The sequence below is a fragment of the Phaenicophaeus curvirostris genome, chromosome 1 (assembly GCF_032191515.1).
Source record: "Phaenicophaeus curvirostris isolate KB17595 chromosome 1, BPBGC_Pcur_1.0, whole genome shotgun sequence".
Lineage (NCBI taxonomy): Eukaryota > Metazoa > Chordata > Aves > Cuculiformes > Cuculidae > Phaenicophaeus > Phaenicophaeus curvirostris.
In genome coordinates, this window is record NC_091392.1 from 136,447,870 (window position 1) to 136,519,958 (window position 72,089).

The following is a 72,089-nucleotide window of genomic DNA, read 5'->3' on the forward strand; positions in this document are numbered from 1 at the left end:
TAGGCAAAGCAACATCTTGTTAACAGATCTCAATCTAGTTTTGGCAGAAGTTAGGCACAAACTTGCTCAGACTAGGAATTAGTCTAGACACCCTATTAACTCCATTTCCATGTTTGTACTGGGTAAGTCAACGCACTTCCGAAGAGAGGCATCAACTTGGCAAGACTCGACAGAATTGCCGTTTTGGATGTAGGCATCTATATTATATTCTTGGTGCTTAAACTCTCATTTGGAAGCAGCTACTAGGTTAATGATCATTTAAATGCTTTTAAAATAACATTAAACATAAACATATTAAAATACAAGAGTGACAGTTGCTATATGAATGTCTAGATATATTCACATGTGTGATTGTTCATTATACAAATAGTCTCATTTCCATATTATGAAGGAACTACTTCAAACAGGTGTAAAATTTCCCTCTTCCTTTGTCACAGGCAGGGATTTCTTGCATGAAAGGGTGCTTGTCTACTTCAGAAAGTAACTTGATCATGAACTTCTTCAGCAAAACAAAACAAATGAAAAACACATACCGGTACTAATTATCTTTACTAGTTATTCTTCCTTCTCAGAGCAGTCCCAGGTTTTTAGGCACTGTATATAACATGACAAAAGGAGAAGATATGGAGCTATTTATTAATAAAAAACAATTGTTGAAGGACTTCTCCATTTCCTCCTTATAGATTTGAAGAGGTTCTCTAGGAAACTTGTGGTAGTAGTTTTACTATGACAGTGATGGTAAAGATAGGTTTAACAAGATACGTAAGGAGAATTATATATTTGCAGGGAATCAAAAAGCATGCTTTCAGGTAGACAAATGCAAAACTGCTCAGACCACAGGAAAGACTTTCGTCTGCTGTCATGGAGACATTTAAATGACTGATTCCTTTCTCAGAGAACCAAAAGACCAAGAATCAGGTGCTTAAATCATATACCATTTCTATGATATGTGTATCACAATGTCCACTTGAAATGACAGCGAAATGATCTCTCATGTCAATTCACAGTCAAGTAGAAAGTTTGTAATCCTTTCCATTAGTTTAAAATTGTTAGCCAAAGGTTTCCAAGACAGAGGGGGGACCTCATAGCTGTTTACTGCTTCCTCGCAAGGGAAGGAGGAGGACTGGGCACTGATGGCCTCAAGCTCCGCCAGGGGAGGTTTAGGCTAGACGTTAGGAAAAAATTCTTTACAGAAAGGGTCATTGGGCACTGGAACAGGCTGCCCAGGGAGGTGGTTGAGTCACCTTCTCTGGAGGTGTTTAAGGCATGGGTGAACGAGGTGCTGAGGGATATGGTTTAGTGTTTGGTAGGAACGGTTGGACTCGATGATCCGGTGGGTCTCTTCCAACCTGGTTATTCTGTGATTCTGTGATTCTGTGATCTCTTCTTTCTGGTGACTAATGATAGAACCCAAGGGAACGGCAGGAAGATGTGCCAGGGGAGGTTTAGATTGGATATTAGGAAAAGGCTCTTCACTCAGAGAGTGGTGGAGCACTGGAACAGGATCCCCAGGGAAGTAGTCATGGCACCAAGCCTAACAATATTCAACAAGCATTTGGACAATGCACACAGACACATGATATAAATTCTGGGGTTGTCCTATGCAGGGACAGGATTTGGACTCAATGATCCTTCTGAGTCCCTTCCAACTCAGGTCATTGTGTGATTCTGTGATTCTGTGCAATAAAACCCCACAAACAAACAAAAAGGAAGGAATGGGAGGTACATTAGTAATTAGCACCCAAAGAATCACTGAGCTACTGGTGTGGCTGTATATGTGGCAAACTAAAGGTTTGCAAATATACAGACATGAAAGGCAGCATGGAGTTACCAATCTGACACTTGGGACCCTTTTAGACCCCTAAAATTCTGTACTTATAAAGGATTATATGTACACTGAACACTTATTGCATTTGGAATGGAAAAAAACCCCAAACTCTCTCATCTAAAATAATGAATATTGAAAAAACTATTGAAGCTACTGTACTCTATATTAAAACAAAACAAACAAACCCAACCAAATATTTTTGTAATGCATACACCATCTTTGGAAAGAATAATCTGTAACATCTGGTACTTTTAAGCTAAAATAAAAATATAGCAAATCCTTGCTGTAAGTACCTGCAAGGAAAAAGAATGGAGAAGTAAAGGCATTAAATGCTGCTTTAAGGTAAGGGAACCTGGCTGGGGGCATTTACTGGATGTGTGTGGAAAGCAAAAAAGACAACTATGAACTATCAAGGGAAAGGCTAAGATCATCCAAAAAGTACCTGCGACCAAATGTTCAGATATTGTTAAAACAATGGCAAAATTGAAAGACAACTGGAGAACAGGACTGCAGACCTTCCTTTGAAGTGTGGCTAAATTGGGCAAGAAACCATTTCGTATCCACTATTGCAACCCAGTGGCCAGCTCTACTTCCACATGCAATTTATAAAGTTATGAGTTTTGATTCTCAATCTCATCATATTTACAAAGAATGGCATTTTCTTTCCCTGAAATACTGTGAATAATAATCAGTATCTGCAAGATAAATTCTAAATCGATTATACAGAGGTGGTAAAGCATGCTAATAATATGTTGACATTCTAAATATAAACACTGCAATTATATTGCTACAACTACAGCTAGCAAATGCTTTGGATGCCAGTCTAGCAAGGTAAGAAACTAATTTTAATCATAAGAAAAAAGACACTGAATTGACTGGAGCTAATCCTATGCTTACAAACCTTGCTGAATCACTGCCGTCATACAGGCCACTAACTGCTGAAGCATGGCTGTAGGAATCTCTTTAAAGACAGTTTTAAGTTCATGAATGCAAGTCATTTGATCACTAAGTAAAGTTTGTAGCATAAATAGAAATATCATTTGAAAGCAATCAGTACCTTCTGTGAAGTGTTTTACATACTTTCTAACATCAGAATAGTGAATGATTTCTCTTTACAGAAAAAAAGAAAAAGAAAGGGTTCAGGAAGAGTATGGATAGACTGAAGTTAAGGTATTGCCTCTTGAAAATGATCATGATTCTATTATACTCTTTCCTAAAAATCATCTTAACTTGCAATTATTTGTCTAGAAAAGTTGTATTTTTATATACACTGAGATTTCTTCAATGTGTGAACGTTTATTTTTCAAAGTCTTATCTTAAACAAAATTTTCTGTTATTGTTAGGAGAGGTTTGTTGGCTTCCTCATCTTTTAACTAAACAGGAATTAAATTTACAGCCTGACAGAACATTTACAATCTGCAATTTCAGAAATCTTTGAAGTATTCCATTGGAGGCATGAATCACAATAAATATTGTATGCTATGTATTAAGTGTAATACAACATGGAGTTAAGTAAAGCAAAATAGAAGTGCAAAACTAGTATTCCAAAGTGTACAAAAATAAAATTTGAAATTTTGCAGCAAAAGTGATGTCATCTTCCTTGTCTGGTGATTCTGCTCACAGGCTGACAGGAAGCAGAGATGATCTAGCATTTTTCCAAATTAGTCATAACACTTCATGTCAACAACCTAAAAGATTAAAACACACGTTATATGCTCTGAGTATCATGACTACAAATGAGACCAAGGATTTCCTAAATACAGGAAAGAAGTACATAAATTTGTAATTCTCATATATAACTTATGTATTTATACACAATTTTTGGTATAAATACACACAATTATTTCCCATTACTATTGAACCTACTCCACACAGAAACTTGTAGGCCTTGTAGTCTCATGCTTTCACTTTTAATAAAAAGGAGATGCAAAATGCCACCTGTGTGACTCGATTTACATACCAGCTTTATAGACATTCTGCTTGTTGAAGCATAGGGTAGGAGCTGTGAACAGTGTAAAACTGGGACGAAACAAGGCATGGAAAAAATAGGATTTTCTTCCCAATTTTGACATGAAGACTTGTCAGTGATTTGGCTCACACATCAATTTTCCCTGTCTTTCAGCATACTCGTCAACAGTTTCTTGGCCACTGTGGAAGGAGCTATATTTGGTAGTTGACTGCTGCTATGTTAGGTGCTTCCTCAGTTCATTTCGACACAGCCCAGTACACCTGCTGACATCCCCAGTCACCTAAATATTTTACAGGCTCCAGCAGGGAACACGAAGGGGTGTGGCCGTTGCAATATCCACACCTACTTGAAAACAAGGAGCAAAATAATGCATGAGAAACCCTTCGAAACATGTGGGTGAGGGACAGTCAGTAACCCTGAAACCCTCGAATGACTCCCACACATGTTCCCACATGTGGGAAATGACTGACTCTTCCCAGGGATGTCAATGTGAAACCAGGTGGGCCAGGAAGCCACTTTGAAAGCGACCCCCATCAATTTTTGTTTACTTTCCATGGTTTGCGGACAGCACCTTTCCCCCACAGCTGCAGCACCAAGAGAGTGCGGGGGCAGGCGCTCCAGAGTTTGGGGCAGGCAGTAGGGGAGAGCTGTGCTGCTGCTCAGCCGGGATGCAGGGGTGGGGAATCATAGAAATATAGAATAGTTTGAGTCTTAAAGATCATCCAATACCAACCCCCCTGCCATGGGTAGGGACACCTCCCACTGCACTAGGCTGCTCAATGCCCCATCCAACCTGGCCTTGAACACCTCCAGGGAGGGGTCATCCACAGCTTCCTTGGGCAACCTGTTATAGTGCTTCACCATCCTCTGTGCGAAGAATTTCTTCTATATCTAAATCATCCACCCTCCAATTTATAGCCATTCCCACTCGTCCTATCACTACATGCCCTTGTAAAAAGTCCCTCCTCAGCTTTCTTGCAGGCTCCCTTCAGGTATTAGAAGGTTGCTATAAGATCTCACCGGAGCCTTCTCTTCTCCAGGCTGAACAACCTCAGCTCTCTCAGCCTGTCCTCACATGGGAGGTGCTCCAGCCCTCTGATCATCTTTGTAGCCCTCCTCTGGACCCGTTCCAAGAGCTCCATATCCTCCTTAAGTTGAGGATTCCAGAACTGGACACAATACTCCAGATGAGGTCTCACAAGAGAGGAACAGAGGGGCAGAATCGCTTCCCTCGACCTGCTGGCCACGCTTCTTTTGATGCAGCCCAGGACACGTTTGGCCTTCTGGGCTGTGAGTGCATTGCCGGCTCATGTCGAGCCTCTCATCGACCAGCACCCTCAAGTGCTTCTCTGCAGGGCAGCTCTCAATCATATCATCCCTCGCCGTGCACTGAAATCGGGGACTGCCCCGACCCAGGTGCTGGACTTTGCCCTTGGCCTCGCAGAGCCTCACGAGGTTCGCTCAGCCCCGCTTCTCCAGCCTGCCCAGGTCCCTCCGGGTGACATCCCGTCCTGCCGCTGTGGCAGCCGCACCGCTCAGCTTGGTGCCACCCGCAAACTTGCCGAGGGCGCGCTCGCTCCCTCTGTCGCTCCCATGGACGATGACGGCTTTGGGCTGCAGGAGACCCCCGCGCCGGCCGTCCCCGCCCCGAGCGGGCGGCCCGGGCCCCTCCTCCCCGCGGCGGGGCAGGGCGCGCCCCGCGCCTCCCGCCGGCCCCGCCCCCGCCCGGCCCCGCGCGGCTCGGCGCGCCCGGGCTCCCCTCGCCATTGTGTGGCTGCGCCGCGGTCCCCGCTGCGGGCGGCGATGCCGAAGGGCTCCGCGTCCTCTCATCGCAGGCGGGAACGGGCTCCGGCGCCGGGAAGCGGCCACCCCGCCCGCTGAAGAGCGAAACTTCGCGCGCGTGTGTGTGTAGCCCTCCCCCTCCCCCCGCCGCGCCTTTCCCTTCGCCGGCCCCGGCTCGCCCTTCTCCATGCGCTGAGCGGCAGCGGGGCGCCCGCTCGGCCCCATGGACGCCTTCAGCGCCGCCAAGGCCAAAATAGGGGCGAAAAGCGGCGGCGAGGCGGCGGCGGCAGCGACGGGGCTGGCAGCGCCTCCGCCTCCCGGCCCCGCCGCGCCCGACTCCGCCGCCTGCAAGCTGGAGGACCTGGAGACCCTGGCCACCGTGGGTGAGTGCGGGGGGAACAAAGGGGCTGCCCGGGAGCCGCCTCCGCCCGCGGCTCGCGGAGATGACCCGACAGCCGGCTGCCTGCTCGTTTCCCCTTATCCTCCTCCTCCTCCTCCGGTCCTTCCTTGCCGCGGCCGCTGGGCGTTGTGGGCTCCCTCGGAGGCGGCGGCGCTGGGCAGCCGGCACGTGCCGGTGCGGGAGAAACCCCTGCACAGACAGACACCCCTCCCGAGACGGACGGACGGACAGACACCCCCACCCCCCCAAAGAAACAGACGGACAGGCACCCCTGCCCCCCCTCCCCATTCTCTTCTGAGGGACGGACGGACAGACCCTTCTCCTTCCCAGAGGGACGGACGGACAGACACCCCCCACCCTCCTCCTCCCCAGAGGGATGGACAGCCTCGCCCCCCCCCCCCCCCATTCTCTTCAGACAGACGCACGGACAGACAGACACCACCCTCACCCCCCGCCCCCCCCGAGAGACAAACAGACACCCAGACTGACTGACAGACCCCCACACGGACAGACACACGTAGACACACACACACCCCCCCCCCACCCCATAGAGACAGAGGCACACAGACTCACAGCTCCCCCCTCGGATAGTTCCACACGCAGACGGACACACAGCCCCCCCAAGACCCACAGGAATAAACACACAGCCCCCCCGCCAGCTCCTCCCCGTCAGACCCGCACACACAGACCCAGGCACGGGCGCTGGGGAGGGGGCCGGCTGCTATTGAGCCTGCAGGGCTGTCCGAGGTGGCTGTACGGCGCTCAGCCAGGCACCATGCAACCTTCGTGTAGTTGCGAAGCTGTGCCTGGAAGCTGTTGGCATTCTCGGCCCCTGGTTTGGTTGTGCGGGGAGCACAGATGATGCCAGAGGTATCTCCGTCTCTGGCTGCGAGATCCTGGGTTTGATCTGCCCCTGAACGAGCCCGTGACAGGGTTTGGCCTGTCTGTGAGACAGGGACAACAGCCATTGCTGAAGGCTGAGGACCTTCTGGTGTACAACTTGATTTATCTGGTTTAAACTTCATTTACCTGCATCGTGGAAAAAAAAAAAAATCATTTAAATGTAGCTGTGGGGTCAGTGAAGAGGTCAAACATGTTGACCGAATACTGCTATGTATATTTGAAAACCCCAACAGGTTTTTTTGCCCTGAATATTGATACAAAGATGCTTGGCATGGATAGGATTTTGGTAGAAGGCAAGGTTGCATTGGGCATTTACCATACCTCCTAAAAACTGACCTTAACTGGCACTGCTGCAGAGTAAATGTGTGTGTTTATCAATGTATGAAGTGCTATTTTTTAAAAAAAGTTCATTGTGTTCATATCCACTCTGTCTGTGCATTGTGTATGGACATACATTTGTATGGATGCAGATGTTTTCGTACCTGATTTGAAGGCTCTAATGTTGAACTGTATGGATGTTTTGGGTTTTTTTTCTTTATAGGACTATGAAATGATTTATTCCAGTAAATGCTGTAAATCTTAATTTACCCTAGGCTGCCTTCATCTAAAAAGGTGTTATTTAAACACTTTCTTAGTGAAGTGGATGTTTTTAATGGGCCTTTATAAGTGGAGTTGAAAAGGCTAAAGAATGTTGTGGTCACTAAAGACAGCAGTATCTACTGTTGAAGTGCATTGTTTTCTGAGGCAATTTCCTCATTTTGAAAGGTGACAGACATTTTATTGATAAATTAATTGAGATCATTAAGGCACTGCTTTAAAGGTTTGTGATGCTTTTTTTCCCCGCCCTAAGTGATTGGTCCTGTTTGTTACGTCATGACTAGTTGTTGTGGATACAATTGTCATCACAGCGGATTATGACTTCAAGTGAAGCATAGGATGCAGAAAAATAGTAATTTTTGAAGAAGACAAAATAGTCATGGAGATGTTCCTTAGGCGAAGGTGGAAATGTAGATATAATTCTGTTGTCAATTTTAAACAGCGTATCTTTTTAGTGTATTCTTTAAGGGGCTCCTTAGTCATTAAGGAACAAGAATGTTGTGATTCCACAAGGTATAAAGAAAGATTTTTAAAAAGTGAGACGGCTTGATATGATGTCACAGAGAAGGGAACTAAATGTTAAAGGAGCAGATAGCTGCCTGTCAGGGCATTGTCAGAATACTTAAAAAGCAGTCTCTCTTCCTTCTCTGTCTTCCTCAGCTTGAGTTCTTTATTATTCTTTTCTCGCATAGCTCTTTCTGAGTAGATGGCCATTCTTTGTATCTCTTGTGAACTGTGGCATTGGTTGTTCTGTAGGGAGAAGGTAGACAAAATGCAATTCTTGAAAGGTGTAAAAGTGCACAGATAAATACCTATGGCATCACCTTACCAAAGAAGCTGAGCTGGCTTGCTGTAAGTTGTTTTTAACATGAATTTATGACGTGCCTGTGTGTCTGAATCTAAGGCTATGAGATGGGAAGGCATCTAGCTCCTGACCAGGAAGCAATACAGCAGCCCCAAAGTGATACTGAAACTGAACACATTTATACTTGCCTCTGAGTGGCAGAGTTTATAAAAGATGCAGTGCCCTGCTAAATTGTCTGTAGTGCATCTGAGATCTGAGACACTAACTGCATATGATTGGCATATGCCATACCTGCCTACTAACTTGCTATGTTGCATTCCTGAGTTAAATAGGCTGCGAGTTAAATCAGTACAGAATACTGCAGAATAATATACAGATGTGTAGTTTACCTTGCAAAGCTCGTTTTTGCTTCGCTTGAACATTTTTAAATAAGTTAAGTACAATTTAGGTTTATGTCACATGTTCCAAAAGCGGGTGTATCCTGCACGGTTTTTTTTTAGCAGTGGTCTCTGTCAGTTTTACTCCATTCTCCGTTTTGATCTCCCTGTACAAATAGATGAGATTGGCATCAATTTAACTACAGCAATTTAAAGTCATCAGCAGTTTGATTGCTGTGATAAGAATAGCTTTTTTCTTTCTCCTGATGTTCTTGAAAGCTACGAGCCCTATCTGAGATGTTTGGAAATGTTTGTGGAGGGGAGAGAGATGCCTAGAAATTACAGGACAGGAAGTTCTGATGTCTTTTCTCCCAGAATCATTGTTGCTGCTAGACATATCCAGGCATAGAAATGGGATGGCCTTGGAAACTATAAACTTGAGAAGTGGCAAAATGGGGAGGTGAGCTCCATGCTTTTACAGCTGTTTAATGTGTAAGGTAACAAAATAATGTTGGTACCTGTTAGATTGTGGTCATCCTTAACTTTAGGCACCTTCTCTTGGAGAATGGAGTAAAGTTTGTGTAAAAAAAAAAAAAAATAATTGGACGCTGTACCCACTTTGAATATAATAACTACTGTTCTAAATATCCTTCATAGTCTAAGAGGATTGAAATCTCTTTGTTAACTCAAGCAGAATAATGCAGAATGGTTTGCATGTGTTCTCTGATTTCTGTTGGACGCTGTTCCTGGTATAGCAAAGAAGTTGCTGTAAGGGGAGAAAGAGCAAAAGGGGAGAACAGTTTAGCATCATGATTGAGAGGTCATGTATCCCCTCCAAAAGTCCAAGGGCTCAACCTTTGTTTTTTGCATTTGTGGGCCCTTTGGTAAAAGGCATTGATAGCAGAGGCTAGAGTACAGGTATGCTTTTTGAGAAATGTCCTAGTATTTAGTTGGTATACTGAAGTTACGGGTTTGGGGACGGCGCAGGAGTGGGGTGCATACTGGTTTCTGGCTCAAAGAGAGGTTAAACAGGAAGAATGTTTCTTTGAGGGTGCTTCCTGAGAGGTTGAAGATGTGGCTTTGAACCTTTGAGATATATGGATTTTTTTTAACTAGTCTTCTGGTATGAAAGGTCAGCTCTTTTGTCTGGTGCTATTTTTAAGGTGCATGATTGTCCACTTCTGATTTTTAATTAATTTTCCTTTCAGAGGAGGTTGAAATCCAAATGTTTGCTCAGCACACTCAGACCAGGCTGAAGTATTCTGTGAATCTTAGTTGAATTTACATGCTTAGCTCTGTAATGTCTGAGGTAGTTCTGTGCTGCACAGAAGCAAAAATTTATGATCTGTGACCACTGTGTTCACTGAAACTTCCTTGCTGAAAGTTCACGGCCCACCCATGCTTATTTGAATGCATTTCAAACTTCACTGATATGTATGGTGATAGGGAAGGGAGAAAGAGGAGAACTTTAGGAGGAGGAAGATGACAAACTTTCAGGAGAGAGGGAAAGAATGAGATCTGTTTCTTGCCCATTTTTTGAAGTGCAATGAATTCCATAGCAGGCTTTATACATGTAAATTAGGTTTCAATCAATTGAACAGATTCACAAAATATTTTAATAGTAGTATTTTCATGTGAGAAGATTCTTTTAAATAGCTGTTCCCATGAGGTACTTTACACTAAACAAATGCAGAATGAAGAATTGGGCAAACCGGTATTTTAATTTTTATGAGCATGGGAAAATTTTAAAAAGTACATGGGAAAAGTGAGGCACAACATATTTTTAAATACTTGATTTCACTGTGTTCACACACAAAATATGCTAGCCAAATGTATTTCAAATGATATTGTATCGGCAGGACAGTAGATACTGAAGTGTAGTCTAATGCTGAAAGAAGGAATCTGCTCTTGTATGGGATGTTATAGTACTATTTCCCCTGCACATAGCTAAATAAAAATTCTGCACCGGGACAGGTAAGTTCTTTTCTGCTAGCCCTGGTGGTGTGGGGTTTTTTCATTTGTTTGCATGTTTTCCTCACAGGGGTCTAAATTAGCTCTGTTTCTTACCAAGTGGTATTTTGGTTTCACTACCAAGGTCCTCATGTATTTAAAATATTATATTTTAAGGGATATGTGAGCTTTTTTTCCTGTTTTGTCACCTTTTCTTGATACTGAAATGATAAATAATAAGTCATGATTTTACTTGGCAATGTCTTTAAATACCACAAGTTTTGAAAGAAAACATGCTCTGAATGTTGTGACTGTAATGGTGACCTGAATTCACCATTTCATTTGTACATCCTTGAGACTTTAGTCATAAAGCTAAATTACTTGGATTTTGTTTTCACTCTCTGTCTGTCGAATGTCTTTCTTGCTTCATTTTTCCCTCCCACAGGATTGTACTTGTTCGAAAATAAATCCTTAGTATTGTTATATTTGATGTTCTAGGGAGAAAATGACCAGGTGTGACTCAGCTTTCCTCACTTGCTTTTCCTGTTATCCACTGCTGAGGTGAATTTCAGTAGCATAATGTTTATTGCGGAGTAGGTAGCAACAGGTCCTTTCCCATAAGGTGGTTCTCATTAGGTTGAAAAAAAAAATGAATTGAAACAAATACTGTCTTTTATCTTTCAGAAAGGTCAGAGAAGTGAGAGTATTTGGAAGAAATCTGAAAATGTGAAAACTCAAAGTTCACATTTCTGCTTTTTTATCTTCAGTGTTTAAAATCAGTGTTGAGGTAAATGTCTAGTGTTTGCCTGTCAACTGTTTCTTTTGCATTAATCTTCTTTAGCTATCTAAATGATTATGGAAAGAAATACGGTATTCTTTCCCTGCTACTGTACACTTGATGGTATGTTATAGAATGGGCTTTGGCACTCAAATACACTTCTTAAAAGATGTATTATTTAATTCCAGAGATGCCCAGAAGTGCCTGTTGCAATGCAAATATACAAGTAATCTGGAACCCAACTTGTATTAATACTTCAGAAGTAAGAAACATGCAAAACTTCTCACCCATAAAATCAAAAGTACCTAACTCCACAACTTCCCTTGCCAAGTTTCTGCTTAAATAAAACTAATGTTCCAGGTGAAGATACTGTTGAAAAGTTCTTCCATCAAGTGTCTCAGCTACGACTGAAAAAAAAAAAAAAAAATAGAAAACCTGAAGAGAAGTAGAGATTTTAATTGACTTTCTTTCTCCTTCTTCAAAGGTAGGAAATAAGAACTTAAAGTACTGCTGGCTGGCAGCATGTAGTTTCTTAGGCCTTGACTCACCATTTCTGTGTTTAGATTCCTGAGTTTGCATGTCTGGACTGTTTGTAGTGGCCTGGGAGAGCAGCCTTTTGGAGACTGATGTCTTGATGTTTCAGCTTTTACATTATGAAAACTTAGTGAATTGAATCCCAGGCTAAAGCGCCTTTAGTCCTGGATTTGTCCACTTTAAAGGTAATATGAAATATAAAAATATTAGAAGAAAGAGAGAGGTGGTGAAGTTTATATACCGTTTTCCTTTGTTAGGAGAGAAATAGACCTATATACAGCAAAGAAGAGTGAATTTCTATGGAGTAGAAGACGGGAACTTTGTTTACCTTGCGAGGACTTATCTGGGCATAAGCTGTTCTTAACCAAATTAGGTTAAACATTATAATTCCCTTACTGTTGATACTTAGCAGTGTAAAACATCTTCTGTATTAGGTTTTACTACTCAGGAGTAAATTAGCAGATGCCTTTACTTGGGAAAGCATCCTCCCATTCCTCCTCAGTTTTAGGGAGGATTTAGCAGTTTAAAAGATGTTTGTAAGTAAAATTTTGCTGAGTACTGTGTGTTTGTGTGCACCTGGGATATCCAGGTGATAGGAAGAGCAGTTCTCAAAATTAGACTGTATTTTTTTTCTGTCAGCATATATAGGACTTTTAAGTGCAATAACTGGTCAATTAAGCAGTTCTTTGTTTCTGCTAACTAGTCATACAGTATCTACTGCATGTAGCATTTTTTTTTTTACTAGGATTTTTCTTTACTACCTTAAAGAATTGATACTGAGGTGATTTTTCATGAAAGGTCACATAACTGGTATTTGTTAATTTGATTCAGGTGTAATGATTTCTATTTTGTATTTATTGGAGTACTTAAGAGAGACAATTCAAGGCAGAAGAGATATAAACAGCCTTGCAGCCTGTGACTTAAATGTGCATTTGTTTTCCTTTTGTACAATTGGCATTCTTACACTAACTTTGAAAAAGCAATACAGCTCTCAATGCAATACATTATTTTGCCCAGAAAAAGAGACTGTATAATCCATTACATTGTCTAATACAAGAGGAGGCCATGGAGGAGAGCTGCCAAGGTTTAAGGCTTTTTTTGTTGTTTGGGTTATTTTATTTATTTATTTATTTAGACATGACTTTTACATAGGAGGTAATGATTTGTTACCAAAATCATATGAACGGACCATTTAGGGTGCCCACTATGCGGTACTTAAGTTTTGGTATGGTTCTTGATTAAAATGTAGTTTCTTCCACCATTTGTGGAATTCACTTAAGTGTTGTTCTTTTTGTATTGGGGAATATGTGGACTCTGAGTAATCTGAAATATTTACCGTAATGACACTGCCATTATTGTTGAAGGTGTATGGAGCTCTGTGGATTAAAGCAAAATGTCTAGTTAGGATTGCATTTTATGCCTCTTTGGTCGTGCTTCAGTTAGTAAATTAAATGCTCCAGAGTTGTTTGGGTAGATGCTGGAAGTGCTGTCCTTCTGTAGACTCTTCAAAAACAGGCTAAACTGGATATAAGATTTTTTTTTTTCCTTTGCTGATCTACTAATTAGGATCCACTGTAATAATAATATGGATGGTGAATATAAAACCCAAGAGGCTGAGAGCTGACTGTGTTTACGTAAAACTTCTGGGTGCTATAATAGCAGACTCTAGCCACCGGCCCCAAAACAGATGACAGACTTCTAGCCTCCGACCTCTTCCCCCCAGCTTGGTATTGGCTTCTTACAGCTCCTTGGGTCAGGAGATGATAGCCTGTGCAGTTTTAATTTGCATGGTCTGCCAGAAATAACTTCAGAGTGTGCACTGTAAAATTTTCGTTTGTTTTCAGGAAGATTAGTGGGTGACTCCTTGACTGTCCCTGAAGTACAAACAATGGTGACAGCTCAGTCAGTGTGTTTCTAAACTGGGATTCTTGTCCTCTCTTTCATCAAAATGTTTCAGGTTGCAAGTCAGTATGCTCAGTTTGTGTTCTGAGGCCACTAAGCTCTCACTGACTTTTGTGACTTTCAGAGGTCTGTGAAGACTTCTGCTATATGTCTTTAACCCACCCAGTTGTCACTCTCAGCAGTGGTGGATGTAAAAACTGTACTAAATCGGTAACATTGTTTTTATTCCCTTTTTTAGTGACCAGCATAGTTCAATCCACTTAAAATAAATTCACATTAGCAACCATGTATGCAGAAATTGCTCCTTCATTAACATATTTGGAAGTAATGTCATTTGGGATATAATAAATTCTGAAATATTTCTGAGTTTCCCAGTATTGCAACTTAATTCAAATTATGAAGAAAGCTTTTAAACAGAATCTCTTGTAATTTCACAGTGAGTAGCAGAGATTCCTTGGATTTGTTCATGGAAAATTTTCCTTGGTTCAAGTTGGTTTTGTTACTTATGTTTGTTTTCTGCTAGAAAAGGCAGCTGTGAAGAAGCTGTGAGAAAGACAGTGTCCTACAAGACAGAACCATTAGAAAATAAAGTATCTGAGAAGAGATTTGGAAAGAATCTGAAAAAAATAGAAACAACAAAACCTAGCACCAAAATTAGTGCAAAATGTTTTAAAGGACATGGAAGTATATTTTGGGGGAAAGAAGTTTTGGTTTTAAGTCAGTTTTTTGAATTCCAGTTGTATACATTTCATCCTTTGTCAGTTGACAAATAGAAACAAATCGGAGTACATACGTTCCTGGTGCTGTAAGGCCTATGAAAGCTATACAATACAATAATATAGAAGATAAAAAGGTTTATTTTGGTGGCAGTGGGGATGTGGTTTTGTTGCCTTTGTTATTGGGTAGCTTTAATTTTTCAGTGTTCCTCCTGCACTGTTGGTTGTGGATTAGGCAGAGCACAGCCTTGTTGGCTTGATTTGGGATAATTCTGAGAAACTTCTGTTAGTCTGTGATGGGACAGTTTGAAAGCATCATGTATGTTTTGTGAAATAAAAGCATTTACATCTGAAATCTAAAGGGCATTTTGGAAATATAACTTTTCCTCTCCTCCCTCTTTCCTCCCCAAATAAAATAAAAAGTTTAACATGATTTAATTTTCTGAGAAGTTGACCATAATAAGTGGCAAGGGAGTAATTCTGTAAATAATCAGCCTCACTGACATCAGAGGCAGATTGAGAAATAGTTTCTCAAAATTGCATTTAATGAAGATTTTTAATATTCTTGTAACATGAAATTATGTACGAGTTGTACTAAACTGCAGTTAATGTTACTTATCAGTGAATTCTTCATCTGTTGAGAAGAGCTTGCAGTACGTGCTAATAGTAAGTAGAAGAGCAAAGTTGTGAAATCGGAAATGAGGAAGACAACTGGCTTTGTGGCTAATCAGCCAGTCCCTCAGCCAACTTTGGTTTTTTTCTGATAGGTCTGCAGATAAACCCATCTATCTTAAAACTAAAGCAGGAGTTGGTTGTATAGTCATTGATTTCATAGCTTAGAGTATGCCTGTTTCAGGTTTCTTTTAAGAATTTCCTAGGAGTATACCTTGGTGATAAAGACTGCAATATAAACAATTTTGCATTTGAATCTTGATCTTATATGTGAAATGCTTTGATACTATGTACTTGGAGATAAGGGTTCACATCTCTGTGTTAATTTTGAATATTTTTTTAATTTTACTGACCTTTTTGCATTGTTGCTATTTCTGTTTTAATAAAGAAAGTTCTTGGTGAACTGACGGCAAACAAAGTGGATGAATAGTCAAGGCTGGCAGACTGTAGTGGAAGTGAATGCATAGATGAAGCCATACCTTTGTTTCAGAATGTTGGAATTGCTACTTCAAAATGATGTTGGGAAAGGAGAATAGGATAAGGGAACTTAACACTGATTTAAGACGCTCTTCCATTTTGTTTAGGTAGGTCTGTGTTTCCTCGATATTGTTTTTCATCACTGCAAGACAAGTAGAACGGTGGAAGTGTGGCTAGATGCAAGGTTGGGTATTCTAAATGATTTTGTGTATAATGAAACAAATGTTACTAGTGCTTGATTTCATAGAATCATAGCATAGTTAGGGTTGGAAGGGACATTAAAGATCATCTAGCTCCAACCCCCCTGCCATGGGCAGCGACGTGTCCCACTAGACCAGGCTGCCCAAGGCCCCATCCTGCCTGGCCTTGAACACCTCCAGGGATGGGGCAGCCACAACTTCCCTGGGCAACCTGTTCCAGTGTCTCACCACTCTCGTGGTGAAGAAATTCTTCCTTATATCAAGCCTAAATCTACCTCTCTCCTGTTTATACTGGTTCCCCCTCGTCCTATCACCACTAGCCTTTATGAATAATCCCTCTCCAGCTTTCCTGTAGGCCTCTTTCAGGTACTGGAAGGTCTCTGAGATCTTCTCGGAGCTTTCTCTTCTCCAGGCTGAATAAACCCAACCCTCTGAGCCTGTCCTCGTATGGAAGGTGCTGCAGCCCTCTGATCATCTTTGTAGTAACAGGTAGCAACTAGAAGTTCAGATTTGGTAGGTATATCTGAACTTCTTGTTGTTATTAGTTAATACTGACTGTCCAATGTCAGTGAGTTTGTTATTGCTTCATCTGGAAATAAGCCAGCTATCCTGAAGTTGGATGCTCTTGCTTGAAATACTGCCAGATTATCTCCTGTAATAAAATACTTCGATAAGCCTCTTTCTAATCTTCATGTGATTTGGCAGTTAAAATGTTTATGGGAGAGAAAAGTTCTCCTGGTGGCAATTGGATATAACATCTAGGGAGAGATTCAGTACTCCAGATACTCCTAGTCTAGTTGTGATTTCTAGCCTAATTGACTTTCATTTTTGATAGAGATGTTAGGAACTGCATTGTTGGAGAACAAACAAAACTTTGTTGCTTCATCTCCCTATGTTCTCTGAAATGCAATTCTTGACATAAAGTTGAACAGTGATTGTAGTAATAGGAGAAAAAAAACCCCACCACCTAGAACACTTGAGGGAGGGGGAGAGCAGAGAGAAGGAAAAAAGCTGTATTGTTTGATCACTTTGCTTTGGAGGTCCTCCCATAGCCTACTTGGTAATAAAGCACAGTCATCTCTGAAGAGTTTTACATTTCATATACAGACCTCATTTTTAAAGACTGAGGAAGTCTAGATTTGACTTGACTAAAAAGGGCAGTACGGTAAAAACGGGTGCTTAGGGACTTTTTAAACATTGATGGCACTTAACATGTGTGTTGGCAAATCCTGTTAATTGAGATTTGAGAATGGAATTCAGAGAGTGGGATTTTGAAACTTAATATTTGTGTGAGTGTATTTGTTCCAGTTCTATATCAGATATAGCTTTGTTTGGATATTGTAGATTTAATTCCTCTTTCTTGAATAATAGCTCTTTAATTGGAGAATATTATGTCCATTCTATTGCCAAACGATGGTGATTTCATCACCTTATGTTGGACAGTGTTACACTATTTTTTGTATAGTGCATTCTAGTATGAGAGAATTTGGAAATGTAATGAACATGTGAAGTAAATTCTAGATACATAATACATCTTTACTCTGTAGTCTCTCAGGAATATCAGTTGATACTGTCTTGTGGAGATAAACGAAGCCTTCCTGTAGAGGAATACTTTTTTCCACTTGGTGAATTCTCAGTGCATTAACCCTTAACCAAAAATCCATTTGCAGTGCTTGTTCCAGATAGAAATGGTGTTTTAGGAGAAGATTCTTACTGGCTTGTAATGTGATTTTTTTATCAGTATTTATTTATTTTTAATAAAACTGAATTTATAGAAGACAGAATACAGGGTCTCTGTGGTCCAGCACACTGTTCATAGCTTATAAATGTAAAGAAATTATTTTAGTCTTTTGGGAAGGTATTAATTTTGCTATAATTACAACAATAAGTTCTTAGGGCATGTTATAATGAAATTGTTAGTACAACCCATTAAAAAAAAAAGCAAACTAAATACAGTTTTCAGAGAAGGACTTACTTGTATCAGAAAAGGACTTAGTTGTATCAGAAATCTTTTCATTTTTTGGTTTGCATGACAGCTCAAGTGTAAGGTAAACATAATAATTTTATATACCTTAAGTACCTGTACCGTATAAACTTGAATGACATGTAGAATTACAGATTATATGTGTAAGTGCATGCTTGCAAGTTGGATGTGGTTTGAGCTGTAATTATTTGTAAAAACTATATCTCTTCTTTCTTGTGTGTACTGTTTATTAAGTATATTAGTATTTTTTAGAAAATTGCTAGATGAATGAGTTGGCTTTTCTTCACTGGCACATTCATGATATTGTTCCAGTAAATTTTATTGAGGTCACAGTGCTGAAGACTATAAACTTATGTAGGTATCATTTGGCATAGTTCTGGTGACCTGTATGAAGAATTTAATGAGATGCTAACAATTATTTTTTTAAACCTTTCAATGTGTACTTCTCTATGCAAGTTAGCGTATTCTGTATCAGTAATTTCCATGTCGTGAAATACCACCTGCATTTGTCAGAGTGTATAGCTTTAAGATTGGTTTCTTCTGTCTGAATCTAGACCTACGGCAGTGCAAATGACTGTCAAACCTATGTGTGTAGAATCACTTTATAATCAGCAGAGGGAAATAAGTAGTTCTGGGTTCATAAATTGGATGTGTAGAACTGCTCAATTGAATGTAGAAGTGCCTGTTTTTTTTTCTCCCTCTGTTGACTTGGAAAGGATTTTACCTAGCTGGTGGAAAGGTAAGCTCTGTAATAAGTAAGGAAGATCCAGCCCAAGGTGATTGGGAAGGCTGTTGGTTGTTCAGTAGAAGTGGAGAAGTTTTGTCTCTCGGCTTGTGTTTGGAGTACAAACGAGCCAGTCAGTTACTTGCAATAGGCTAAGATCTATGGCAACTTTTCAGGACATCCATCCATTGTATTTTTTTAATGTCCGGCCGTAAAGAGATGACATGCAGCTATGTGCTTCTCTGTCGTAATCTTCTGTCATTGAAAGAAGAAAGAACTACAATTTGCTATCAATATCAGTCTTAAGGTTTGAAGGCATAATGTGAAGAATCAACTTTCTGATGCATTGAGGCCTCTAACTGCTACTCAGTGGACAGGATGTCTTTAGTGTGAAAGTCTAGAGGGTTTTTTTTCTTTTGTTATCCTGAGGTAGCTCTAGGTCAGTGAAATTTTAAAAATGAATGTCAAAAGTCTGAGTGAAAAAAGGTTATAATAAAAAAATGGAAAAAGGAGGTATTAGCTGCCACTGGACTTAATTTTCACTGCTGATTTGATAGAGTTTACTTTCTGAGTATTAGTGTATCTGGATTTCAACCCTTTCTAGCTAAATCTCAGTGCTGTTGGTATACATGTGTAAATATGCCAGTGTATTTCTGGATTAGAGTCTTCTGTGCCTAATTCTGTGGTAACACAAAATAGCAGGGAACGGGTAATCTTGACCAGTTATCTACTAGCTGTCTATTTAGCTGTTTCTTTAAACATACAAGAGAATGTGCTGAGTACATTTAAATTAGGTCCAAGTATTTGATCCGTCTTCATCCAGGGGCTCTTCAATGCAGTGTACTCTTCAGTCTCATACTTATAAAAATGTTGTGGAAATACCATATTAAGTAGTGAATAGCAATCCATTTCAAAAGTATTATGCAGTTTTTTGTGCTCTGTATGAAATTCCCCCCTTCATTTGTTTGTCCTTTGGCACTACTTCAAAGGAAGATGGAAGCGAAATCTAATTGAAAGAAACATATTGTAAGAGGTACCAATCCTCAAAGGCTTCTGTCCAGTATTGGTGAAGGAGGAAATTGGTCAAGTACAAACAATGTGGCTTTTATTGCATTCATTCAACAATAATAAACCTTTGTGCTTTAGCAATATTTTTTTGTTTGCTTTTTAAAAGGGCACAAGTCAAGGATATTAAGCTTGATACTTTCTTTGCAGTAATATTGGACTCACTTGCATCAAGTAGTTCTTTCAGAGAAAACAAAGGAAGAAATGTGTAAAAGATGAGTTTCAGGACAGACAAAACCATGCTGATGATGTAAAACGTGTGGAGGCACATATTTCTGGGTTGGAAAGGAAAGTGGCTAGTCAGGTGTTCCATACCTACTAAGTACCCCTATTTAGCTTCACATAGTTCAGAGAAGGCTACTCTTAAAGTTTCAGCCAATGCTTCTGCATGTATCCCTGATCTTTATCAGATTCCATGTAACTTTAACTTGTGTGGAACGAAGTTATTCTTTATATTCTTCATGGATTATTGCATTTGTAAGTGTTTTGTTTCTGAGTCATCAATATGTTATTTTTATTTATTTTTCTTAGATGAGAACAGGAGTTTTGGGCACTGCCATGTTTTGTACTTGTTTGGCTAGTAAACCTCGTTTTACATTTTTTTGTTTTCTTCAGGTATAGTTATAAGCTTTGTCCATGCAGTGGTTTTGTTGCAACATTTCAGACCTAATATGTTCAATTGTAGCAACTGACAGACCAAAAGCTACTGGAAAAATCTATGAAGTGCCTGAACTGTGGTGCCTCCTCTACAGAGGTGATGGTTTAAACTTTTAAGACTCTTTCCTTTAGTTGAAGATATTAGGAAAAGGTCTTAAGTCTGTCCCTGACTTCGCGACCCAGGAAATCGTTTGATAGCATTTTGGTGGGGTTTTTTGTGGAAAAGCAAGCTAAATTATTTCTGTGCTGAATTGGAGCAAAGTAACTAGCCAAATCAGTTTTGTAAACCCTTCCTGTAAATGGGGGAAATGAAGGTGAGGATAGAAGTATTGACAAATGATGAGAGGCAAAGCTTTACAGTCCTCTTGGGTAGAGATATGATTGTGGGAATGAACCTTAGCACCAGAGCTGAATTTTCCAATTTAGTATGTACCTCACAGTCTTTCTTTGTACCTTCGTTGGGAGGGGCAAGAAACCTCTGTGAAGCACTTCTAACTTGTAATTAGAATAGAATAAGTAAAAAAATGGTATATTAATGTTAACTTGAATTCTTTATGCACTACCAGAGATAAACTGCAAGGTTACTAATTTTCATAGAAAATTAGAGATCAGTCCCTTTCAGCTTAAACTGCTTCTGGGACATGTAGTTAAAAATTTTGAATGTAGTACTAATCCCAATTCAATAATTAGGAGCCATGTATTCTCAACAGCAGACCCAAAATGAAACAGTATCTGAAGAGAGAGCAGAATTTACCATTTTGGGTTGTAATATAAAGGGTTATTTTGTCACAACATTTTTAAAAGTTTTTTTTGCTAGGAATCTTGTAGTCTAAAATCTGGTATTGGGTGATACATAGAATAATTCTAGACTTATTTTTTTATTTGACTGCTCTTTGCTTAAGTTGGATTATTTCATGATGAATTCATGTTTGTTTTTGTTTTGGGTTTTTTTGGCTTTTTGGTTTGTTTTTTAGCTGCCTATACATCCATCAGTTTGTTTGGGGTTTCATTTTAAGGAAGTTGTTTCATAGTGTTTCTAAATGCTTACAGAAAGACAATAATTAAAGCAATGGTAAAAAAATAACTTTGAGCACAAATTTATTTAGAAAGAATCCTGAATTACTCTAAACTTGATGGATAGCACCAGTCAGTGGACGGGAGGTGGCTACATGTTGGGGTTTATAAATCTGGCTTTTGTTGTTTGAGATGGGTTGGTTGTGTTTTTGTTGCATCCAACAAAAAAACCCGATCACTTTAGTATTTACTTTCCAAGAAGTCCTCAGCTAACATGCTTATCTTAATCTCTCCCTAGTCTGCTTATGGCTACCAACAGAGACCAAAATGTAGCACAGTAGGAAACATTTCTTCTAACTGTAAATAAAAGCAAATACATCTGATGCTTTTTGTAGGCATCTGTGGAAGTCAGGTCCAACCCCTTTGGGACTCAGAAAACAGTCCTCAGGGTCATGGATCTCACATGACCTAGTTTATTCTTCATTAAAGCAGATGGTATCTATCTGAGCAAGGCAAACTTGGTTTTTAAGAAAGAGCTGGGGATTAAAAGGATGGGAAGCTGGAACAGCTGGGCCTAATTAATGGGAGCAAATAAAGTGGCAAACTGAGCATTAAATTAGTCATCTACATCAATAACAAATATTCAGTACATGACTACTCACTCAATTGTTTTAGCTGATCAAAAGTTGCAGGATTGATTTTCCTAGCATCAAAAGTAGCTAAAATTACGTCAAAAATATTCCCACAGTCTTTATTCTTTTCTACTAGGCTTCAAAGAGTAAAATTCTGGAAGCTGACTCTGGTATTTTAGCATGGTGTTAGGGAATCCAGCTTGTTTTGTAAGGCTGAGAATGCCCTTCTTGCATTTGATACCTAGGCCAATCTAGTCCTCTGTCGTTCTTGGCCCTCTCAGTTTGTGTGTATTTAACATGAGAAGGTTACCTAATTGAGAAGATTGCTGGCATTCCTTCAGGTTCTGCAACCACATTAAATTTGCAAAGGGATCCAAAACTTTTATTGTTTCTGTTGTAAACACATTATACTGGATTAGTGGTTAGCATTTTGCATGTTTTATTCCGTTTGTCTGTTTAGCCCTGAAAATCTCTTAATTGTGTTGCATGTTGTAGATGGCCCAGGCATTCTTCACTTGCTTTTATTGGTGGTGGCCAGAAACCTTCATGTGTTATGTGCATTAGCAGGGAGAAGGGGACTGTGCAAATAAACTATACCTCCTTCAGACCTTCTAAAAACAACTATTTTCATGAGGTATAATTTCCTGATGTAAGTGTATTTTTTTCTCTAAAACCGACATTATGTGCTATAATATAGACAGGTAGGAATGTGTGTATCTGGCCATTGCTCTTCCTTCAAAAGGATAGTACTTTGTAGATCCCAGAACTTGCCCAGAGTGGTACACAGTCCCTGAAGTTCTCTTTGTTTGAACTAAATTATAAATGAATGTCAGTACTATATTGTGCAAATCTTTCATTATCGTGTGCAAATGGTCAGGTGCAGAGTATTTCTACTTTAAGGTAATCTTATGGAATGTTCACTAACCTGTCACAGAAGGTCAAATTTAGCCAGTTTATGTAGGTGAGCTCTGAGGTGATCAGGGCAAAAAATTCAACAATTCTTTCATGGGGATTCATAGAAACTGTTCATGAGCTTAGTGTCTCCTTGGAGGGCAGAAGACAGTGATGCTTTGATAGAAGATCAGTACACTGCATTTTTCTTCTTCCAAAACCCTTCCCTCAAATTTATGGTGCTGAGCCTTCATCTTCCATGCTGCCACTTCACTACTTATATCTTCTAGATTTCTTCCCATGAATGTGAGGGGCAGAATTTCCAAGTAGATCCGTTTGGATAAAATGGCTTGATTTTTCTTGACTGTGCCAAACCTTAACAATATCTTTTTGCAGCCTCCCACCTTGACTGTCCTGTCCCCACCCTGTTCCTTGCAGCTCCCCACCATTTGCAAAGAAGAAAATTTTAAAAATCCTTGCAGAAATGACTAGAAGCACGAGAAGAGATCCAGACCAAAACTTTGAAATGGGTATTTGAATTGTAGTCATCTTCATATGCAAATTTTATTTGGATGTCTGTAGACTGGTTAAGCATTAAAAAAAAATAAAAAAATAAAAAAAGCTCAACAATTAGTCCTGTATGTGACTATGCAAAGGCATAAATTAAGCTCCATTTGCACACTTCTATATAGCTTTTGAAGTTCCAGCAACTTCTGCTGCTCCACCTTGTTAATGGTCCCACATGGTTAAAGTCTTTTTTTTTTTCTTGCTATGCTCTTTATTTCTCCTTACAGCGAGAGGAGTTTGAACGGCTTAAATGATGTACATAAATTCCAGAACATCACTGTTACTTTACTTTAAGGCTGTAAGAGAGTGTGTTATTTGTCAAGAGTACTGAAAGCGTGATGGTTGTGTGTCTGGGTACTGTCACTGCCAGCTGATGTAGGCATAATGGATTTTCTGAGAATACTTTAATGGGAAAAGACTTGTATAATGAGAAGAAATGTCTGGAGACAAATAATAGTTGACTTCTTGGTCTATATTGTCTTCCTGATTGCCATAGTTCCTTGGAATTGGGCTAAAGATATTTGAAAAAGGACTGTCTGCAATCAGTTCAACAGTAAAACTGGTTGGGGAGGTTGGATGTTCTCATCTGTCTGTGTGGTTAGGTTTTCCTGGAGGCTGTCTGGATCAGGTGCTTGTCACAGTTCTAGAGTAGCCTGCCTGGCTTTGCTGCTCCTGGCAGAGATGTTTTTAAAGAGGCAGTGTTTCCAAAGTTAGAACTATTGCTAAATAAGTCTCTGACAGGTCTTTCTTTGAAAATGAATGGAACTTGGGGTTGTTACTATTTTTACCATTGTTATCTCAGAGCAGCACCATTTGTAAAGTTAGACTAATGGCATAATGAAAAATTAAAGCATTCTAAAATAAAAATCTCTAGGACAAATAGGAGAAGTCATGAAACATGAGATCATCAGAGACTTTCCTATTGATTATATCTGTTCAAGCACTTTGTTCAAACAAGTATCAAAATGCATCTAAAACCAGCATTTACTTATGGGCTTGGTACTGTTAATTTCCTTGAGTCCACGTTTGGAAGTCTTAAAACTTGAAGATATTTAGTTCTGCTGTGCAGTATGGCTATAGTTATTCTTGACAACGTTTTTACACAGAACTTAAATTGCAGTTCCTAATTCTGAAATAGCCATAGTTAATTTTTTGTCTGTGCATACAATAAAGATGTAAATAACCAACATTTTAAATAGCTTGAACAGATGATTCTGCTTGGAAGCTCTGGGGCCTTTTTTAATTTTTTTTTTTTTTTTTTACTGGAGAAGCCCATACTGATAAAAATATGGTTGTTTACACGTGTGGTCATGTAATGTGCTGCAGTGTTAAAGAATTCAATTGCATGATAAATTTTCCAGGGTAACCTGATGGCTTACTCTGCTATAACAGCAGGCTTTATCTGAGACCTGTTTACAGCTTTCATAGTTAAAGAACTGTAACTCAGGACAAGTGGGAATGTAGAACTGCTTTGACAGAATCTTTTGTGCTTGGACAAATGTCATCCTTTCTGAGTTTGTCTAGTGAGAAGTTTTGTCTCGAAAGCTGGGTTTGAAAGCTTTATTGGTACTGGAGATTCAAATTCCATGAAAGTGGATTGTTGAAGTTGTTAGTTTCCAATTTGTAATATTAGAATTTTGTTTGGATTTTTAGTAAACGTTGTGCTCTTAAACACTATTACAAGTGACTGGAAAGAATAAACATTAAATAAAATGGATTTTTAAAGTGAGACTACACATACAGAAAACAAACTTTTTTTTTTTTCCTAAGTTCTCCAGTTTTCTGAACTGATTAGAGGCAAATATTCCCTTGTTTTTAATCTCCTCCCCAAGTAATGCAGTTTTGGAAGTTCGTTTTTTGGTCTCTTCTCACTGCTTCTCTCTCAAAATCTTCCCTTTCATGTACATGCTTCTCTCCCTACACCTACTATGTGTCTTAGCAAATCAACTTGTAATCTAGGTTGATTATAACTAGTCAGCACAATCTGAAATCAATTGTTATACCACTGCCTAATACTGAAGCAGGCCTATGGGCTGCCTTCCTAGGCTGTGTGCAACAAAGGGTGTTGATTGTGAGTTTAGGTGTAAGATTTTCAGGTTTTTTTGCAAGGTGTTTCTCAACATGAGAGTGATCTTTTCACAAGCTAGGCAATTGGTTTGAGTGCCAAGCATCCTTTATTGCAGCACATATTTCTGTCAGAGAATAAGTTTAAAATATCTGGTGGACTGTTCTAATGGAACCTATATGGCATTGTTTAATGAGTGAAAAAACAACCCAAGGACCTGAAATGTGCGTTCATTTTCAAATATATAACACTGTGCTGCAGTACAAATAGAAGTGTGGCTAAATGTGGTGATTTTAACTTTCATTTCAAACAAAGAGAAATACTCAGTTGAGTTATGTATAATTGTCTTCAGTGCAATGCACTTAAAAGAACTTTAATGATCTCTGTATTCAATAGAGAAATGCATAATGCATTATTTAAAAGGCAATATGATTTTATTTTCCTTTTATAATTTGAGAGTGAATTGGAAAGGAATACATTAACTACAAAAAAAAGTGTCTGAAGTCTACTGTTTCCATGTAATATAAAGATGCAGATCTTTTAAATTTTTTTTTATGAGGATCACTGATGGTTTGGGGTTTTCTTCCCCTCATTCTCTTATCCTACTGAATCACTTCACCTCTCTGTGCATGTTTAAAGGACTTAAATCTCACTCGAGTAATTGTAGACAACTGTTGTCAGTCATTGAACCTTGATGGATAAGTGTTTTGAAATTTTTTTGATGTTTCTGTACTCTTCATGTTATTAGTTTCTACATTTTAAATCCTGATTGATTTTTAGCTATCTTTTGATATATATGGGAAGTTAAGTATATTTTTGTGTGGTGCAATTACTAAATCCATTACAACTGAACATTACATTCTTGGTCTGTGATCCCTTTTTCTTTTATGCCACACACTGTGCATATAATAAATTGAATGCTATTTTTGAGTTTATCCCTGCTCTAGTCGCTCGGTCTAAATTAAAAATTATCGCCGAGTTATAAGAGAGTGTTTCCCAGCCTTTCTTCTGCACGTGAGAATAGTTTTACTTGTTTCGTTTATATTGGTTACATTTGAATCTTATATACTACATATTCTTTTTTTTTTACATCTCCCTTACCCTTTCTCAGTATGACTTCTCATCTTTACAAGAAATGCTTCCAGTATCTATTTAAAGAATGGCAGTATTGCAGTTCCGTAATTTTTATTAAATCATTATCAATAAGAATTGAGAAACCCCAAGAAAAAAATTGTATGTAATCAAGTAAGAAAAAATAATGCCGATAAACTGATGGCAGGGGGTTGGGGAACAACAGGAATTGTGTTTCTGTAGGTTTTATAATAATATAGTAAATTATATTTGCCTTTTTTCATTTTTATAGTAAGTCGACATTTCTTCTCTGACTTTTCAGGCACTGGTACTTTTGGGCGTGTTCATCTGGTGAAGGAAAAAATGGGCAAGCGTTACTTTGCACTGAAAGTAATGAGCATTCCTGATGTCATTCGACTGAAGCAAGAACAACATGTGCACAATGAAAAGTCAGTCTTGAAAGAGGTCAACCACCCCTTTTTGATCAGACTGTAAGTTGTATTTTTTTAATTTAACTCTGTATGTGAAGTGCAGTTAAAGTGTTAGTCTCATTGCAAGTACTTGTGTACTTAATCAACACCAAGCATTTGATTTCTGTTACATAATCTAGGCTAAAATAGACTTCAGACTAAAATATTTATTCTAGAAGAATCAAGAATTTAAAATCAAGAGGCATAATTTAAATATTTAAGCAATAGCTTATTATAAGCTTTTATGCTGTAGTTTACTCTTTTTTTGTTTTCCTACTGCAGAAGAGAAATTTTCTTAAGTGAGGGGAAAATGTTAATGAAGAAATGTTAGAATTGGCTCATCAAAATAACTTCTAGAAGGATTCTTGGTGTAAGAATGGCAAGAAAACAAGTATTTCTACATAGATATTTCCTGTAGACATCTAGATATAGATATAATTAATTATACCTAGTTTTTGAAAACTTTTTGTGAACTTTACTTTTGCAGGCTTGATTTTTAAATAATTTAAATGACTGCAAGAGTTCTTGTGCTTTGTTTCTGCCGTATTTGAGTGATGGAACCTATTGAGAAACATAATTTAAACACAGCTCATGAAGAATATTTTTTTAATGGAGATATGATATTTCTTTGGATTTCTTTATTAAGGAGAGGAGGCATCATAATTTTTTGTTCACAGCACCCTTTGTATGTCTGAGTCCATGTTTATTAGTGGGATAACTAAACCTCTGGGTAGTCACATAGTTATTTTCCGTTTGTTTTCTCATGCATAGATCCAGAGCGATTGACCAAGATTTGTTTTCCATTTACCTGCCTTAATCAGTTTTACATAAAACTAGATGAAATTAGCCTTACCACTTGCTGCAGGCATTGCAGCCTCCTTCCAGGGCTAAGAAAGTATCTGAAGGAAAAGGAGGTGAAGAAAGGATAGTAATAATCCCAAAGATGGAACCCTACAGGAGGAGGCAACTGTGGGTGCAGTGGTTCATGTTGTGTTGTGGTTTTGATATGTTTCTTTATTTTTTTTTCAAGAGAACAAGAATTAATAAAAGCCATCCATGTCTTATAGTATTAAAACCTGAAATAGATTATTATAGTCTGTGAGAATTCACAATGATATCCAAAGTTTATGTAGTGAAGACACTTCTTAAATTACACTATACCATGCATACTATCCTTATTGTAGTTTCTGAGATATTTTCCTTTTGTGTTTTAAAATACCATTTGAAGTAATCTGTAATGCAAGTATTAGTTATTTCTTTTTTCCATTTTTCTGTGGATAGACAGTCCCTTAAGAGTCAGTTCTTGAAGAAATTAATTCCCATAAAAATAGTATATTTTAATGGTATAGGTATTCCGTTTTTTCCTTTATATTGGTTGTCAGACTTTGTCCTTCCTGTCCCCTGTACGTGGCTTTTTAAACATACGCTTTGCTTCATTTTGTGCATTCCTGTCCCTCTTCCTTTGTTTATTGTAGGTGCAACTTTGCCTAACTCCTTAAAATACCCAGAGTGTTTATATTATATAGTCAATAAAGATACTATGTTCATCATCATCAGCCACTTAATGATTATGATGCCTTTGTGATAGGGAAGCGTTGCCATGAAAGCAAAAAGCAAGCCCAGGCTATGCTTCCTTCTTCGCTTTGAAGGAAAGGAGGAGCTGTTGGATATCTGATAGTCTGCCTCATTTTCTTGGATATCCTCAGTGGCAGTATCGAGAAAGAAAATCTTACTGCGCAAAAGTCACTCATGGGTTTGGGAGTTCAATTTGCTCTGCTTATCTCTCTTTAGACTGTGCTTTGATTAGTAACCAGCTAATGAAGGGGGGGAAAAAGATATGTGATCATTCCATTCTTTTGATGCTGCAGAAGCAGTTACTAGAAGCTGAAGGAACTTTTTAATCTTGTTATTTTAATCTTGTATTGTTAAATTAGGTGGGAATACTGTGTTCTGTGTCTGCTTTCATAGTAGTAGGGATAGCTGTTTGTTTTGAAATGGTAGAATATTCTCCAAGACGCTGCCAGATACTTACTTTCTTCTCAACTGTTGAGTTACATTTGCGGGTGTGCTATATATGATCTTTAATGTGGGTAGAAATCAGAACAACTTTGTTTTGGAGAATGTGGGAGAGAAGATTCTTGTATTCTATAATGAAGCATTTGAAAACCACGTGGAGTTATTTTCTTTATTTGTTAGCTGCTCTTGACTGCATTGTTGTAACAGATGTACCACGATAATAGTTCTTAAACTTAAGGCAGGAGTCTGCGCAATGAGAGTTAGATTGATTCTGAGGTACAGAAATTAATTTTGCTTTATTGTCATTTTTACTTTTCCATTGCTTTTGTTTTAGATACTGTAGAAGAGCAAGCATTGTGATCTGGTGCTTATCTAGTAACTAATCACTTTAGTTGGGTTTGTATATTTCCAGGGACAACAAAGGAATAGACACTTTGGTGTCCTGGTTTTGAACACGTTAAACAACATTACAAAAGGAGATTCTGCTCATCTCCCATAATTTCAGCAATATTTAGTTAAATAGAAACATCATTATGACTTCTCAATACTTAAACACATGGGCCTATAAGAATGATGGGGACAAACTTTCAAGTGGGGCTGTTGCAACAGGACAAGAAGTAGTGGTTTTAAACTAAAAGGAGGGTAGATTTAGACTAGATATAAGGTAGAATTTTTATTATAGTGAGGATGGTGAAGAGCTGGAACAGGTTGCCCAGAGGGATTGTAGGTGCCCTACCCGAGAAACATTCAAGGTCAAGTTGAATGAGGCTGTGAGCAACCTGATTGAGTTGGAAATGTCCCTGCTCATTGCAGGGGGGGTTGACCTTTAAGGGTCCCTTCCAACCTAGACCATTCCACAAATCTGTATCTAAACAGTTGTCTAGTCTTAGTGGACTGAAAGTATACAGCGTCAGTTGTTAGGTGCCTTGCAGAGCATTATTACATACAGTGCAGTGGAGCCTATCAATTAGATTTCCTCTTAGCCTGGGCTGTGCACATGTTGAACTATCAGTTTTACTTTTCAAGTTAAGTCAGTTACTTGAATATCTGTTACATACTGCTGCTAGATTCTTAGAGTTTTAGTATTTGCAGAATAGGAACCATAAATTAATTATGTATATAGTTGGGGCAACACAGATCACCATATAAAAATTTACTTCTAAAGGAAATCAGGAAGAAAATTTGTTTATTCAATAAAGTAATATTTTTATTACAGATTTTGGACCAACCATGATGAACGTTTTTTATACATGTTAATGGAATATGTACCAGGAGGAGAACTTTTTAGTTACCTGCGCAACATGGGGCGTTTCAACAACAGCACAGGACTGTTTTACTCAGCAGAAATCATTTGTGCAATAGAATACCTGCACTCCAAAGAAATAGTTTACAGAGACTTAAAACCTGAAAATATATTACTAGACAAAGAAGGACATATCAAGCTTACTGATTTTGGATTTGCTAAGAAGCTGGTGGATAGGTAAGTGTAAGTTTATTATGGTTTAACTTGCAGAGTGTAATTACAGTTGGAAGAAAATACGTTTGATTTCAGTGCTCAGCATTTGGTCTGATATTTGTGTGTTTCACACATGTCAAATCCCTAAATATGAAGGAAATGATTGTCTTGAAATGGCTTCACAGAAACCAGTATCACCTATTAGGTATTACTTGGAGCGACATCACAGATAAGCTATCATAAAAAAGTATTTTGTATGAGTACGTTTGTGTATTTAGTTGTCAGCAGTCATATTGTAAAAAGGGAGTTGAATAAAGTAAAAGGAATGAATATTGACATGTGTACATCACTATATTAATTTGAGACATAATTCATCCATACAAGTTGAATTGCTAGATGTTTTGTAATTGCTGTTTCCTTCTGTTTCCTTGTAGAGAGTTTTTTTTTAAATCTGAGAGTAACATTTTAAAACTGGATAATGTGTTTTCACTAACCTGTTGCTAAAATAAACTGCAAAAGCTAGACAGAAACAGTAAGGTCAGCTTCAGCAATAGTATTTACCTAATTATCTTCTGCAGTGCTGTCGGCCGTATGTCTGTTTTATTAGCATATGCAAACTTGTTGATAATGCAGAGGTTTTTTCCCTATGATTTCTCTTTTCTCTCCATCTGAACTACCCTTCTAATACATGTTCTTAAAAGGAAGGAAGAGCTGAAAATAAGGGAAGAAAAAGCTTGCCTGTTATGTTACAAAAGCAGCATTACAAGATTTGTTACTATGCCCTTTGGGCACTTCTTGATGGAGACAATATCTGATTGTTCTTGTTGAGGCAGCCTAGTATGCGAGTTGGGTGTTATAGAGGTACTCATCGTCTTCACTCATCTGTTTTACCTGTTTAATGCTGCTTTTGCAGCAGTTTGGGAGGCAGGGGCGGAGTTCTACAAAATTAATTTGAAATGAAGGGGGATCTGAGGGATCTGTTCTTAAAGGATCCCTTATGGAGTAAGTCAGATGGGACAGATCAAGTCAAATTATGGAGGTCAAAGTTTTTTCCCTACAGGTTATGTGTTCACAGTGCTGGACTGCCTCGACACAGAAGAATGGTAGCCAGTATAATTATCCTGGTTCTAATCAACCTTAAAGTCTAAAATTCTGTTTTAAAACCGTAGTATTTTATTACTGGTATGTTTGATTGAATTCAGTTTCTACTGGGCAAGCATATAGGTCTACAGACATTGGCTTTTTGTTTAATATATATTGTTTCTTTAGATCAAAGTAAATTTTGCAGGAAGAGATAGGGCTACTTCCATGTAAAAAAAGTAGGACAGTCTATTTATAAAATGTTTTCATACAAATTCTTATGACTTCCTTTTTACATGTAGATACTGCCACTTAGTGGTTATTCTTAATTTAGATTTCTGTGGGTAAAAGGCACGACAGAAGTAACCCTTCATCTTTCAATCTGGAAGATGAATCTATAAGATTAAATTTGTTCAAGTAACTTGTTTGAATGTCCTGGAATGTATCACTACTGGTTTTAGAGTTTTGGTTTTTTTTCTATCCTGTCTTGCTGCGATTGAGGAGAGCTGCAGGAAGGGGATGAGGGGAGGAGAAGTCAATCAGTTTGTGTTGAACTGAATTACACTGTAGTAGTTTTATATTAATACCTGTTTTACCTATAAACGTACAACAAGTAATATAAAATGCAGAACACAGTTGGAAGGAACGAGTACTTTGTCAGTTAGAGCACAGTAGTTACCTATGCAAGTCTGATTCTACCACCATCCCTCCTATATAGTTTTCAACCTACTAGCTCTAGTAATTTTCACAACACTGTTTTTGTCACTGTAAAAAGATACAGTTCTCTGCAATTTATCAGCTAATGTACTCCAGTAGGTTATTTTATTTCATGGACTGTCCAACCTAAAATAGAGGAGATGTTTAGTCATTTTTATGCATGGCAGACAAATGTACGCATGAACCTTTCATATGTGTGTGTGTATATATGTGTGTGTATATATACATATATATATATAGGACATGAATTGTGAAAATAAAACACTTAGTATATATGCTTTTCAAACAGCTGTGAGGAAGCATGCCACTTAAGACCAATAAATGTTTTCCTAGATAAACAGGACATGTAAAATAAAACATGGTCTGCAGAAGACCTTCAGTGCAAGTACACATTTCTTGATACCTATTTGTTCTGAATGACTCTGTAGGTGTTTTATTCAGATTTTGTAAGCATTTGCCTTTCTTCCCATCATGATCTGTGAAAGGATGAAGTGTTCACCATGTCCATCTACATTTTTAAGCTGCTTTTTAAAGAGAGTGGCTGGCTTTTAGTCCACATCCCTGCTGTAGGAAGTAGCCTGCACATTTACCTTCTTATTAGTAAATTTTTGAAGTGCTAAACTAATATATTTTTCTAGAGAAAGAAGAAGGGGTAGAGGTTTTCTTTCCTCCTCCAATTCCTTATTGATATGTCCTTCTGTTTATCCTCTTTTTTCCCTTTTCAGTCATAGTGTAATTCTAAAAATTCTAATTTTTTCTCCAGAACAGTGTGTCTTTGCCTCAGCTGCTGTTTATTTCTTCTCTTTTCCATCTTGGTGTTCCTTTACTGAAGACTTAATAACCTTTTCAGTTTCTTGTAAGTACACTCGCATAAAATAGGTGTGCCACTACTTTAAAAGAGGGGTAGTGTCAAGGAAAAAGGAGAGGCGGGGACTGAAATGAATTATTGTTACCCCAAGGATGTAGAAAGGATTTGCTTTGAATTTTATAGCCATTACACTTTTAGACCTTTCTTTTCTAGCCAAGTGTATACCACTTTTCATGTACAATATATCTATTAAATAGGTTTCTGATCTTTCCTGCCATTGATTTTTTTCCCCTTTTGTGTTCTGTCAGAGAAACTGAGAGGTTTGTAGAATTTTTATCTTTTTATGCACAGATTTCACTCAGTTTTTTATTTTTAGAGGAATTTTATTCACTGTTAGTTTTAGTTTGCTCAGTTTAAGCCCAAAATGAAAAAGAAAATAATTAACTAAAATTCTTGTGGATATTTCTTCACTGTTGTTTAAACTGCAACTATCTTATGACAGTTCTACAGAGTGGACTTGAAGAGAAGTTAAAAACGAAACAAAACAAGTTGCTGCAAATTGTGTATTGTGTGTCACTTTAGAAGCAAGAATGTCTTGCAGAAAAAAACTTGTAGGCTGGAAAGAAAGCAATCTCCAATGATTGTAATTATGGAGAAACTTCCAGAAGAGAACACAAAAAAGACATTGCTGTTAATCTCTGGCTCATATGCATGAAGGTTGTCAAGGATTACAGAGGTGGATGCTGAATACTGTAGAAAACAAAAATATGTTAAACATTGAGACTTAACTTCTTCAAATAATACTGTTATCAAGTCCCGCAAATATTATTTTATAGCTTATCTTTGGACTAGAGTAGATTATTTGTTTCATTTCTGTGTTTTAAAAATAAATGTTGAACCTTATCAGCTATTGCTTACCTGTGTTTCAAATTGAAGACCCAGAGCAGTGTAATTTTTGTAGCAGTTTGAAGGAAACATCTAATCTTATTTTTCTGCTTTATAACTTTTCTTCAAAAGGATAATCTGTAGTTTCAGATAAATATGCAACAGTCATGAAATAGTAACTAAATAGTAACTAAAAAAATTACTTAATTTCTATGAAAATATAAACTGTCTTACTTCATGCATTTTCCAAAATAGTGTTTGTTTCCTGACCAACAAAAGAGGAAATACAAGGCATGATCATATGGCACAAATAAACAGCTTGACAAAGAATTTGAGAATGGATTGGGTTGGAAGGGACCTTAAAAATAATCTAGTTCCAGCCCCTCCTGCCATAGGCAGGGACACCTTCCCCTAGATCAGGTTGCTCAAAGCCTTATCTGATCTGATCTTGAACACCTTCAGGGATCTGGGATCTACAACTTCTCTGGGCAACCTGTTTAACTGCCTTACCACACTCATAATAAAACAATTCTTCCTACTATATAATTTAAATATGTTAGCCTTTCCTTTATTTGTGGTTTTCATTTTGCTTGGTTAATAATGATCTTGTTATTAACCTGTAAGATCATTGATCTTAGTTACATTGTCACCAGCAAATTATAAGGGTCCTGGAAGTCATGGTCAAGTGTTAAAATGTTGGGGGTTTGTGTATCCTAGAGGACCTTGATAAGCCATGAAAACCAAAGGCTGAATCTTGGCTGAATTGTGCATTTATTGTATTAGTAGTCTGGGGGAGGAAAGGATAACTGTTGTCGGGTACTGTCCTGCAAACTGGCTTGTTCATTAAAATGAACTTCTGCTTAATTTCTATAGCCCTTCTTCCCAAAGACAGTAAAACTGGTAGCTGCTTCATTTGCAGAGCTGGCTAAATCAGGCCCACCCAGAGCCCTGGGCTAGAGGACTAAGACTGTGCAGATGATAAACTCCCAATTAACCCCGAACTTGTGTGGGATTTTCTGCTCCAGCTGGATCCCTGTAAGTCGATGGGCCCTGATGGGGTTCGTCCAAGGGTACTTAAAGAGTTGGCTGATGTCATAGCAAGATCTCTCTCAATGATTTTTCAGTGCTTTTTAGAATCTGGAGAGAGGTACCACTTGCCTGAAAGCTGGCAAGTGGTGTCCCAGTCTTCAAGAGGGGCAGCAGGGATGACTCCAGTAACTACAGGCCTGTTAGTCTCACTTCAGTGCCTGGTAAGATTATGGAGAAGATTATTCTGGCAGCTACGGAAAAACACCTGAAAGACAACAGTCATTGGTCCCAGCCAGCACAGGTTTATAAAGGGAAAGTTCTGCCTGACAAACTTAATTTCCTTCAATGACAATGTTACCCACCTAGGTGACCAGGGAAAGCCAGGCGATGTAATCTTTCTGGATTTCAGCAAGACCTTTGATACTGTGTTGCACAGTATCCTCCTAAACAAAACATCCAGCATAAAGCTGGATAAACACATAATGCAGTGGGAGAACAATTGGCTGATGTGTCAGGCTCAAAGGGTCATAGGGAATTGGGGTTAAATTAGCAGGATTCCTCAGGGACCCATCTTATGACCAGTACTTTCTAATATCTTCATAAATGACCTGGATGCAGGACTTGAATACTAACCAAGTTCGATGATGACGTGAAACTGGGGGGTAGCTGTTGGCACTGTTGAGGGCAAAGAGGTCCTGCAGAGGGGTCTAGACAAATTGGAGAGCTGCGCAATTGCCAGCTACAAAGTTTAACAAGGACAAGGGCCAGGTTCTGCACCTGGGATGTGGCAACCCTGGATATACGTACAGACTGAGGTGCTAGAGGCTGGAGAACCTGTGGAAAGGGATATCAGGTGTTCTGGCTGATGGCAAGTTGAACATGAGCCAGCAGTGTGCCCTGGCAGGCAAGAGGGCTAACTGTGTTGTGGGGTGCATCAAGCACGGCATTGCTAGCTGGTCAAGGGAGGTGATTGTCCTGCTGTACTCCACACTGGAGCAGCCACACCTAGGATATTGTGTGCAGTTTTGGGCACCAAGATATAAAAAGGATATCAAGCTACTGGAGAGTGTCCAGAGGAGGACCACAAAGTTGGTGAAGGGTCCAGAAGGGAAGTTATATGAGAAGCAGTTGAAGTTGCTTGGCCTGTTCAGCCTAGAGAAGAGGAGACTGAGGGGGGACCTCATAGCTTTCTCACAAGGGAAGGAGGAGGAGCAGGTACTGATCTCTTCTCTCTGTTGATCAATGATAGGACCAGAGGGAATGGCAGAAAGATGTGCCAGAGGTGGTGTAGGTTGGATATTAGTAAAAGGCTCTTCACTCAGAGGGCCATGGGGCACTGGAACAGGCTTCCCAGAGAAGTAGTCATGGCAGCAAGCCTGACAATATTCAAGAAGAATTTGGACAAAGCACTCAGACACATGGTGTAAGTTTTGGGGTTGTACTATGTAGGGATGAGTGTTGGACTTGATGGTCCTTGTAGGTCCCTTCCAGCTGAGGTCATTCTGTGATTTCTGAAAATTAATATTACAGCTTTGTAAACCTTAGGGGAGGAGGTTTTAAAACTTCATATTTTGTTTTAAAAGACAGCAAAGCTTTGTTGTTTTGCTTGATCACGTAGTCCTGATCTAGGCAACTGCTAGATGGCAGCAGTGTGTAAAGCAGTACTCTATGTAAGAATTTTCTTGACTTCTTGATTTGGAAAAGGAGAGTTTGTATTTTCTGGTGTTAAAAATTATGCCACCCTTGTATGATAAAAATTAAAGATGTATTCTTTACATTAATCACCATAGTTTCAAGAACCGTGGAACACCTGGGAGCACAGTGTGTCTAACGCATTCTGGCCATTTATGTAAGGAATTTAACTTTTGTCATATTAAAATCTGGCCTAAAGAAATACAGTTCTGTATATCATATGTATTCATGTAAAGTCTTGACTTCACTGTACAGCTCTTTTTCCTTGATCTTAAGTATTTTTATGATTCAAGACTAAGGCTGAAAAAAAATAAATGAAAAAAGGGAAAAAAACACCCAAAAGCCGTGCTTAAAATAATTCTGCAATCTCAGAAAACTGTATTATTTAATCTTTTTAAAGAAAAAATAAAATTATTCACCACAGGTGCATCCTTAATTTCTATTCATGGTTGAGAAAAAAGTCTGTTAACTGACACTGTTCTCCTAAACTTAAAACTAGGGAGAGTTATATATTTCTTCTAAAGGTGATAGCTCTTCATCCTAATGTATTTGTTCAGGACCGTATGACTGGTTTTGATTTATGCGTTAGAGAAGATTCTTTGTGCACTTGCAAAGAAAACAATTAGTTTCTTTTACTGCAAGTTGATCCTGATATAGTTGAAGATGTCCCTTCTTGTTGCAGAGTTTTGGACTAGATGACCTTTAAAGGTCCCTTCCAACCCAAACTATTCTAGAAGTTAGAAATCATGTGCAGTGGCTGTTAATTTTGTGATGATATACTTCGTAATTTCTTACTAGAACTCTTCTTGAAATGCAGTGTGCTTTTTTTTTTGTTGTTATTTCATCATCTCTTGAACCGATGAGCATTTTTTCAAAGTTTCCTCTTCTGACTTGCTATCAAGGAAGTGTAATTTATTCAGAATGGAAGCATGATTTTTTTCATGAGTGTGTATTTAACAATGTCAAGGTGATGAAACCAAGCAAATTCTGCGTGGGTATTTTTGCAAAAAAGATTTAATGTTTCTGAAAGAAATTGTTTCAGAAAATTTTGTGTTTCAAATTGCAATTTGGTCTTTGTAAATATCAACTGCTTAGCTGCAGTTTATTTCATAAATTCATAGAACCTGAAGTATTCCTTTCAGTTAGGTAGCAATATAACATTTTTTTAATTTCCTGAGCTTATATTAAGGTAGATATGACTAGAAGTTACATTAAAATGTATCAAAAACAGCATTACTCATGTATCTCATACTTGCTTAACTGTACTTTGATTGCTTAGATTATAAAAGGAATCTTGCTTATGTCTGCATCTGTTTACTGATTTAAAGTATTGCTTCTTTTTTCCTCTCCCTTTTTTTTTTTTCTCTAAACTAAATTTTTTCCTTTTGCCGAAAAAGGCCAGTAAGGGTACCTTTTGCTGGGTCTGTCAGTAGTCCATGAACTCCCATGGTCTGCAGTTCACAGGCTGTGAAACACTGTTGATCATTTCAAAGCATTGTATAGCCTAATGGATAGAGTACCACACCAACAGTCATGAAACTCAGTGCATGGATGTTTTCTATAGTCAAGAAGTTTCCTAATTTCCACGTATCTCTGAGAATCAGAGCATCATCAAAGTAATCTTTTTAGATCTTGCAGAGGTCTTTCTTTTTTCTGTTCTTCCTATATACAATAAATACTTTGGCATATGTTGGGTACTTCCTACCTGTGTGTTTTTTCTGTTACTGTTGTTTAGGTTTCACTTCAATCTGGATTTTTTTTTGTTGTTTTGTGGTTTTTTTCTTCATTTCTTCCCAGAACATGGACGCTCTGTGGCACTCCTGAGTACCTTGCACCAGAAGTTATACAAAGCAAAGGCCATGGAAGAGCAGTGGACTGGTGGGCACTGGGCATTCTTATATTTGAGATGCTGTCAGGGTAAGTGATAATGATTATTATATCACAGCAATATTTTTTATAATATATATATACACACACAAAGAGGATTCTTTACTAGTGCTATTTACAATATTCAGAGTAGCAAATTTGCACTATATTTGTTGTTGATATACCAGTTTCATTCCTGCTTCTGAAGAAAGATATTAGCAAGCTGTACAAAAGAACATGCTTCACTGTTGTTACTAGGATTTTTTAGTTTTTTGAGTTTGTTGGTTTTGTTTGGTGATTTTTTTTTTAAGACTTTTTGAACAGCTGTTCTTACTCTTATTTGTTTAGGAAATTCAGGTTTTGTTAGAATTCAGGTTTTTATATACAAAATCATTTTATTTCAAGGGTGAGGACAAAGACAACACGTTTTCTTGGAAACTTCTGTAGTTAATTTCTAGCATAGTGAAATAATATTTGCAGTGAGAACTTTAGTCTGTAAAAATGCGTAGTGGCAAGTAGGAAAACTTTTATTAGTACAGTTTGTATTATTGCTGAGGACTGGTTTACTTTAAACCAAAGAAAAAGAAGAGGTGAAAAGCTTAAAAGGTCTGTTTGCTCAGGTGCTACTTTTAAAGTTTTGGAATTTGCTTAATAAGCAATGTTTCCAAAACATGCAAATTCAAACTGAAGAGAGACCTTCTGGCGTTAATATAATTAACTGTTCCTGACTTTATGTATTAGGTAGAAAAAAAGCAATTGTCTTAATTTGGTCTCATTTAAAAAAAAAAATAGTATTTTCAGTAAAATAAACAAGTGATTTGGGGAGAATGTGCAATTCTGATTGTGTATTGAACAAAGCATCCATATGTTTTTCCTTGGTTTTTGTCCTAGTGTATTTTGAAGCTACTTGCTAAGAAATCAGTTTTGCCTTCATCAGTGGAGTAGAATAAATGCAGATGAAAGCAAGGCTCTCCTAGCTTCAGAAGAAACATAGTATGTTTCATCAGTTTTGATCTAGTGGGAGGTGTCCCTGCATATTGCAGGGGGTTGGAATTAGATAATCCTTAAGGTCCCTTCCAACTCAAACCATTCTGTGATTTCAGAGTTGTTAAACTTCTCTTCTGTTACTCAGTGCCTTCTCGCTCCCTAAGTGTGTGTCAGGTTGCCCCTGTGGTCTTTCATTCTGAATCTGCAGCCCCATAGAGCGGTGGGAACAAAAACATCCTTGCATGGATTTATTCATCCTTTTCTGTATACAGTACTCAGATCCGGGTACCCTTGGTGACTCTTGTGTTTGAGCAAGCTTGTCACATTGCTGGAGCAGACAGTTCAGTTGACAGATGATCACCAGAGCTGTATTTGCTGTGAAGAAGTTCACGCAATAGTATCAAAACTTTTCCCCAGGAGAACATTGTTGCTCACAGCTTGCTCTCTTAATGTTGTGAAGGCTTGCACGTGCATTTTTGAGTCTCATGGCAGTTTCTGAACAGAAGAATCCTTAAAATGTGCTAATAGTTCCCTACTGACCCAGACAGGCTTGGCTGACTGGTCTAATAAAAAGTTATTATTTATGTAGGCTGATCTGTGCAGAAGCCAGACTTCACCTTTCTTCCACTGCTCCCTGTTAAGGATGAGCAGCCCAAGTTAGTCAAGCAAAGCCTTGGAGGGTTGAAAGGAGCAAGAGTTTCCCAGCAGCCTTGTTGCTACTATTCATAGTCTAGACAGCATGACATGTGGACGAAAGTGTCTGGTGCTGTAACATTAGCACAGGTGCTTCAGTCTCTCAGCTGTAATCTGAGTGATTCACCTTTCTGCCAAAGTTTTTTTGTAGGATCACTCTGTTTTGTCTCAGTGTAAGTGGATACTGGGTATTTTTGTCTGTACTAGACCTGTAATAGAAACGTAGTTTCCAAAGTTAACTACTGAGTACCCTGATAGTCGAACAAGATCTCATCTCTGGAATCAGTGAGACTTGAAGACGTCAGGGCACTGAAGTATGTCTGGTACATATTCTTCATAAAAAAAGGGAGCAGCTGCAATAATTTCTAGGTAGGATCTTCTGTGTCCTGACGCCATCTGGCTGAAGTGATGACATCTGGATTCCCCCAAGCTTAATATAAACATTTTGGCTGTAGATACTCTTAACCAGTAGAGATAAATTACACGTTGCTAAAAGGCAACTGAGGTCTTACATAGGCTGATTGACAGAGCAGCTGTGTGTGGCAAGTGATTTTGTAATGCTTTTTACTACAGATTTTGTGTAGGCATGCTCTTCATAATCATTGGATGCTGCTATTTAGTTTTCAGTGTTTGGGCAGAGTCGGTAATTCAAGCTGAGACAGGGTCTCCACCTAAGTTTCTTTGTGGGTTTTTTTGTTAGGAGGTTTGGCTTTGTTTCATTGGGGGATGAGGGGGAGCTGTGACATCAGGCATATATGCTTATAGCTTTTTATTAGTTTTTCGCTGTTGTTGTTAGTGATTTAGAGCACTTTTCCTCACCAGATCAGGGTGTGGCTTGACATTTACTGCCAAGTCTTTTAGCGCAAAAACAGTCCTAGGTAACTTTATCCCTTGAAATTCAGGGAAGATTTAAGAAATTATTTGAAAGTGGACAAAGCCTGACTTCAAGACTAAGCTATTGTCTGCAAGGAGATTACTGAAGACATTTGGTAGTTATTTCCTGACATTACTCTCTCTGAACCCCAAAAGCAATTGAAAAGAATTGATAGCTGTGTGCATAAGGAAATGTTGTCTCAAAAAACAAGCAAACAAAACCACACTTTCCTGTTCTGCAGTGTCTTATTTCTTTAACTTAATCTCTAGAGGCCTGTGGAATTCTAGTTCTGCACATACTAGATTTAAGGCAAGGTCCCATTTAGGCTTAAAGTAGTAAAATAATATATGGAGGTGGGGGGAAAACAAGGACAACCAGGGATGAGAAAAAATCTTTACAGAACAGATTAGTAATATCAAGTTCATAGAGTTAATCTAAACAAGCTAAACAAACTGTTAATGGAGAAAGTTGAGAGGTCTGTTTATTTTGAATGAAAGTGTTCTTCTGTGATCTACCATAGAGAAAAATACACTTCTAATTTAGCATTAAATATGTTAGATCATAATTGTAGTGCCATCAGATATGTAGATAGATGAATTTTCTCGTTTAATGAGGGCTTTGTGTTTTTTCGTTTTTGCTTGGTGGTCATGTGTGATGCACTGGCCTATCATTTTAGGTGGCTAATAGTTCCTGTCTACAGTTTCATATTCTCAGACCTGCGTGTTTTATAACTTCTCTTCTTCAGCTAAAACTGTTTGTTGTCTTTGAGACCATTGTCAGTGCCATTGTTATGCATCAGTTAGCAAAAGGAATGGTTTGCAGCTGTTGTCGCATATAGAGAGAATTTTTCTTTTAAACTTCTTTTCAGTTCCTGGAAAAAAATGCATCTGTTTGTGTTTGTGTTAGTGTGCAGACAGTCTGAAACTGAAGGGGGGGAGTTGATTTATTAGGTGGCTTTCAGCACAATACTTACGTTGTTTTGTCTTACAGCTGTGCTGTGTTAAGATTGAAATTTACAAGTAGTATCAAAGTCATTTGGTTTGTCTGTAAGAAAACTTGCAAAATGGGAATAGCTTTCAAAGATTACGTACAGTTCAAAAGCACTTTAAGCAGTATTGCCATTAAATTATTATATAGCCAAATGTAATTTAAATTTCTCTCAAGAACTGTAGACGTCATAACTTTGGATTTTCAAAGTGGGAAAGCAAAGAGCAGTTTAAGCATATGCAAATATGTAAAATCTTATACATACCTTCGATGATTCTTGATGTTTGGAGAAGGGAAGAGGGGAGACCCTGCATTTCATATTGATCTGCTTACTGCAGCTGGAACCTTTATAATACATTGTTACAAAGTCTCATTCTGATTGCTTTATGCATTTATAGGTTCTAATATGTAGTAATATACAAAATGGGAAACAGAACATACTGTACTGTCAGGATGGTTTGGAGACTGCAGCGCATAATGTCGCCTGACTGAAAAAGAAACTCAATATGATAGTTTCTCTGGTGTGGGAAAATTTTCTGCATGTTAAACATCTATCACAATTTCTTAATTTCTTTGTTCTCTAGTGTCAAAGGTTGAATTTATAAAATCACTATTTTTTTCCTCATATTCTAGTTTCTTTCTAGGTGAGACTATTCAGTTTTTCATAATCAAACTACTGCGGCTTTCTGAACACCCACAAATGTTCTTCAGTCTTTCCTTAACCAGATAGTTTTGTCGTGCTTTTCTGTACTTCAAAGTATTCCTGTTTTTTACCTTATGCATACACATGGCTTGACTTAACTATTCTGATGGAATTTAGTTTAGTCTGTGGCTGGATTTTACAGTATTTCAAAGGAAATGCTAATCCACCTGACCATCACCTGAAGAATGAAGAAATTAGTACTTCTGAAAACACTTAGGTAGTGGAAATAATGTATAGTACTTGTTGAGGAATAAACTAGTTTGAGTAGGATAAAATTAGGGAAAGTATATGAAATGAAGAAATGTTGTTTCCATCCTTGTTTGTGCTACCAATGGTTTCAAAATCCACCAGCACTGTATTTTTGTGTTTACACATGCAGTTAAGTTCTCTTAAAAAGTAAGTCTTAGGGAGATATGAAGATATTTTAAATGTTCCACTGCAGTAGTGCTTGGATGTTATGAATATGTTTGATATTCAGAATCTCATTTTTTTTTTCTTTTCCGTAGGGGTTTTGAGACAGAAGCATAGTAAGGGGGATACTTTGATTGTTTTATGGAAGTCAAGGTGGGACTGAGATTAGTGAGTGAGTAGTTAGCTATACCATACCCCTAAAAGGTTTCCTGTGGTAACTTCTAAAAAGGCGTGACTGCCACTCTGAAAACCTGTTGGAACTTGGACCAAGCTGCTTATACTCACTGTACTGGTGCACCCGTACTCTGAGCCTCTTGCAGTAATCAGGGTATATATTATACTAGTAAAGGAAGCACAACAGAAAACTCTCTATTCTTACTGTAGCTGTAAGACAAGAAGTAGTCTGTCTGTTAGCTCATCACTTCATGAAGAACTTTCTAGAAAATAGTAATCATAGAGTTTTAATTGCATCTTGATTTACCGATCATCCTGGGAAGATTAAGAAATAAGTATTTTATCTCGCCAACACAGAAAGATAGTTGCACTTCAACAGAATTTCAAGTCTGTCTCTTTCAAACTTTCTCTGTCAAATTAAGTGCTTGGATTTATGAAGTACAATAAATAACTGAGCTGGACAATCTATTCGTAACACAGCACTTTAGGTAAAGACTAGTGAATAAGGTTATGTCTGCAGCTACTGGACAAAATAAAAAATGATAATGCTGTTTTGGAAAGCATACTCTTGGTTTTATGGATAAAGGTAAAACATTTTTTTGCTTTAACACTGGAAAGTTATTTCATAATTTATGTTCTTATTGTATTTGAGTAACAAAAATCTCTCTGATAGTACTTTGATTTTAATTCTCTATTCAATGTCTTATGTATAAAAATGCTTTCTGTTTTGTAATAGCAGCCTTAACTCAAGTTGTTCTTCAGGTTGATGTTTGAGTGATGATACTCTATCAAAAAGAACTATATAGTCAATGATGTCTGAGGGAAATTACTATGACATTGTACTGTTTAAAAGATTTTTAGAAATGCTTTTTCTAACCTCTAAAAATTTGCTGTATTAAAATAGGTTTCCTCCGTTTTTTGATGACAATCCATTTGGTATATATCAGAAGATTCTTGCTGGCAAAATAGATTTCCCGAGGCATTTGGATTTATATGTAAAGTAAGTTTGTGACTCCCAACACTGTCCTTTATATTTTAAGCACCTCTTGAGCACTATTTCTAAAGGATCTTCATAGAAGACCACATACCAGATTCTGATTTTCTAAAACACTCTGTTGGAAAATACAGATTACATTTATTCTTGCAGTCCAAGTAAAACTTTGTGTTTGATAGACTTCAGACTGGAGATCTGGTTGTAAGATGGTATCTCTGTCTCTTACTTTTCTGCCTAATTTGGAATATTGAATGCTTTTCCACCTTCTGCAAAGCTCATTGGTACAAGATTAGTGCCTGGAAGAGAGAAAAAGAGGAGAAATATGAGGAATAAATTTAAAATGAGTAAAAATTAGGAGAGCAGAATGCAAACACTAAACTATTCCTTTGTATGCAGACATCCAAGTTAAATCATTCAGTGTAATTGCTTGAATCAACTCTCTGATACTTAAGAAATTTCAGTGTAAAATTAACTTGCATTTCTCTCAGCAGTGCCCCAGTTCAATATACAGTATTATATGTGAGTGTGTGGGCTTTTTCATGGTATTTTATAGTCGTTATAGGTGTCTTGCAGATGAAATGCTTTTTTTCCCTATTTAAAAATTACGTAATTCAAATAATTGTTAGTCCACAATAGAACAGAGAAAGTACAATTTTAAACATGAAGTATCTCCTCAGAAGCAGAGATGAGTAACATTTCCAGGTTAATCATTCACACGGTTTTGAAGAAGTGACCTTGGAGATGGTGCTTGCTTACTGTCATCATTCGGTAAATAGAAAAAATGTCATACTGCAAGTCTAATGAAATCTGTCCAACTTTCTCTAGACTTCTATGAATTCTCTTGCAAAAATAATCATTTGTAAGCCTCTATTGAATCATCAGGTGCACTGAATCAAGTATGTCTACATCACCTTGGTCTGACTAGTGTCTCATGTTTGTGTCTGTTCTTACCAGAGTTTTTTCCTTACTGTTTCGATACTGTTTCCAATTTAGTATAATCTCATTGTCTGATCTTCCTATCTCAGTCTGTCTTAGGAAAAATCTGAGTATCTCACATAGTGTTGTGTACACTGAAGTTTAAGAGTGTGACCAGAAGATGAAGAGCTCATATTAGGTTATTATCACTAGCAATCTGTGGTGAAAGTATTTAAAAGCGGAGATGTTGTTAGCTTCTGTTTGTTTTCAACATTCACAGACCAACACTGTTTCTACTACTCATAAGACACCCAGTGCTATGAAATTTCCTACTTGTGGTAGTAAGCATGCATATCTGGGTTTTGCTATTCAGCTTAGACATGACTGCCAATGAATTGTAGGATATGTTAATCAGCATATTCGTTGATCCACCTCCTTCCAAGCTTTTCTTATCCAGATGTTCTTTCAGTATGTGCTTGGCAGCTCATTCCTATTACACTTCTGCCTCCAAAGGGTGTCATGGGATTCTAGCTAGGGCTTTCCTCCTTTCACACCTTGGTTTTGAGTGATCTCATTCATTTTCCTGGCTTCATCTGCTTTCTGCAGTGAGTTGTTGGTATAATGAAACTCTACTGTTCCATCAGCCCCTCTTCCTTTATTGTTAAACCACAGAATGCTGAACTGGATAGTCTTTGACATTTTTGGGCCATTAGCTTAAAGCAAGTGCCAAGATTATTTTGTCTGAAGAAGACAGTCTGCTTTTTACCTTCCTTGCATTCCATGTACTTTCTCTCTTTTCCTATTATCTCAGCAAGGATGAAGATTATCTTGGGTCTTGTCACATCCAGACATTGTCTTAAGTATTGTGCTAGACAGTGTTTACAACAATCGAATTTTAACTCTGCTCTTAGGCAGCAGAAGTGTTTTTCATTTTGAACTCTGATAAAACTTTTCTATGAAGATGTACTACTTAAGCTTACTGGTTGCCATTTCTCTACCCACCTACCCCATCACTTTCCTGCACTTTTTACCTTTTGAATTTGTACCACTTTTGCTTTCCCTCCTGTTGCATGCTGTTCTCTCCCACTTACAATGTGCTGTATAACTGTTGTGTCTCTTGTATAAGTGCTGTTCCTTTTGACTTGAGCTAGCATCTCTTCACATTGCTCTCTACTGCATCCCTTTTGTTAGCTACATTGCAATTCAGTCAGTTGTCCTCCTTGGCGCGTTTGACAATTAGTTCAGATCTCTTCAGAAGAGCAGATTCTGCCATGATAACAAAAATAAATTGACCAACTAGAAGTGCCAAAATAAGACTGTTGGCAGAGTTTTGTGTTACTTCATTTCTGGTAAACATAAGTATTCTTTATGCTCCACATTTCTTTGGCTACTAATGGGTTTATAAGTTATTTATTTTATTTTTTTTTTGCTTTTGTAAACCTTTTTTTTCAAAAACAATTTTGGAAAGTATCAAATGAAATATCATTGCAACAGCAGTTTAATGATTATTTGTCTGGAACGACCTTGATGTAGAATTTCATTTCCCAAATACATGCAGCAACGTATCTATTGGATTGACTTTGACATAATAATTTCTAAATTATCCTTTAGAAACTCTGTAATAAAGCAGCATTAAAATATCTATTACTTGTTTCAATTTAACAGATGTTTGTTCTGTTGAATGCAGAAAATGTCTTCATCTTTAGTGACAGCCCAGTATCACTGAGCAAGCTTATCTCTTACCTGTTCTTTTCCAAGATTAATTTTCGAAGCAAGCCAAGAATGATCTCCCGAGCATTTTCTGGCTATATAGGAATAGGGAACTCCATGATTTTGCTTCAACCATGTAGCATATGAATCAAGTTCTGATTTCTGGACTCCTTTTCAGTCCTACTTTCTTTTAAAGTATGTTTATTGCCATTCTTGAAGCCATCTCCATAAGGAATAGTCTTCTCAGTGAAGAAATAGAAGGAGATGTGTCTATGAAGGTAACTGTGAAGGAGTCAGTTGCATGATTAAATCTAATCCAGACATTGATTGGCTAGAATGATCATAAGAGTTTTATAAACTACTTTCTACCTTGACATTTTTATTATCCTTTTATCTGGCAGTTGAATATTTTTCCAGTTGAATTTTAGAGCCGTACTCCTGCCAAATGCAACAGCTTTTCAAACAGTCTAGCATGTTCACTCACAGAACATATATTCTTTGTACATACGCTTTTGTGATTTCAAGGATAGGTGACAGAATACTGTTTTTGTTTTGGGATAGTAAGTGTTATAGTTAGGGATGGAGAGAGGCAGGTGTGTCAATATGTTTGCATGTTTTTCTGTAAGTAAAGCTATTGGCTTTTTTTAAACCTTCTGCAAAGTTAAAAATTGGGATTAGCCATACTGCATAGATACCCAGCATTTCAGGAAGTATGGCATCTCTCAGGTCTCTTTGAGGCTGTAGAAAGAAGAAGGATGGCTAAACTTTTGTTCTTCCCTGTCACCGGTACTTCACACAATGAGACCAGTATGCTGTTACTCTAGAAAAAAAATAGCAGAATAATTGTTGAGATAAAAAGTAACTGCTTATAGAACTATGAAACCAGTTTTCTCTCTGAACTCATAAGTAATCAAGTTAACTCAATAAATTGTGATACTCGCTTTCTGTTGGATTTTTTGGTGCTTAATATTTAAATTAATTTGCTATTAAAATGGAAATCCTTTGTCTCTAATCCTACGTTTATCTTATAAAAATGTTGATTTAGCTTTATGTGGAACTGTTCAATGAACTAGAATCTCAGGGAATTCTTTTCATTTTCAATTAAATTAAAGCTTATAGATACTAGTTTTAAGAAGTTGACTAGCTCCTCTGTATTTTCTCTGAATATTTATCTGCCACAGAAATTAAATGTCAATGCATAAATTAATGCGTGCAGCTTTATCTGTATTTTTTTATATGTATTAGAGTTGTGTTCTGCCAAGTACCTGTGAGACCCATTTTGAGATCTGGAATGTGCAGCAAAACACAAAAATACAAAAAAGATATGGTACTACTTGGTGGGACAGAGGAGGAGAGAAAGTTTTTCTCCTTTTTCTTTAAAGAGTCTAAAAGGAGCTTGCAAGAATTAAAGTTCCTTTTAACATGTGCTATTCCTTTTTATCTTTCACTGTTAAGTGTCCTAAAATAAGAAGGAAAGGAATGGGTCAACTACACACAGTATTAGCTAGTCAAAGTGAAGTATGCTCATATTCTGTAACATTTGTTTAACAGAGAATGTGTTTTCTTTACTGCAGAGACCTTATTAAGAAGCTGCTTGTGGTTGACAGGACCAGACGATTAGGAAATATGAAGGTCAGTACAAAATGTTAGGTGTGACACAGGAAGGAATTCTGTAAAAAACATATAGAACAGCTTTTCTATGGTTTTTATTTTTAGAAGCATAAAATTGAGATATGTTTTATCATTACTTTGGTGTTGCAGTCCTAAATGCTAAGTTTAACTATGCATTTCTGTAAATTGTAATCCCACTTGTGTAGATTAATGCTATCCTTCATGATAGTTTCCCTCACTCTTAGCACAAGAAACATGGTGCTAAGTCCTGTTGGACAGGGCATGAGTTTATATGATTCTGTCTTTGGAGGAGTTTAATCCTAGAAGGAACACTACTGGAATTTGAAGCTTAAAAATTGTTTTAAAGAATATAGAGGTTGTTGTAGTACCTTGATGCTTGGTCATTATACTGACAATTTGGTGGTAGGGCTGATTCAGCACAGTCAAACAGTCGTCTTCACCAGGGAGAATTATCCATCCTATTCAGAACAGACTTCTGAAGGCAATAGCTTACTAGTCAAAAATTCTCTTATATGTCTTGGGAAGTGTTCCAGCCTAGCTCAGAAATACATCTGTGTTGCCTCAAGGAGGAATACAAAGCAATCCTGTGAATTCTGTGAGATGTCTTGATGTGGTACTACTGTTAATGCCAAAAAGATGACAGCTGTATTACAAACTTATTTGAATCTGCAGCTGTGCAGTAGCTGTGGTTGGTAGTGCAGCTGGAAATTAGCTGCATGTGAACTAATTCAGGTACTTGGCTAGCCTGTTAAGAGCGCCACAAATGCTCTCAGTGTAGGTTAATTTACCCTTCTGACAGAGTAAGTTAATCCTATATTCAATAACTTGTTATTGCAGTGTTGCAAATACCTTAATTGGCTTGTATAATCCTTTAGTTCTTGAAAGACAGATAAAATTTCCATTTCCTTGAGCAGGGGAGGTTAAAGGTTTACTTCTTTGCATAAAGCACAGTTTATAGTGAAGAAGGTAAAAGACGCACAGTCATCCAGGTTCCTTTAACATATTGATGTAACTGTAGATGCTAGAACCTGCTGTCCGAAGTTCTTTTTCAGAGCCTTTTATGGCACTAACTTAGATTGGGGAAAAAAGCTAGGAATTAAATGTTTTTCTTGTCCTTCAGAATTATTTGCATTGTTTTTCAGGGGGGTTAAAAACAAACTTCTGTAAGCTGAAAGCTCAACATTATTGAGCAGTGAAAGCATCTGTATCTTTTGAGAGTTTTGAAGGAAAAGAAAATAGAAAGCAAATCTTGGTTTATTCAAATGTGGGGTTTGGGAAGTGTGTTTGGCTGGCTTTGGGGGTTTTTAGTCTGTGGTTGTTTTGCTGTGTTTGGGGTTTTTTCTCTATAATTTGCTAAAATGTCAAAATAAAAAATAGTTTCAATTAGGAGCAAGATTGAGGCAGTAGGTCAGTCTTAAGTGTGATCCTTTTCCATAGTTATAGTTGGCTTAAAAATATTTAAATTCCATTGGGCATTTTCTGGTGAAGCATTCAGTTGGATCTGCTTTTGAGGGAACTAGATGATAAATTATTCTTTGTTGCATTTTTGGATATGGGCATGGATAGTTCTACTCCATATCAGTCTGAAAAAAACAAATGCATGGTATGTTTCTTTCCATGGAACTGCATGTGGTATGAGCTTGAGTGCTGTGCATTAAAACTGAGATTAGGCCTGAGACAGAGAACCAGCTGTTTTTCCCCACTGCTTAAAGCATTCAGGATGAGTCTATGCTTGAACCAGGCTTCATCTGCGGAGGGGAAGGAAGGAAAAAAAAAAGAGACATTTTCATTCTTTCAAAATAGTCAGCCCAGAGAGAATAATCATTACGCGACAAACACATCTTTACCCATATATTTAAAATAAAAAAAAAAAGGGTTTATATATATACTTCTGTAACAGTACTGAGTACGTCTTGTTCAGTATTAAACCTCTGTGGTGTTTGATTAAACAGCATGCTTCCCAGACATGATTTTTATTTAAGATACCATCAAACCTCAGTTATTTTTTTTTAACTCAGCGTAAGAATTAGGAAGTATATGTGAATAAGAGACATTCTCTACAATGTTGGAGAAAACAGAAGTAAATAGAACTGCAGTGATTTTTTTTAATAAACTGGATCTTATTGCTGGAAATCAGGATTGCTAAGGAAATAGCAATATGAATTTATGCTGTAGGAACTTCTAATGATTATCACCTCAGGAAAGAAGAGTGGTTGGATGGACCATTAATCTGCTTGATACCACAGTTCTTACGGTGAAATACATGACTTGGCATACATAAAACTTTGTAAATATATATTTTTTTTAATGTTTTTCTTTAAAGAATGGAGCAGATGATGTGAAGAGACACCGGTGGTTCAGGTCTATAGATTGGGATGCTGTACCTCAAAGGAAACTAAAGGTATATTCTGCAAAATACTGTATAGGACGTTGCAACAAGAAATCATTGTTCATTTAAGCTGATCTGTTAAGGTTTTGTTGCCTTTTGCATGTGTGTGTTCAGATGTATTTATGAGCACACATGAATATGCACACATCAATAATTGCATGCATTTTTGCCCTTTTACACTGCAGAATTAATTACATAAAATCCCTGCTTTGTTTTTGTTTTGCCGAATTTGATTAGCTAATACAATACTTTATTTTCAGTTTCAGGGTTTTATAAGTAATTAATTGCTAGTTCTAGGCTTTATATTTTTGTGACAAGTTCAGTTCAGGTAAATGCTTTAATAAAATGTAAAGCATATAGGAGCAGAAGGAATAGGGAGGGTAAGAAAGGATTTATTAATGTAATTCTAACTTACTTTTTAACAGCACTGAATTCTAGTATTACATGAAGGCAGATGTTTGTGAAAGCTATCAACACAGTAAAATGCTTTTAAAAGTCTTCTGGAAGTAGAACTCCTTGCTTGCTTTCTTAAAGCTTTAAGTAGTACTGTTACTTACAGGAGTGATTTTCAGTAATATATGTTGCTATTTGCAGTCAGCGGAGTGCCAATTACATATTTGTGTTTCCTTTTCCTAGCATTAGTGTTTTACAATTAATTTCTGGCTAATTACCTTAAATCAAGTTCTTGCAAAATATATAAGAAATGAAAATGTTATTGATGAATTCTTGTAGGCCACATCCCAATACAAAGCTGTAGGTGACTTTTTTCTTTAAAAAATGTAAAATTATATTGTTTTATATGTGTGGTCTCGGTTTTTTTAATTAGTACAATCATTTATGATTTATCTACTGCAATCAAGGCACATTTTTCACATTATTTACTGTAAATTTTGTCTCACAAATCTGCAAAGAACACAGGCTGGATGATGATGTGTTTTATACAATTTTAACTCTGAAGTTTGACAGCCTACTGTATTAACTAATAAATGACAAACAAATAGATTTAAAATCTGAATGTTAGAGGTACAAATCAAAAGTCTTGGGTCCAAAAATCCTTTGTGTTGCATTTTTATTTACAAAAAAAGTGACACTACGGCATTCTGGTTATAATGACTCCAAAATTTGTTTCTTAATCTTTGTGATGGTTATTTTAAGCTTTTAGAAGATGAGATGCTGCTTAATTATGCTTCAAAGCAAGGATTGGAATTGGGTCAGAAGTCTACTTTGTTATTTCTAGAGGCAGCTAGATTCCTCAGAATTAGTTTTCACAGTCTCACTCTTATTTAATACTGATGAGATTGAAAACATAATGGATGCAATGCTCCATTTTCTCTGTGAAAAGTTTGAATTGAGCTATTGTACAAATGAAGCATTGATTCATGGTCCTAATAAGTTTTATATAAATATATTTATTATATAAATAACAGTAATGGCTGAAAGATAGAAAATAATCATCTTAATCTAAAAAAGAGGATTTTCCCTTATTTTCTTTTTTTTTCTTTTTTTTGTGGGTCATGTCACAAAACTAAGTTTCTTGACAAAATGTTTACAAGGAGGTGAGGGTACCAGGCATTGACCACAATGGAGCAGACAGTCTTCTGTAGCAAAATAGTTCCTGTACCTTTTCTTAAGCATCTGGGCAGTATACTGTGACTGCCACATGCAAAAGTAGGACTTAATTTTGGCTGAAGCTTAAAAGTACCATCCCTCAGGGACCCTTTCTTTCCAATTGAAAACCTGCTGGTGGCATTGTTTCAAACTGAGAAGCCCAAAAGATCAGATGGAGCTAATGGAAGCCAGACCTTTATCTTTTTGAGGAGATGCAGAATAACATTTTGTTGTACTTTAGAGTTCTGCCTGTGGTATGACTTTTATTAGCCAGTTTGGTGATTGTCTGTAAGGTTTTCTCATCCTGAAGTGTTTTGTTGGACTCGTGACAATAGTTAAGTTTTCTTTTAATGAGAAGGGGACAGAGAGGTGAATGTCTCTTGAGAGAAGAAAAAGGGTTTGCCCTACATTAACTCCTTCGATTACTGAAATGTTCCAGAAAGGAGCTTTATCTCACTGACTGTGACCAGAAGGGCAGAGTAATGTTGATGCTAGATATAAGACAAGGAAGAACTACAGGTGCTGTGAAGTTGGTGGGCAATACTAAGAATTCAAAAGTTTCTCTGAGAAAAAAAATAGAAGAGATATTTCTCTCAGCACTTGCAAGTTTCCTTAAAAAGATCTATTTGAATTAATATGCTTTTACAGATGTCCTTGTGAAATGAATTTTTACAGTGTGATGATTTATATGATTGAATTGATTGCTAAGCTAGGAGAATGCGTAATAGGTACTGTGAGGCATGAGCAAATTAGTAATTTCAACCTCATTAAAACAATCAGTTTATTTGAAAGCAATGAAGAGGAGTATTTCTCCTTCAACTGGAAAGCAGTTGTGCACAGCGCTGTCAAGACTTTTTCTTAGTTAAAAGGAAGCTGATGCGATTACACCCCTTTTTGCTCATAGGCCACAGAAGAGGGGCTGAGTGAGGAGGGAAAGTGGCAAGATGTGCTGTAACAGCATGTCACAACCTGGCACATGCCTGGAAGCTTAGTTGTAGTAATCTTTCACAGCAGTTACATTCAGTAGGCAAAGTAGCTAGATCTTGAGTGCTAAATAAAAGAGGTATGTGTATTGTGTCTTTTAACCACAATATTTAACTGCAACGTAGACAAAGCATAGGAACATGTCTCTGTCGCTGCATATTTTCTCTCATATTCCATTTGTTGTTAGTGAAAAAGGTCAACTTTTATGAATATGTACCTATTCTGTTTAATCAGTCTTTTACAGAGTTTCTGCTTTAATATGAGAGGAGCTGATTGAGGAAATTGTAGTAACATTCCTGTTGTGCTTTGTCTGACCAGCCTCCCATAGTACCAAAGGTATCCAATGATGGGGATACTTCCAATTTTGAAGCTTATCCTGAAGATGACTGGAACAAGATACCTCCGGTACCCCCTAAAGATCTAGAAATTTTCAAGAACTTCTGAGTGTGACATCTACACTGGATGGGGTATGTCCAGACATCAGGAATCCTGTTCAGAACATTGCAGGTCTTTGAGAGCTGTATGTAGAAATCACATCTTCGGATGCATAACAGGGGTTAATACTTCCTTACAGCTCATAAAACCAACATAAAGCACAGCATTAGATAGCATAAAGTAAACTGTTGAAATAAAATATTGTGAAGTGGGCTTACAGAATGGTGAAGGTTATTTATCACACAGGCTTTGGTGGGTTTGTGAACCATTATTTTACACAAGTGTGTATCCATAGCTGAATAATGCACACAGACGTACAAACGTATCACCAATTTCAAGACTGGGGAAGAAAAAAAAAAAAGCTAATGAAAGCTAGAGATTTTTACCTCTTTTTAAATAACTAAAAAGGATACTCAGAGGCATGTGAGCCATAAGTACCTAGGCGGAACAGCAGATGTTCTACAGAATCTAGGAGAAAACTGATTTTCTAGTTAAACAGTATCCACAGCACTATCTCTTCTTGCAAGACTTGGACAAAAACACCATTTAAAGTAATGTCACATTTTGCTGCATGCAGAATATGGTAGCAGTTGCAGTTGGATCATGCTTCTAGCTGCTTTTAAAAAACTAAATCTTGGAAAGAGAAAGCAAATATTGACTCAAATGAGAAGTAACAGTTTGGGATTTACCCCTTGTAAGCTGTCTTTCTGAAACTGGCTAAACATTTCTGAGGATTGAAAGTGATGAAGAGTTATTTGGTCCTTAAAACTTCTGTAATACAGTATTAAAAGCAATTATCTAGATGTATTTGACTGGTAAGCAAATGTGATTGTTCTTGATTGCAAGTTTTATATATTAAAAATTAAGACAAAAGCTAGAGGAAAAAGATTGTCAGATTAATTCTTTACCCTGGATTCTGTTTTATTACTGTGATGGGTTGATACTTGTCATTCAATTCACATGCTCCACTTTGTATTTTGTGTTCCTTTTCCATTTTTTTTTTGTCTTAGAAACTGGAAGGAAATGGAAGTGCTAAGAGCAAGTCTGAAGAAAAATGGAGTTTATATGTAAATGAAGACTTTGCGAATAAGAATGATAACACATTCAGATATGTTTATTAGTATATAGTAAATATATAAAGAGTTGGAGGCAGGCAAGAATTATTTTTTCCTGCAAATATTTGACTTTAGTTTACTATATTGTAATATTGATAGTCTACTCTGAGGTAGACTCTCTAAAATGGTGTATTTGAGGATTTTTTTTTCCTTAACTTATGGTTTAGTTAAGTTTCCTGCTATTCCCGGATGCATTTTGCATAGATAACTCATAGACTTTATTTTATAAGTTTATACTAACCTTGTGTAATTAAAAGCACAAATTAGTATATATGTATATAATGAATACAGTACAACTAAAGCACAGGAGCTGTGCAAAGATGTAAATTTTTGTACTTTGCAGAGTCTATGATTTTTATTTTTCAAATAATGTTTTTCAAGAAGTTCTCTAGGAATAAAAATCTTAAAAGGATAAATGAGTTTTTCGTCATCTTATATACATTTTATAATTCTTTGTAAAAAATAATTAAGTTTTAAAAAAGGTTTGTACCTAATATTTCCAATGCCTCACACTTGCAACCATAGTACTTGAAAGCAGAGAGACAAGGGCGTATTTTATTGTTGAGTAAGGTACATCTTCATGGCTAATTTATTGTGTTCTGTTACAATGCTGTCTCTTTACAAACCAGGATATTGAGTGATTAGGCACTGTCTGAAATGAGATTCCTCGCATGAAGACTCTCTATAAACATGTAATTCAGTGCATACTGATAAAAGGGCTTTAACTGGCTCTGACAGTTGTTCTCTCTTCTCTTGAGCCATAACACATATTTTCATTATTGAAATAGCTGTTGCTGAATGCTTGGTACTTCAGAATATCAGAGGGAAGACTGAATATATATTAAAGCCTAATTTTCCTGCTTCTACTTTTGGAAATGTCCTAAAGCCTCTGCTGCCAGGAATCCCACATGTACAGAGTTCAAACCTTAGATGTAAGGAGTCTCATTTTTCATCCTGTATTAACGTCTTTCTTGTAGCTTGAGTACACTGTTTGTAGGACGTATTTGTGATACTGCTTCATTTTAAGTAGAACAAAATGTCAGTATGTGTGTTTGTATGTACCTTTGTATACAAATACACATAAACATGAAGGTGGATTGTATACAAGTCAAGATCTTTTTTTAGGGTTCTTTGGTGTTACATATTGTGATACTTCTATTAATATAGGGAATTTGATTTTGAAGTGCTTCAATTTAAAAAATAAATATATAAATAAATAAATGTTGTGGATTTAGATAACTTCTAGTGAAATTGTGATATTTAGACCAAAATTTTTTTTCAAAAGCACGTTGGCTCACTGGAGTTCTGCTACTCTGACTGATGGTGTTTCAGAAAACTGTTAAGGTGGATCATGTAGTTTCTCCCACAAACTGCTGTCCACATTTTTAATCTGAAATACCATAAGAAATATAGGCCAGAGTTTTGTGTTTCTGAACTAATCGTGAATGTTTATGAAGTAGATATTCTAGTAATTGCTGATGAAATTACCATGTTTATAATTTTATGACAGATCTGCAGCTGGAGTCCTTTCACGGACAAGTGACCTCAATTTTCTTTTGTTTAGCCCTGAACAGTACAGAAGTGCAGTTGAGAACTTGCAGCTTAGATGTATTGCTTCATAAAGCAAGTCTTAACTTTAAGAGGTTGCATAACTTTTTGCAAAAATGCACAATGTGTAACAAGACTGCGATACTTCAAAGTGGTAATTCTAGAATATCACAAAGTCATCTTGGTGTTGTGCAAGTGCCACAAGATGATGGCCCCAGCTGCCACTCAGTAAAGACTGTGTGGGAATGTATAATGAAATTGAGAAAAATCCACAGAAAGTAATTATTTTATCCTGTAAAATTACCTTATTCTCTTGAAAAAAAAACATATGTGGCCCACTGTATTTATATCTGTGCAATTAATCATTCCAAATCAATTGAAAAAACTGAAGCACATAAAATGCAGCTTACTTTGTCTAAGGGAAGCACAGTTCAGGGGTTTTCTTTAATGTGTAAGCTTACAGTATTTTATGGAATCTGAGTACTATAAAAACAACTTCTTAAAATGTGCATACTGTAACGAGCAAGTGAGGTAATATTTTTTTCTTTATTTCTTTTCAAATTTAAAAACTGCACTGTGTTTAAGTCTTCATAGTTGGGGAAATTAAGTTACATTTGACTAATGTGCCACATTGGTGGTTAAAAGTTTTGAATACTTGAGCAAGAGAAGATAGTGGATTTTCCTTTTATTAATCTTATCCATTGCTGGCAGTGGATGCATGGACACTCATTGTGATAGACTAGAGAAACAAATACAAACAAATACAATCTTGTTATTAATGGTAATTCTTGTCTTTACGTTGTTTCCTGAGCCATGTGTACATTTGCCTAACTACTGACCTCGTCAGCATGCTTTCTAGTACAAAACTCCTTTCAGATTTTTTTAATTAAAAGTTTTCAAGCATTATTTTAAGTGATCAGTTATTTTCTCTACAGTCTTGAACTTAATGAGCTATTATTACCTGCCCTTTTTATTTATTTGCACATGTGAATTTATTTTAAGTCATTGCTAGGATTTCATGGCCTACTAGTGTAGTTTTGTCTGAGTCCACAGTTACACACTGCATTAAATACTCTGGATTTATGGGGTTTTTAAGCAGACTAGAACACTTTTTATTTTCTGTCCAAGTATGGTACTCTCTGAAGTTCGTTTTTTTATGTTTGCTTCTATTAATGTGTGGTTTTGCATATAGACTGTTGCATAAGGACTGTTTTCTTCCAAGAGCCCATAGGCCTTTGGTGTTCTGCTTCAGTGAACAAGAATGTTAAACATTAAAAATCAACCTTTATTTTTGAGTTTTTGATATATATATATATATATATTTTTAATTGTCCAATGTGAGATTTTAAGTGATAAACATGCATTGTAAACTCAATTGCCTTGTAACCAAATGATAAAAAATGCTTCATGATTTCAGTGGAGAACATGCTGTAGATTTTCTTGTAAATTAGCTTGATCAATGAATATGTATGCTACTGAGCTTTAACTAATGTGATCTTCCACTGTAGAAATTCATTGTTAATTGATCAAATATAGGTACTAAACTGTGTTTAAATGGATGAACAGGGATTTCGCAGTTTTGAAAGCAATTAAGATATGGCTGTTCCTCAGCCCACATGCTTGCCATTCAGAAGAGTTAAGATGCAGTGCTTCCTATGCTATAGAGTTATTTTTCAGCTTTCAATGACTGTGGCATGATTCCATTTTGTACTGTACTGTGTACAGACTTCCCATGTTTTGCACTTTTCTATGGCAAACGTTGACTGCTTTATAAATACTCAGTTCTGTAAGTACATAGTGATAGTGGTAGCAGGCATTTGTGTACTGCATAATCAGTTTGAACTGCTAGACTTGCGAGGTTAACTTAGACTAACGTATGTTGCTGATTGCTTGTTGTAGCTCACATGTATAAGCGCTGTTCGAAGTTACAAAGTCAGCCCTCATTGCACAATGAAAATCACTGTGATCTGTACATAAACCCTAGTAAAATTTTATTGCTGTTTAATTTATGTTATATCTGTCAAATCTGGATTCATTTAATAAACCTTTATATCTTTTTAAATGTTTAAACCTAGTTTGCTTCAGTTTATGTTGGGAGACAGAAGAATTCTTCGTCCAAAAAAATAATGAAAGGGAGAGGAGAGGAACAGGAAAACAACTGTTACCTCTTTTCAGGAGTTTAGTCTTTCCAGACCAAAAAGAATTTTGGTTGCTGTGGAAGGAGCACCAAAAATTATACTTCCAAATTAATTTCAGGTAGTGCACCAATAATGAAAAGTGTTAACTTGGACTTCTCATTAAACTTCGATTATATGACCCTAATTGCTTTGACATTTTCACAGCTTAATGACCTGAACATTGTCTGGAACACTATTTTCAATCTGTTTCTTTAAACATCACAAAATATTCTTATGATGTGTTGTCGTTTGAGCTAAAGTAAAATATGTTTCTAACTTCAAGCTAAGCCTTCTCCAAATAATTTCATTTTCTGAAAGTTAGCAGCATATTTTTTCAGGCATGGTTTCTGTCTATAAGTGATAAAAGGGGTATTGGTATGCAGAAAGGCTATTGCTTATCCTTCATCCTATAGAAACCAAGGCCATCTTTGAGCTGGTGAAGTGCGGTAAGTCAGAGAGGCAAAGAAAAGGCCGCATTTGCAGGAATAGGCAGACAGGATGGGTGACCCCAAACTGACCAGCAGAGTATTCCATCCCATGTAGGTCATACTCACTATAAAACTAAGGGATCATGAGGGTCACTGTCTGTTCTTCAATGGACAACATCCAGTGAGGACCTCATCTGTCTTTTTGCCCTGATCCTGTATCCTTGTGTTCCCGAGTCCAGCTCCCTCCTGCCACTGAGTCCAACCTGGGACCATTTCCCTGTGCCTGCTCGGCAGCATCTATGGTTACGTAGTCATCGGCGTTGGGGAGATGGGGGGCAATTTTTATATATATATATATATTTTTTTTTTTATATATATATATAATTATTTTCTTATTAATAATATTTTCCTTATTGTTTTCATTAAAGCTATCTTAGTTTCCAATCCACAAAGGTTTTTTTTCCCTCATTTCCCTTTCCCTGGATGGGGAAAGGGAATTGAGACCAATTGCTCATGTTTTAGCTGCCGTTCAGGCTAGGCCAGGGCTAAACCGTGACATGCTAGGCACACCTACCTAAACCTATATTTCATCTTCCGTCCAAAACTTCAAATGTCCTATTTTAATAAAATTCATTTAGCTGTTGTGTTAAATTACTTCTCTCAGGTCAACTGTATTTTATTTCTTACCCACCAGATAGCTTAATCTTGAGGAGGTAATTATGTGTGGAACCAACTGAACATAGTTTGGACTAGTTAAGGGTTGTTGTTTTTTTAACACAGAACTTTGTGCTTTCTTTCTGCCTGACTTAACTCTAAATTTTGTGCATTGACATTTTTCTCTTGTAAACCACTGTGTCATACACTTCAAGAAACTGCTAATGGAAACTGAAGGAACACTGCAATGAGCCCTGGCAAGCTTTTAGTCGTGCCTTTGACATAAATCAAAAGAACTGCTCAGTTGAAGCATACCAAATATTTGAACGTTAGCAAGTGTTCAGCGTGTTTGTAAGGAATTTAGTTTGGTGTATTCTTACCCCAGCCTTTTGCCATGTGGTAGAGTTTTTGTTCTAACCTAAGTACGGTATCTTTTTTTGACTGTACCCATAGTTCTGGTTCATTGTTGAGTAAGATCATTTTAAGTATATTTTTTCACTCATGCAAGTTTTGATTGTTAGTAACTTTATCTGGACCATACTCGCAGAGCGTTACTGACTACTCCTGTATCTGCCTCAGGTTCATGGTTCATTAGCCCTTTTTACTGTTAAAACAGCTTTTGACAAGTCCCCACCCTTCTGTGCCCTACTGGTAACAGTATGATGTTATAAGAAATGGCTGCGAGAAACTGGCACTGTTGCAGCACTATCTTTCCCAGTGCTTTGTAAATTGATGTATAGTTCACATATGGAGCTGTTTCTTGTGTGCATTACTGCTAGCTGCTCCAATCTCGGCTTCAGAATTTAGACAATATTTCAGAGGAACAGTGCACTCTTCTACTGTCGCAGTGGAAGAGTAGCTTCCCTTTCTCTCTGCCATTCCCACTTTGCATCTACCATCTACCCTTCAAAAAACCACCATGCACGAATGTATGTCAGGCTTCATGTTTATCCTTGAAACCAGGAATATTGTAAAATTTTACCAAGCTGAATTGTAAGACTTGCTTTGATTATAGCTAGTATTTTTCTAGTCTTGTGTGGGGTTATTCCGAAGTGTGAGAACAGAAAATTTCACCAGTAAGAAAAGACGTTTATACCAGCTTTGACTTAAGGTACAGTTTTATCCGATTTGCTGCATTTGTTTCAGTGCCAATACAAATGAGTTGTTGGAGCAGTTAAGAGCCAAGCATCTCTTAGCACGTCTGTTATTTAAGACACAGTCTGTTTAAGTCTCTGAGAGAAATCTAATATGTAACTAGAAGCACAAAAATGCAGGCCTATCTTGCTTCTAGTGTGTGAAATCGTAAGGTGCTGTGCAGGTGCTGTCTCTGCTGCATTGATTTATTTTAGTTTTTCAGGGTATATCACAGGCACTTTGAAAACTAGTGTGTTTCAGCTTAAACAACTAACTCAAGATTTATTTTCATGTCTCCAGCATGTTGTCCATATGCTGGACTATAGTAATAAAGGAGATAAATGGAAGGGAGAAAACTGTTTCAGGAAATCAAATAATTTTGAGTTGGACTTTAAACCAAGGAATAACTTGGTATACTTAAACAGTACATACTTGTACAAGTCCTTGATCTGTCACTAAAGGTTGTAGAGAAAATTGTGCCTGCTCTAGCTTCATGCTGGCTGCTAAGCTATAAACTACTCTTCTTCCTGATATTGTATAAAAAGAGATAGTTGTAGCAGCCAGAGTTTTTCATGCTTAGTCAGTGATTAATCTAGTTTAGAGAATCCTTGAGACCTGAACCCGTTGGCTGGGGAAGGAGAAAAGTGCTTTGCGGTCATCTTCCTATTCAGTTTCTGTTTGGCACAAAGCACAAGGTGTGCAGAGGAGATGTTTGTGCTTTGAATCCTGCTACTGTGGTAAATCATATGAAGAAAACAACAATGTGCTCGAGTGTGTAGCGTATCGGCTTCCTTCAGAGCCTAAACTTTAGTCTTCTCACCTTGAAGGACCCAGTCTATTTTCTTTCAGCAACTTTGTAAGAGTGTGGCTGGGTAGCCAATATTAAAAAAAAAAAAAAAAAGAGTTTGTTAATGACAGCTTTCTTTAGGTCCACATCTTTTAAGAAGTTAAGCATTAGACAGCTCAAATTTTTGATTTAAGATACAAAAAGAAAAGATTCTTACCTGTTCAGTGCTCTTGAAGTTCACTGAGCAAATGTCATAAATATGGAGTGTTTCAAATTGTGTGTGTAATAGCTAGTACTTTCTCTGACCCAACAGTAATTTCTCCAAAAGAAATTTGAAGTTAATTTAGGACCCTCTTCTAATCAAGCTTCTTGTAAAAATATTTAACTTAAGCAGGGCTGCTATAATAGAGGAAAACCTTCCCAAACGGCATTTCTAGTGATTAACAGTTTCCTGTGAGACATGCTGATTGAATTACACAACATTTAGGTTTTGGTCACAGTTTTACCCATTCTAGTAATGTATTTTGCAAAACACAGGTACTGGTAAATAAATAATTTATTTCATCTTTTTGTTAATAAAACTGAGCCAAGAGTACTTATGTAAATGCATTATTGAGCAAAGTTTGTTCCAGATTAATACATTGATGATTTGAGTGTATTCAGATTTAGGATTTTTCTTACTGGCTTAAAGCAGTGCTGCAGACCTGTGCCATGACAATTGCTTTCTTCTGTCAGTCTGCCATCATCCATGTAGCACCATTGAGTCAGGCCATTCACTCAACAGATCCATGAGAAATGTTTCCCTGCTGTGAACTGAACTTTGGATCAAAAACACTTTTTCTGCTTAGTTGTTCTGAAAAGGAATTGCCAATAACTGAGTGTAGCTGAAGTCCTTCTATTCTGTCTGCAGGTATTTGCCACTGGGGAGCAAGCCTATTGCAATATGCTGTAAAGTAACACATAATTCAAACAGCACGTTTTGAACATATATAAAAATATTTACATAAAGCTCCTGTGAATCATGCAATCCCCAGCAAAAACTTGGTAATGCAAGGAGGAAAGTGTGATGGTGGATCACTGAAGTAAGTATTGTTAGGGAGTGAGTCTGTTCTTTAATTTCACTATGCAGCCATTGAGGAAAGGCAGAATTTTAAATTCAGGTTGTCTTGTTAATCCTTTGTTTTGAAATAATGAATTTTTGGATTGTGAAATGTCTATGAAGACTGTTTGGAGACTCCATAGATTTTTCTAGTAATTATTTCAAATTTTGTTCATACAGCTGGTGATTATTTGCAAAATATGACAGGTTTGTAATTCATATCTTATTTTGTTTAAATTTTTAATACTATAATACACTGACTTGGCAGTGAAATAAAGAAAATCAGTGCATTCAGTTTAAGAACAAGATATTAAAAATATCAAAGCTTTTGATATGAAATATTTTAATATTAATAAACAGGTATCAGGAAGGTGGGCTAATTTCAATTCTTCGGCTGGAGATTAAAATGAAGCTGTGGGATGGGAATGAAAAGTGCAAGTTGGCACCCATTCCTCTCTTCCATCCACGTGTTAAAAATTATGTAGTAGAAAAATATGTTGCTGTGGTGCTAGCTAATGTCTAATAGAGATATTTACAGAGCATTTCTCAAACCTGCAATCCAGGTCATTGTTAATGTTCCACACTTTGTCCTCTGCTTTGTATTAGACAGATTTTTCTAGGATGCTTTTGTTAAAAAAAATGATGAGGTGAGATGTGGGGAATCACCTCCTGAAAAAAAGTTGCTGATGTCATTCATTAATACTCTTAAGTGCCTTTTGTGTGAATTTAATGTCTAAGTCTTTGATAGAAGTGTAAAATCTGGCTTATTACCCCCAGAACCAAAGTTTACCTGGATGGGAAAAGAACAGCTGAGTTAAGTGTTAGCAGTGTTGCTTTTTATTTACATTTAGAATTATTAAGTATCTACATGAAACATTAAATGGTTTTAAGTCTGACATGTCACATGTCACCGTTTTTTAAACAAGGAAGGCATTGAAGCTTTAAAATATGGGGCTTTTTCAGTGGTTTTGTTCCTGTATGTGTATTAAACAACACACATGAATGTCAAAGGAAGAATGAAGTTGCCTATGCAAACCAGTTTTCATCTTCTGGGCTTTCCTAGAATAGATAACTTTTCATAGGGAAAAAGTTTACCAGTGGCTGGGAGTCATGGAGTAAAATAACCTATATGAAGGATAACCTGTCAACCCAGGAAATAAACTTCCATTGGGCTTGTGGCAATAGACAAGTGCTGCAAAAGAGTTTTTGATCATTGAATCTTCTTAATTTATTCTTGGAAATTCAAACAGTGGAGTGCTGATTTTTGTCATTGTAATTAAGCAATAAAAACAAGTAGACTTTCTTATCATGCTAGTGCCAAAATAATGAACAGTACACATATCCTCCTTATTTAACTTTGCTATAAGTGTGTATGTTTGGGGGTTTTCTTCCTGATTTCAAACTATCAACAATAATAGTATTTGATACGCTAACAGTGCCTAAGAGGAGACATTTACCTTGTAATGTCTTTAAGCTGCTAGTGTATTCTGTACACTGAGTGGAGATTTTGTCTCACTTGAAATAATTCAGTCCATAACATTTTTTTCTCTAAATCTCTCTCGTTCATCTCAGATTGGCATAGCTCCAATCAGATAAAAAGAAAAAAGCTGCAAGAAGACTATAGAAACAGTCAATGACTTCTAGAACATATGTTGTCCAAAAGTGTGGGTGTTCTGTGGTTTTTTTTCCCTCTGCATAGGGCCGTGGAATATGATGTATTGGAAGGAAAATACAATCCACCTTGACAATCAGCTTTGAGTTACAGTATATTTTCATACATTGCCAAAAAGTCATTGCATTTACTGGCTTCTTTTAGCTAGTTGTTTTTAAAGACATCCATAGCTGTATTTTCCTTTATTGTTTCGGAAATGCTTTCTTCATGTTCAAGCTTGTTTCCCTGTTGCCCTGAGTGTAACATTCAGTGCAGTTCATTTCTGTTTATTCTGTTGAAAAAACCTCTGATCCTCTTCTCAAGGTGTTATAGTAGATAGCAGCAATAAATTATAGATTGAAATAATGCATTGTTGTGAGTCACATGAAAGACTATGAATGAGAAGTAGACAAACAGAAAAAGCCCTATTATACTAGGGTCTTTAGAAGGATTTCCAGTAACACGATAAAGTTTAAACTCTTTAAAACAAGGTCTTAAGATACAAAGCTTAAGGGTTAATGACAGTTAACCTATTAATGTTACTTGTTCAGTCTACCTCATCTGTCTCATTTTGCAGGAATGGGAGCAAGCCAGTAAATGGAGGTGTGTATAATTGGCTGGGGAAAGAGGATCTCAGGTTATAAGGGAGTAAGTAAAAAAAAATAATATTTTTCTACAAACTGCTCTAATAGAAATGTCACACTGCATAAAAAGTGTTTACCTGTGGCAAGAAGGGGAAACAAAAAAAATACCTGCATTGCATTTCTTTCCTGGTATCACCATAGCACATTTAGGCAGTATTCCTTTCTTTGGTCAGGGTTTTAACTTTTTTAACTGGAAAGGGACTAGGCAAAATAAAAATCTTCAATGCTTATTGCTGTCAATACTGCATCCTCTTGCTCCTATAAGACCAAAACTGACTAAAAGAACACCACCACCCATGAAGCAGTTGATTTAAGGCAGATGCAGCTTCTGGGGGTAGAGAGAGTACTTGAAAATAAAGAAAAGTAGCATATCAGGAATGGGAGAGAAAGTGTTTTTTCCTTGATTTTGAAAGTTTTCTATCTGGTTCTCATACATGGAGCCTCATGTTACACCAGAGGGTCTCGAGACTTCAAACATCAAATAAAGTAAATTAATTTGGAAAGGGGGAAAGGAAATACTGAGAAAAAGTTTTGACTTTGATTTAACCATTTCACAGAATCACAGGATGGTTGAGGTTGGAAGGAACCTCTGAAGGTCATCTGATCCAACCTCTTTACTCATGCAGGGCCATTTAGAGCCAAAACAGTAAAACTGTATTTTGCATTTATACCAATGGATATTTTTGAAACCGTCCTCAAAAGTTAAGAAAACAAAATATACAATGCTCAGGTTTATTTTAATTCACTAAAAAAGTATTTATTTGTAGATTATTTTTTTTTTCATTTTAAACTTTTCCAAACAGCCACCAAACTAATAATTTCATTATTCTCACAACTTTCACATCAGCAAAGGCGAAATAGCAAGCTAAGTTCAGTTCTTTGTCTTCTCAAATGTGTGGAAGGACTATTTAACCTCTCTGGATTTCAAGGAGGTCTGATGCTGTGAAATGGACTACACATGGATGTTAGCTGCTGCGCACAGGTTGCTCATGATGAGCAACTTCTGGTGGATGTGATGCTGATTTACTGTCTGTAGAGGCAGCTTTTGGTTTTAATTTGGAAGCAAACTGATTTTGTATGTCAACTAACTTATGGTAGAAAGAATGTTACCTCATTGGCTTCTATGTGTAGAACCAAGTTTCCAGCAGTTCATACACTTTTTTACTTAAAATGTGTTTCAAATAGTCACACCGTTCATCTTCTTTTCTCTCAAGTCTAGAAAGCTAGTGTGGCCTTTCCTCTGGCTTGTGGAGGATGGTTGGAATCAGTGTCGGACCTAGCTCTTTGCAAAGTAAGGGACAGGAGATTGGTGTCCTCACATACTGCTGAATTTCCACTGAATCCAAGGAGTACTGGATGCTACTCAAAATAATGCCTCTGTCAGTTAAAAAGTTTCACCAGAAACTTATTTCCACCCAGTTCTTTCTATGGTGATGTGATGAGCTGGCAAACAATTAAGCCTTCTAACATTGTGCTTGCACTTCAACCAGATGTAGTTGTCTGGATGACTCATAAATGCTGAGGAGCTCCTGTATGGCTAGCTGGAGTGTGGAAAGCAAATGCATCACCATGAAAAACCCCTTCCAGGAACCATAAGCCCAAGCATGATTGCGCTTGGCTTGCCAGCCAAGTCTTTCATCACAGGCAGACAGGAGCAGAATACACGGAGGCCTCTCGCAAAAGAAGACATTACCTTGGTCAGGAAAGGTATTAAAGGCAAAGGCTGGAGCAGATACATGTCTGTTCCTTGGGCTGAGGGACATTGTGTGGTAAGTCTAAAGATACAGAGCTGTCCGCATCCACCCAGCTTTGTTGAGGCACCCCAGATACGTAACTCATATGGCTCATGCAGGGTTCCTCATGTCAGCAAAATAATTCACTCTAATATTTTGGCTTTTACTAATATAGACAGTACATGTCCTTCCTCCTCCACTGTACCATGGGAATTGGCCTGGAATATATTTAATTGAAAACAGAGGAAGACTGATGCCATTTTCAAGTAATGCCTTTCTTCTGATATATTCCTTGTTTACTTAGCAATCAGTTTATGTACGTGGAGTAATAACACCATCTAATTTTTTAATCTCCCTCGTTTGAAGTACCATATGTGCAAAGGAAAAACATTTCAGAGTCAAAAAGCATTTCACCACTGCTAATTGATAGAACTTTGTCCTTTTGATGACAGAGGGATTGAGGAAGCATTGTTCTTGCTCTAAAAAAAAATATGTTAAGGAATAAAATAACCACAGAAGTACTTTTGTAGTGTACTTTACAGTTGTCATATTTATTTTTAAACAATAGTAAATCACTCAATTGTTTCGACCAGGCTTAGTTCCAAACATTTCTAAATTTGGAGTTAAAGAGCTGATCTTGAGAAGACATACAGGAAAACAAAACACTCTTCCTCTCTCATTTCCTGTTGAAAAAAAATGAGAATTTGGGCTTCTCTTCAGTTTACTTGGCAAGTATTATTCCTCTATGAACTGTCCTCGTAGTTCAAGGATTGCAGAATGTCCTCTTCTCATAAGGAAAGCATGAATTTATAATCCAGTATGTGTTCTAAAAAGGTTGGGTTTTTTACTTTAAAATGAGCCAGAGCACTTAAAATTGTTTTAATGGCTTTATACTACTGTGTGCAGAAGTAATTCCACTTGAAGCTTGCTATGTGTTTAATACATTATGTATTGCCTTCTAATATCACTGGTCACAATCTTAGAAGTGTAGTGCATGGTAATAAAAGCACAGCAAGGCACGGTGAGATAACATCGACTGTCATGCACCAAGTGCTCCATTCCTCCCAATGATCCTGATTCAAAAAGCAGTGATGCAAATGAATCAGGAGATGGAGACTTTGCACTGAAAATTTAAGTAAATGGCCAAGGAGCTTCAAAACATCCTTAGACAAAATGAGGTTGCACAGACCTCTGAAGGGGCTGTGTCTCTGCTCGCATGGGACATCAAGGATTCCTTTGAGTCATTAAGTGTGGACTTGGAGTATAAGGAGGCTCAAGGGTTCTGATACATCAGTCAAAAGATTTTTTACTGTGTCCTTGTGAGTCTGCCGAATTTGATATTTTGGAATTGAAATACAAAAATATGTATTTTGCGATATTTATGTCTGTGAGAACCAGCAATTCTTAAAGTGACAGCAGCTTTTGAGTCAGTGCGTGTGGTAGACATCACTCACAAAGCATAGTACATCTAACTGGGAGTTATCTAATGGCATCATTTTCAAAAACAAAAATAATTCTGATTTTCACTTTTTTTTTTCTGATGTTTTCTAAGAAGTTCTAACCTAGAGTGGCAATTGTAGGTTTATTCAGAGGAAAACTATGCAGCTGTTTAACTGAGTAATCATTAGAGACTCACTATTCAGGGAAGCCAAGGTCATACAAGTAGCTCTGAATGGGATCGAAGAAGGCTGTGATGTTGGTATCCTCTATTATCTTTTTAGGTTACCTTTACTCACTGAAAAATAGATTTGTCATCACATTAATAGCACCTGTAAATTTAGCTTATATGAACATGGTAAGATTAACATTGGAAAGATTATTTCTTCTCTAAGAGTTTAGGAGTTTCAAAGCACTTCACAAGAACAAGATAAATTTCTTCCTGTGTCTGCAAGTCCATCTTCCTTAAGCAAGTCATAGTAGATTAACATCATAATATTTCTGTTTTAACTGAATGAAAAAAATGTTATTAACTTTGAATGTATAAATTAGGCGTTTTGAAGAGAATAATGTATGGTATGTGGATTAGCACCAGAGTAATGTTAAAAACTAAAAATAAAACATAACTGACAATTCCAACCTGAATCAAAATTTCTGTGTTTTGCTTTAAGTAGTTTCCCAGAGAAGCAGCTGGAAGATAAATTAAGGACAAAGTGATTCAATTCATAAGAATGCTTCAACACACGATTTCACAGACAAGAAAAACCTTTACTAATATACCAAAATATCCAGGTCCCACACTCCCTCATTTAAAAGGTGTGATTCAAAAGGCTGGAAACGTGTCATCCTCATGCACGATGACAGTGCCACAATGCAGTAAAAGGCTTCTGCAGACCTTTTTTTTTAATCTGAGCTTTTTTCAATATCCTAACTATGCCCAAGAAATAGTTAAAAATTCTTTTGAAGGCCTGCAGCACACTGGAATTTTGCACTCTGTTGGACACTGTGCTGAAGGGATCCCAATGCTCTAGGTCACATATTTCAGTCAAGGTTTAGTACCTTCCAAGAGGTTTTCTAGCACCTGCCCTGAGCAGTTTGCTGGTAAACGTCCCTCTGGAGTCGTACTCAAAATTCTTTGATACTGTGACCTCTGCAAGCATCTGCTGGCGTTCATGAAGTGCAAGGAGGCAGACGAGCTAGTGCAGTGAAGGGTAAAACCATGCTGGTGACAGTGGCACAGGAAGGACCAGAGGGACACGGACCTACCAGCCGATGCAGAGCATTTGCCTCCACCTGCCAGTACCTGCTAACCACAGGCACGTGGTCCAAAAGCATGTTTTCAGTAAGTACATTTGTGCTGGAGGTGTTGAACCCATCCCACCGTGCAAGGCACAAACCCAGACATCCGCGTGTCTCTTCAGTCTTTCAACAGACAGTTTGTATAATGGTCACACAAATACAGGAGCCAAAATGAAGAGTGACTTTTTCCATTGTATTTTAGTAAGATGAGAATCTGTAAGCATGGTCCAAGAAAAAGAAAGAATAGGAAAAAAAAAAAAAAGGACTTGTGGGGTAGAGCCTGTGGTCTGGGGTTTGCACAAAGATATATAGCAGTCAGAGAGAGAAAGCAGAGCTTTGTCAGCTAGCTGGGGGAAGAGACGAGATCTGAAAGAGCAACGGAGTAGGAAAGGGAAGCTGTCACGAAGCCAAAGTTAATTAGAAAGGAATAAGGCTGAAATTACTTGAATGAAGAGATTTCATTTGCCTCTTCTTGGATGAAGAAACAACGTCCTTAGGAAGGAAAAATATTTTTAGAGTGTTTTTAGCCTATTGCTTCCTAGAAGCAGGCCTGTTCTTACAGTGTATGTTGATCTACAGAGAAATCCTCTTCTCCTGAGGGCAGCTAGAGGGTAAGGACAGACCCATCTCACCCCACCCTCTATGCGACACTGTAATACCGTTCACTTCAGCAGGCAGGCCTCCTGTTTGTGGGGGCTGCTGCTATCAGTTTACTAAAGCTAATTACCCTGCTGGGAGCCCCAGGTTTCTTTCGTTTTAGAGGCTGCAAATGCACTGTTGTTTGGCTTCTTGCAGTCCTCTCTCTTTTGGTTCCTTTTAATGGATACTATTTCATTGCATTGTGGATAACTTAAATAAACATAGGTATTGCTGTAGTTACATATGTAATAATACTACATATGTGATAACATGGCCTTGTCTCCTTCACTCTCATAAATTTTCCTGTGAAAAGCAAGCCTGCTTATAAGGAATCAGTTATCCATTGTGCAACAACTGTAAGCTTGAGTTTGTTTTTTAGTATGAATAGATAGCTTAATCTCATTAGCTGTAGTATTTTTTTTAACTAGCATCCTATATTACTGCTGCCTTTGCAGTGTCCCCTATGGGTAAATGCATCTGCCCAGTACCTTTGCCTAGCAGTACATTCTTGTATTTAAGAGCTTTGATTGCCATGTGTGAATATATTGACTTTCAGTACTCTTGGGATGAAATTCTGTAGAATACTGTAATGGGAGGGAAAAGAAAATCATTAGACTCAGAGATACTGAGTATTTTTCTCTAAGAGATGAAGAAAACACTAGAAAACTTATAGTAGGGGGGTAAGCAGGTAACTGATTTTGCAGACTAATTACTAATAACTAGCTCTTGCTGTTAGCTGGAGAAAACAGCTCTGGGAGTCCTTAGTTTCTGCTGTGTTTCTTACCTACTCTGTCTCTAAATCCCTTTACTTGCCATCCTACAGCAGAAATGCTGTGCCTTCTTTTTTGTGGAATGATAATCTGCTGGCAAGCAGTACAGCTCAGGAAGAGCAAAGCAAAGACAAACATAAATTATAGGGCAATTCCTGGAAAACTGTTAAAATCAGATTCAAATATCCAATGGGATAAGTTTAGAAAGAGTGTGTTCTAGGGTCTCGCTACGTGAATGAATCTAGACCTTGTACTTGTTCTACATAAAGGTCGTCTTCTTCCAAGCCTAAAATGTCCCAACCTACCTAGAACTGTATCCAGATCCTGTCTAATCTTGGCAAATTAAAATGATCTACTTTTTAGGGCAATACAAAGTCAAGGAAGAGCCTACTGATGTGAGAAGAGGTAAGAATGATGATTCCTGAGAGGATAACTCTGATAGAAGACTCAACCTGCAGATGCTGAGCTGTGAATTTCCTAGAGATTTCTGTGTCTGAGGAAGGAGCCCCAGTCCTGTGCCTGCTTACTGGGCTAGCCCAGTTAAACCATAGCTTCTTGGCCTTAGGAGATGGGCATACTGTTAGTCACATGCCAAGAATTACTGGAAGACTGGCAAGTGCATAAATTAGGTGTGTATCTGAAAAAAACAGTTAAGTGCTTCTGCTAGAAACAGTAGGCATACTGCTGTCATGGGAGTGAATTTCCTCTCCTTTCTTGAGTGTAAGCAGGGAAACATAGATACACTCATGAGATGTCTCCGACTTCTTGACAGTGAAAGCCTCAAATCCTCTGACACAGGTAACCATGAAAGCACAATCTCCCAAGGAAATGGTGCTAACGTTATCTTTTGTAAGACAGAGTGACTATCCAAAAAATGGAAAGGGAAGTTCAGAGAACAC

The 72,089-nt window shown here is 37.4% G+C and overlaps 1 protein-coding gene across 3 annotated transcripts; it reads left to right on the forward strand.

Moving 5' to 3' along the window:
• The first annotated feature begins 5,538 nt into the window (after positions 1-5,538).
• PRKX (protein kinase cAMP-dependent X-linked catalytic subunit) lies at positions 5,539-58,808 on the forward strand. Of its 3 annotated transcripts, XM_069875744.1 has the most exons (9): positions 5,539-5,962; positions 26,883-27,051; positions 30,263-30,526; positions 38,511-38,630; positions 44,313-44,408; positions 48,602-48,659; positions 50,983-51,060; positions 53,959-54,107; positions 55,086-58,808. In XM_069875744.1, exons 1-8 carry the CDS (start codon positions 5,803-5,805, stop codon positions 54,082-54,084), a joined length of 1,071 nt encoding a protein of 356 aa, XP_069731845.1. In that variant the 5' UTR covers positions 5,539-5,802; the 3' UTR covers positions 54,085-54,107; positions 55,086-58,808. The 3 variants fall into 3 exon arrangements, with proteins under 3 accessions (XP_069731845.1, XP_069731836.1, XP_069731854.1); XM_069875735.1 differs by having other exon boundaries at positions 53,959-58,808; XM_069875753.1 differs by lacking the exon at positions 5,539-5,962 and adding an exon at positions 11,313-11,398 and having other exon boundaries at positions 53,959-58,808.
• Positions 58,809-72,089: the final 13,281 nt, after the last annotated feature.

Excerpts from the sequence above, each read along its gene's own strand:
- PRKX (XM_069875735.1), top strand. The coding sequence starts at position 5,803 with ATGGACGCCTTCAGCGCCGCCAAGGCCAAAATAGGGGCGAAAAGCGGC. Across the intron at positions 30,527-38,510 it reads GCTAAGAAGCTGGTGGATAG|AACATGGACGCTCTGTGGCA; the intron begins GTAAGTGTAAGT and ends ATTTCTTCCCAG. Across the intron at positions 38,631-44,312 it reads ATATTTGAGATGCTGTCAGG|GTTTCCTCCGTTTTTTGATG; the intron begins GTAAGTGATAAT and ends GTATTAAAATAG.